Source organism: Corvus cornix, chromosome 10, assembly GCF_000738735.6.
Source record: "Corvus cornix cornix isolate S_Up_H32 chromosome 10, ASM73873v5, whole genome shotgun sequence".
Lineage (NCBI taxonomy): Eukaryota > Metazoa > Chordata > Aves > Passeriformes > Corvidae > Corvus > Corvus cornix.
The window spans coordinates 12,122,939-12,191,948 of record NC_046340.1 but is presented as its reverse complement, the minus strand read 5'-3'; the positions used below and the strand labels follow the sequence as shown (position 1 = coordinate 12,191,948).

Genomic DNA, 69,010 nt, shown 5'->3' with positions numbered 1-69,010 from the left:
GCAGGAGCTCGCGCAGGTTCGAGCAGCGGAGCCGGCTCCTAAACGGGTGTAATTTGGGTCTTTAGTGAAGTGACAAATCTGCAGGCGAATCACAGCGGCGAGCTGGGAACCTCCCGGAATTCTCACCCCTGATTGCTCCGGAGCACGACGGTGACAAGTGAGGTGGGAACAATGAATTATCCGAGCCACGAATCCCAGGGGAGGGGCTGGATCTGCTGCCGGGAGAGACGGGCATCAGTCTTTCATCTTCCCCGGTTTGTTTGCAAATGGCCCTGAAGGACGGCGCTGGAGCTGGGCCAGGACTGGCACTGGGATTTTTCCGGTGTCTTTTCCAGCTGCCGCCTCTGACAACTTTCTGGGGAGCTGCTTTGGAGCGTGGCACATCCTGGAAGTGATGCCTGACCCTCTCCTGTCCCCGGGGCTGGCACGGCTCGGCCCTGCCCCCACGTCACCTTCCTCGGGCATGAGCCACCGGCACTGCAGCACTGCAAAGGCACAGCGAGCCACGCCTGTCCCTTGCCAAATCATGGAATCGTGGAATAGCTAAGGCTGGAAAAGCCGTCTGAGGTCACTGAGCCCAGCACCGCCATGGTCACCCCTAAACCATGTCCCCAAGTGCCACATCTGCACATTTTTTGGAATGTGGTGCTTCCAAGAGATCCACGTCCCCCTTTTTCCCAGGGATGGGATGTGCTGGTGGCTTGCAGGGGCTGGCAAGGCGGAATTGCCCCTCTGCAGCCCCCGGGACGCCGCGGGGCAGGGAGCACCTCGGGGCAGGAGGCTCCAGCTGGTTTTGCTGAACTGGATCCCATCAGCCGCTGGCTTTCCATGGGGAAAAGAGTTCCTGGGTGTGCCTTTCCCAGCCTGGGAGCTGCACAGGCCCTTGGTTTCAGTGGTTCCGTGACTCACAACCTCATCCCACCGCGGCAGTGCCACTGCAGCGCTCACGCTGCAAATTCCAGCTGTATCCCGGTGGCTCTGTGCCTGGGGATTGGGATGGGGCAGAGGGAGAGCGGCGTGCGCTGAAAAGCTCCGGCTTTGGTGCCAGGGGGTTGGGTTGGGGTTGGTTTGTTTTGCCTGGGGAGGAAAGAAAGGATGGAGTCCTAAAAACGCTCCCGTCGGGATGTTCCCAGTCCCAGCATCCCTCCCATCCCTCCCCTGTGCCGGGATGTGCAGCCACACTGCGCCCAGCCAGCTGTGCTGCCTGTGGTCCCTCCAGGATGTGGGAACAGCAGGAATGGCGAGAGCCTTATCTCCTGTCCCCAAGCACCCCAAATCTCAGAGCCGATGGAGCTCGAGCTGCGTTTGCTGCATTTTCCCAGCACCGGGGTGGGATGCCTGGGAGAAACCTGCTCAAATCATCATCACTTTGATTCCCAACAAAAGAAAGGAGCCGACTGAGTTAAATGCCTTCCCTCTGATGTGCTGTTTAGTTATTTTGCTTTCAAGAAAAATAAATCCCCCCTCGGCATGTTTACAGAGCTGATTTGGTGCTGCAAACACACCACGATTGGAGGGCAAGGCATCGGCAAGAAAAAAGGGAAGACAACCTTGGAGCAGCTCTTGGTGCTGGAATGGCCCTGCCATGGGGCAGGAGGGGCCCTGGGAGCCGATCCCGGCGCTGCAGGAAGGAAGCTCGAGCTGGGGTTGGAGAGCTGCTCCCAGCCGCTCTCCCTGCCCTTCCGAGGGGTTCCCTGCACCGTGACCCCTTTTCCCAGGGGGATTTCCCCATCTCCATCCTGCAGCCGGCTCCTCTGGGGCTCACTGGGGACCCCTGTGCCCCCCATCCTCCCGTGTCCCCCGGGCCCCCAGCCCCGCTGCCTGCACAAGGCTCCCCATTTGCATGGGTCTGCATCTGGCTTCGGCTGCTTTGGGGTTTTGTTTGCATCCGGCACTGCCTCGCCCCTGGTTCCGGGGACGGCCCCGTGTCGCTGCCCCTCCCACGTGTTCGTCCCCGACGTGGCACGGGGCTGCGACAGTGACAGCAAAGGGCAGGGATGTGCAGAGCCCAGGGAAAAGGTTCAGGGAGCTCCGGTGGGGAGCGGGGAGAAAGATTGGCTGCGGCTCACTCCTCCCTGGCTGGGATGGATGCTCCTGGCCCAGAGCAGGGAATTCCAGGAACAGCACCCACTTCCCCTTCCCCAAAATCCCCAAACTTTTAGAGAGCTGGGAATGTTCACCTGGAGAAAAGAAGGCTCCAGGGAGAGCTCAGAGCCCCTTCCAGGACCTAAAAGGGCTCCAGGAGAGCTGGAGAGGGATTTGGGACCAGGGATGGAGTGACCAGGGGGAACGGCTTCCCACTGCCAGAGGACAGGGATAGATGGGATATTGGGAAGGAATTGTTCCCTGTGAGGAACAGGTTCTCCAGAGAAGCTGTGGCTGCCCCTGGATCCCTGGAAGTGTCCAAGGCCAGGTTGGACACTGGGGCTTGGAGCACCCTGGAACAGTGGAAGGTGTCCCTGCCCATGGCAGGGAGTGGGATGGGATGGGCTCTAAGGTCCCTTCCAACCCAAACCATTCCATGACTCTATGAAATCCCAACCCTGGTCCGATTCCCTGGGCAGGGAGCTGGGATGTGGAGGCCAGGATGAGGCAGGGATGCAGGCAGGGATGAGGCAGGGATGAGGCAGGGATGCAGGCAGGGATGTAGGAATGAGGCAGGGATGCAGGCAGGGATGCAGGCAGGGATGCAGGGATGAGGCAGGGATGCAGGCAGGGATGCAGGCAGGGATGTAGGAATGAAGCAGGGATGAGGAAGGGATGAGGCAGGGATGAGGCAGGGATATAGGAATGAGGCAGGAGTGCAGGGAAGAGCAGGGATGACAATCACGGAGCGCTCCCGGGGAGTGAGGGTTGTTTTTCTTCCCCAGGGCTCCCGTGGCTGCGCCAGCAGCTCCGACAGCGAAATCTCCCGCCTGGTGCCATCATGATGGAAACAAGCTGTAAATCTTCCCTTGATGTTCTGCAGCTCCGGGACGCTTCGCCTCTCGGGAGCAGCCAGCGTTAGGAAATGGGGTGGGAACATCGGGATTAACATATTGCAAGCACTCATTTTGGGAAGGCGCTGCCGGGGCCGGGGGCTGCTCCTTTCCCAAGCTCCCGGCTGGATCCTGGCCCCACACCGTCACCTTTTGTCTTTTTCCCCCTCCGGTTCCTGTGGCAGAGCCGCGGAGCAGCGGGAGGAAGGAGCCTGCGAGGCCGGGGATGCTGTTCCCCGGGAAAAGTTGCTGTTTGGGTATTTTCAGCGCGATTCTGCTGACCCGCAGCCACCTTTGTTGGCCGCAGCTCCCAGACCTGTCATCTTCCCACCTGCTCCCGTTTAATCCTGCTCATCCCGCCCGGCTCCGGCGGCCCCGGCGGGGGGAGTGTTCCAAGTCACCCCTCGCTCTCCTCCGCCAGCCCTTTAATCTCGGGGAGGTGGTGTTTTTTTTTTTTTTCTCCCTCTGACATCTCTGCCTCTCTTGTGAAATGCAAATTAATTAGATTCTAATTACTCACTGTGTGCTGGAGCTGTTTCCCTCTCGTGTTAGGTTTAGTGGAACATCTTTGTTGTCAGCTGCGCGTTGTAGGTATCGAGCCCATTAGAGCCGAGCCTCGTTCAGCGGGAGACAGGCAGAGCAAAGAGCGCTTCCCGCTCCCGCTGCGCTCCGGCAGCAGCAGCTTTGTCAGCACTTCCCGGCGGCATCGCCGAGGAATGCTCCCCGTTTTTATTGTTCACTTCTCCTCCTGGGTTTTTATCGCCCGGTGAGTTAAGGAAACGTCGAAGGAGCTCCGGCCGGCGCCGCTGGGGCCGTGCTGGGCTTCACTCCGTGTGGGATTTGTGCCGCCCGTGGGCTCCTGGGCACTGGGAAAGCCACACTGGGACCCCAAACTGAGACATGGAGCTCCTGTCTGGGACCCCAAACTGAGACATGGAGCTCCTGCCTGGGACGTGGGACCACAGCCCAGGAGCTGGGACCCCTGACAGGGAACACTATTCAGGACCTGCCTGAGACCTGGAGTTCCTGTCCAGCAGGGGAATGATGCTGATGTTCAGGGATGATGCCGATGTTTGGGGATGATGTTGATATTTGGGGGTGATGCCGATGTTTAGGGATGATGTTGATATTTAGAGATCGTGGCAGTGTTCAGGGATGATGCTGATATTTGGGGATGATGCTGATATTTAGAGATCGTGGCAGTGTTCAGGGATGATGCTGATATTTGGGGATGATGCTGATGTTTGGGGATGATGCCGATGTTTGGGGATGATGTTGATATTTGGGGTGATGCTGATATTTGGGGGTGACACCGGGGATGGCCACAGCTTGCTGGCAGTGTCCGTAGCAGCCGCTGTCCGTGGGGTGAGCTGGGAACCATCCCAGTTGGTGAAGCCTCTGTGGGAAGCTGGGACGGGGACACAGGACCAGGATTTGTCCCTTGTCCTGGGAACCCTCCGGCTGTGTGGGGCTGGGGACAGCCAGCACCCCCCTCCTGCCCCATGCCTGGCACCCCATGTACTCTGTTCCCACAGTTCCAGGCTCCTTCCCGCTGGAATGTGGCGCTGGGCACGGAAGGCCCAGGCTGGGGCCGTTCCCTGTTCCGGCAGCACCTCCCTGCCCGCCGCGGTGGGAAGCAGCCCTTGGCTCGGGAATGCTGCTGCAGATTTGCATGGGGCCGTCATTAGGCTGTAACTCTCATTTAAGGCAATAAAGGTGCTTAATTTCATAGGGAAAACTTAATGGAGCACTCCGTTCCCAGGCGCTGCTTCCCTGGCATTTTACAGCCTTTGCAAGTGTCACTTAATAACGGCCACAATCCTGAATCCCTGCGTTCTCCAGACCCTCAGGAAACAAAGCTGCTTGGAAAAAAAACCCAAAAAAACAACATAGCAGGTGTTGTGGAGAAGTCGGGAGATGCAAATTCTTCCTCCTCATTAATGATTGTATTTATTCCACGATTCCACCTGTCCAGGTGATGTCTCTCCCTCCCGGAGCCTTCTCACAGCAGATTAAAGTGCACTTTTATCATGATCCTGAAAGGCATTTCAGGAGGGAACATTAGTTCTCCTACATTATTCCCGCATGTTAGAAAAAGTGTCTTTTTAAAATATTAGACAGCAATCGAGGTTAATTTAAACCACATCAAACACGCACGGCTGCTCTGCCGGAATCTTCCCCCTCCACCACCAGCTCTGGGATGCTCCGGCCGCAGGCAGAGCTCGGCGGGGCCCGGGCAGAGCTCCGGGCTCTGCTCCCAGCACGGGGGAGGTGCAGGACGGGGATGGGGGAACACAAACCCCGCACGGAGGAGCACGGGGAGCTCCTGGAGCATCGGAGCAAACTCCTTTGAGAGCCGTGGCTGCAGCCCCTCGGGAGCTCATCCAGGTGTCTCCCCTGAGCACCACAACACCTCTGGGCACTCTGGGCACTCTGGACTCTGGGCTCCCAGTGCAGAGCCAGTACCAGGGCAGGGGCAGGGGTCCATCACTGTTCCCAGGGAAGTGGAATCCTTTCCCTGGCATCACTTCCATCTCTGCCACTGCTCCTGCCTTCTCCCACTGTGGGAAACACTCAGACTTTGCTGGTGGAAGAAGCTGTCCAGAGAGGTGGTGGCTGTTCCATCCCTGGAATGTCCAAGGCCAGCTTGGCCGGGGCTTGGAGCACCCTGGGATAGCGGGAGGTGTCCCTGCCCATGGCAGGGGATGGAACGGGATAATCTCTAAGGTCCCTTCCCACCCAAGCCACCCTGTGGTTCTCTGATCCATCTTCATCCCAAATCATTCCTCCGGGAGCCAAAGGTTTACAGGGCTTTTAAATATAAATGGTTCCTCCTTTATCACCCCGGAGAACAAGCACTCGGCCCCCGTGGTCATCCCCAGCCGTAGCCTTTGGTCACCGCCGAGCACGTCCCACTCCCGCTGGCCCGCGGCCGGGTCCAGCCGCGCCTGCCTCGGCATTCCAGCCGCATCCTCCGAGGAGCGCCCATCAGCCGGATACCTGCGGAGGCATTTTCAGCTCCACCGAGCAATCGACTTCCGAAGCTCAGGATGCTGTCAGCATCTGCCGTGTGTGAGGGCAGCGAACAAACTGCGGAGAATGGGAGGAGAGCTCCGAGGGGGAAGCTCTGCTGGATTTTCACACTGTTTATGGCTGGGAGGGGAAAAAAAACCTGCAAAAAACTTTGTCCTGCTTCGTTTGGGGGCGTTTTGTTGTTGGAGCATCTTCCTGTGGGTACCGGGAGAGACCGGACACACATCCCAGACCTGAGAGCCCCTTCCAGGGCCTAAAGGGGCTCCAGAAGAGCTGGAGAGGGACTGGGGACAAGGGATGGAGGGGTAGGACACAGGGAATGGCTTTAAACTGACAGAAACAGGGACAGATGGATATGGAGAAGGAATTGTTCCCTGTGAGGAGGGTGAGGCCCTGGCACAGGGTGCCCAGAGAAGCTGTGGCTGCCCCTGGATCCCTGGAAGTGTCCAAGGCCAGGCTGGAGCAGGCTGGGACAGCGGGAGGTGTCCCTTTCCGTGGAGTGGGGTAACATTTAATGCCCCGTTCCAGGGTCTTTACTCAGGCAGTGCAGCCCGCAGCCGACCTCTCCCATCCCGTCCGTGGGGATGAGAAGCTGCTCCGCCACCAAAGTTTTCAGGGCAGCGCTTTCATCTGGTAAATAATTTATCAGGAATTTGCATGAGGGTTAAACTCCTGAGCTGTGCCTGCTTCAAAGGGCTGTGCCCAGCAGACTCTGGAGTGGGAATTCTGCATCCTTGGAGCAGCCCGTAACCAGTCTGCCCTGTTTGGGAATGCCAGGAGTATCCGAGCTGCTTATTTAAAGCTTTAAAAAGCACCCGACTTCCTTGAAGTCATTAAAGTCTAACCTTTAAACTCCAGGAGTCTAATGGTTCAAGCCAAGCATAATGTTGAGGCACATCTGTGATAAATCTGCTTTTAATCTGCACAAAGTGCTTTCCGTGGATTCCAAGGTGAACGTATGAGGTGTTGGCTGAACACACTGAGTGCCAGTAAAACCCCCCCGACTGTAATCTATTACCTTTTACACAAAGCAGCATTTAGTTTTATTAACTATTGAAATATACTGAAAACTGTTAAGAAAGCAGCGTGTAAATCTTGGAGATTCATGCTGCTTGATTTTATGGAGGCCTAATTCCTCGCGAAAGCAGCAGCGAAGCGGTTGGGCCAATGACTTAAATCGTTTGTAGCTGATTAACAGCAACCCCCCGCCTCATTCCGGGGAAAGCGCTGCCTAACGAGGGGCTCTGCTGGTGCCCGACACCCCCCGGCACCCCAAAACTCTCCCTGCAGGGGCGCAGGGGCAGCTTTACAGCTGGGCTTTGAACCTGGGGTGTCTCTGGCTGCAGGTGCGTGCTGGGGGGGGGATGGTGGAATCCTGGCATGGTCGGGGTGGGAAGGGACCTTAAAGTCATCCAACACCACCCCTGCCGTGGCAGGGACACCTCCCACTGCCCCAGGCTGCTCCAAGCCCTGTCCAACCTGAGCCTGGGCTGATCCTGAGCCCGCTCTTGAACCAAGGCTGCTCCCAGTGCTGTACTGGGGCTGGCCGGAGCGACGAGGGAGGTTTGGATTTTGGTGCTGAGCTCCACCTCCAGCTCTTCACCCGTGCTTTTCCAGCCAGCAGGGCTAATTGTCAGGAAAACAGGCTTTTGAGGGGAAAAATCCTGTAAGCCGCAGCAAACTGTAAACATGGGAATAATTAAAAGACAGACAAGGCCAGAAAGTCAGCACAACAGTAGGCGATTGAAATGCGTGCCCGGGGGTCTCTGGCCGTGCTTGCCGGGCAGCCGCTCCCCCCCAGGCCTCGGGAGCAGGGCTGGGAATGTTTGTTGGGGTGCCAGGAGCACGAGCAGGAGCTGCAGAGCCGGGCACGGCCGTGGCAGGAGGCAGCTCCGCACGGATTTGCCAGGGCACGGCTTGATTTTAATAAAAAGCTAAATTGAAAAAAGGTTGTTGGAAAGGCTGTTCCAGATCTAGAGGGAAATAACTCCGGCTCAGGGCTGAGGAAGCCAAAATGTGTTTTGGTTCTTTCCACTTTTGGAAGAACTGTCGAGAGTTGTTGGGGTTTTTTTCTCTTGCTCTCTCCCCGTTCCTCCCCCTCCTGTGATTATTCAATTTGCCATGAAAGCTGGGACCAAACCAAACCCTCGGTGCCAAAACCTCCGCACTTGGAGAACATTTGGGCCCGGAGCTGGAGCTTAAATTACATCTTGCACATGGCCCCAGCCGCACTGGATTCCAGTCCAAGACACACACGAGTTCCTGGTTGTTGAAACCCGGCTCTGAAGGAGCCGCTCTCCGCCCGGGGGGGTCTCTGTCTTCCCAAAGCCAGGGAAGAAAACCATCCCGATGCTCTGGAAGGTGTTCCTCACTCAGGGACCCGCCAGGTGCCGGCGAGGGCTGCCGTGCCGGGGCCACGGCCGCCCTTTGGGGCAGTTTGAAGGTTTCTGTCCCAGGGTGGCTTTGGGGTCCCTTCTTGCTGGGTTGGGACACCTCTCCCTCCTCTTCCCGGTAGGAAACACCGGGGCTCAGCCCCAGGAGGGCAGGGTAGGGACAGAGCAGCTCCTGATGGGGCCTCAAAGCTCCGGGGCAGCGACAGCCGTGGTTGGACGTGGTGACAACGGGCTGAGATCAGCCCTGGCCTCGGGGAGAGGTCCTGGAGCCTCCACAGCCTCCGTGCCATCCCCGGGGCCATTCCCAATGGGATCAGCCTTTCCCAGGAGCAGGCTGAGCCTCTCCACCCCCGCCCCACCTCCGTCTCCATCAGAAGGTCTCCCTCTCCATGGGATCCCCATGGGATTTGAGCCACGGCCACCAGCGCTGTCCCCCCGGCCGCTCTCCTTTCTCACTTCTCCAATTTCCCTTTCCCCCCCATTCCCACTTCTCTCCCCGCTCCTTTGCATCCGCCGCAGCCATAAACAAGACACATCCTCCTGTCCCGGAGCCCATTCCCGGGGAGCTCCGGGCCTGCTCTGAGCCGCACAAGGGATGATTACCCCGAAATGCTGCGGTTTGACAATTAACAGCTCGTTCCAGGAGCATTTGCATTTCCCCGCTGCCGAGCAGGAGCCTTTAATCTCCGCGCCCCAGCAGCGGCGTGTCGGGACAGGCTGCGGGCTCTGGGGCCGTCCTCGGCCCGGCTGCCGTCCCTCGCCAGGGCTTTGGCCATAAATCATCCCGCGGGATTGCGGCAGCGCGGGCCGGGCCGGTGCCGGTGCCGGGGGCTCGGGCTCGGCGGGAGGGACCGCGCGGTGTCAGCCCCGCCGACCTCGCGCTCCTTTAAACGCGCTCGTTCCAATTATCCCTAATTCCCGGCGGAGCAGGAGAAGCCAGACGGCTTTGAACCTGCGAGAGGATTTGTGCCGGTTCCAGGTGGGAGCAGCCCCAGCCACATGAAAAAATGATATTTCTGGAGCTATTAAAGAAGTGCCTTTTAATGATTTAATAAAATAACAGCGCGGGAACGAGGCCACTCTGATGTCCAGACCGGATTCCTCCAGCGCATCATCCGGGAAGGGTTTTCCAAGGCAGCCTGGGATGTCCATAATGATGGAGCTGACAGGGGCCCAGGAAGGCTCCTCACGGCTCCGACGGTCACTCGGAGCTCACCCACAGGGACGGGGTGAGGGAGCATCCGAAGGTGGAACAGCAGGGCCATAATCCCATTTATTTGGGGCTTTATTTGGGGCTGTCTGGTGCCCCTTTGCAGGCACCCCTGATAAACGCTGGCTCGGGCAGCTTTCATTGCCCTCTCTTAAAGCAAGAAATAGGAACATTCACCATCCAAGCAGGAATTCCTCCTGCTCCAGGGGCATCATTTGATCCTTTGTTCTTTCCCTTGGGTTTGGGGGCCGTGGAAGTTGGGTTCCAAACCCCCTCAGTGAGCGGGCACCGAGGATACAGAGCTGTTGGAGGGGCTGATGGTGCCAGAACAGGAGGTGATGTGACCCACAGAGCCCTCGGAGCGGCCGCCTCAGCACCAGGGAGGAGCAGCTCTTCCCTTGGAATCCCAGAATCCCAGGATGGTTTGGGTTGGAAGGGACCTTCAAAGGCCATCCTGTCCACCCAGGGACCCCTTCTGCCAGCCCAGGCTGTGACTGCCCCATCCCTGGAAATGTTCCACGCCAGGCTGGATGGGCTTGGAGGAACCTGGGATAGTGGAAGGCGTCCCTGCCCATGGCAGGGGGGTGGGACGGGATCAGCTTTAAGGTTTCTTCCATCCCAAACCATCCTGGCATTCCATGAAACAGAGCTGGATCCTTGTCCCACTCAATGCACCCACGGCACGAAGGCGGGCAGCCACAAGGCCGGGATCAAAGGTGTCCAAAGGAGAGGGAGTCCCGTGGATGCATTCCCGTGTTCCCTGTGCAGGGCAGCACCTGGAAGCTCGGAGTGGAGCGTGTCCCAGCCTGTGCCCGCCGTGGGCGAGCTGTGGCCAGGTCAGGAGTGTGGGTTTGGCTCCTGGCTCAGCCCCGGGCTTGTTACACAACCGGAGCAGAGCTGGAACGTCTCACCTGGCTGGGCTGGGAGCTGGGCAGGCTCCGAGGGCAGCGCACCCGGAATGTTCCGGGGTATCTGTGGCTGCCCTGGAGTCTCAGCCGGGCAGAGCACCTGGAATGTTCTGGGGTATCTGTGGCTGCCCTGGAATCCCAGCTGGGCAGAGCCAGGAGCTGCCTGCAAACAGCTCCGTCACCCCCCAGAGCTGGTCTGTAACTCCCTTATCTGTCCCAGACTGGGGCAGCTCCAGAGCAGGGGCTGCCCACGGTGCCAAGCGGAGCAGCAAACACCACTTGGGTGCTGGGTGGTGCCTCCCAAACCCACATTCCAGGCCTAGAGCACCGGGCTGTGGGGGGACAGCCCAGGCATGTGAGGTGGGATATTGGGAAGGAATTGTTCCCTGTGAGGGTGTGAAGCCCTGGCAGAGGATGCCCAGAGAAGCTGTGGCTGCCCCTGGATCCCTGGAAGTGCCCAAGGCCAGGCTGGACAGGGCTTGGAACAGCCTGGGACAGTGGAAGGTGTTCCTGCCCATGGCAGGGGTGGAATGGGACTAGCTTTAATGTCCTTTTCCACCCAAACCATCCAGAATTCCATGATCCTGTGATTTTACACTGACTGGAAAGCCCTGACTCCTACCTGCTCCCAGATACCACAGGGAAAAGCAGCTGCTGCCCTTCCAGAGGCGGGTGATTGCCTCTATCCCCGATGATTCAGCGGGAGCTGGGCTGGGCTCTTGGTCGGGGCCGTTTCGCAGGCCGGGCTCGGCAGCATCACCCGGGGCCCCGGTCACGGCAGCTCCCGGCCCTGCCCTCTCCGAGGCTGGGGCTGTTTGGGGCGCAGGGCTGTCATTCCCACGGCTTTTCCCCTGGGAATTCCCACTCCAGGCTGGGCTGAGCTGTGCCCCACGCCGAGCACCGGAGCAGGGAAGTGCCTGTGCCAGAGCCCTCCACGGAAAACTCCTGGCATTCCCGTGGGGCTGGCACGGCTGCTCCCGGGCCGCTCCGAGGCCGTGCCGAGGCCGGGCTCGGGAGGGATGGTGCAGCCATTCCTGCATCCCTCCCAAAGCCGCGCCGCTCCAGGCACTGCCCTGCCTGGCTCCAGAGAGCGTGAAGCCCTTCGCAAACTTCCCGGCTGGCAGGCAAAGCCCTCCGGGATGCGGCGGTCCCGAGGATTTGCTGGATCTTCCCTTGCCACGCGTTTTTCCCAGAACGGCCCTGCGCACGTCGCGGCCCTCAGGAGCGCCGGGAGAGAGGGGAGAGCGGGGAGAGAGGGGAGGATTTGTGCCGGTTCCAGGTGGGAGCAGCCCCAGCCACATGAAAAATGCTATTTCTGGAGCTACTAAAGAAGTGTCTTTTAATGATTTAATAAAATAACAGGGCAGGGAGAGAGAGGGGAGAGAAGGGAGAGAGGGGAGAGCCGGGACAGCGGGCTGCTCCCTCCCGCAGGAACCAGAGCTGCCAAATCCCTGGGCCTGGCATTCCCCGCGGTGTTGGTCAAACACTGAAATCCATTCATTTGTCTAAAAACAAACCCGCGGCGCTCTCCCCGACTCTCGCTGGGACAAAGCCGCTGCCTGTCTGCTCCCGGCGTCCTTCCCGCGGTGGCAGCGGGCGCAGCCGCCTCCCGGCCCCACAGAGGGCACGGGGGGTGCTGGGGTGGCACGGCCCCCGGGGGTGCTGGGTGGGGAGGTTTGAGCAAGAGCTCAGGCAGAGCAGCAAACGCAGAGCTTAGGAAGGGTTTGGGGTGGGAAGCGAGGCTGAGGCTGTCGCCTGAGGTTTGGTCCCCTCCATCCTCCAGTGCTGCAGAGCCGGCACAGAGCTGAGGACGCTGCTTTAGCCCCAGAGCACCTGGTTTAGGGTCAGGCTATAAACCATGGGTAAGAATCAAGAGTGGGACACAGGGATGGGGGTGTTGCTGCTGCCCACCAGGGGATGGATGGATGGATGGATGGATGGATGGATGGATGGATGGATGGATGGATGGAGCCCCAATCCCATGGGAGACAGCAGCATTGGTTTTGGGCGAGCCGTGGGATCAGTGCTACCAGCTCCGCAGTGACAATCCCCCGAAAGGGAGACCCCAAAGAGCCCAGCAGCTCCCAGGAGCGGCGCTGAGCTCGGGCAGCTCCCGCTGCCGGCAGAGCCCGGCGCTCTGGTGTCTCAGCGGTGAATGTCTTCCTGTTTAAAAGCTCTCCAAATCACAGGGGCAGCTTGTTTTGACATTTGATTAGCCACAGAGAACAACTTGAGAGCGGTTGAGTGACTGAGGGAGGGAGGGAGGGAGGGAGCGAACTCTGCGGCGGGAGCGGTGCTGAGCGCTCCGGCCTTTCCCGGGAGCGGCACCGGGCAGGGGCGGTGGGCACCGCTCCAGGCAAAGATAAGTGGGCTGCCGGGAGAGGCGAAGGCGAGGAGAGGAAGTGGTGAGTGAAGTCAGCTGAAAACAGTTTCTTTCGCTCGCTCTGACTCATAAATTTCATTAATACCTCGGCAGCGGCAGCAGCATCTCCCCGGCCCCGCGCGCGGCCCAGCGCCGCTGCAGCGGCATCCAGGATGGAAACCCCCCATGCCGAGGGCTCGGCCGGGGTCACCGCCCTGTCCCGAGCTCCATGAGCGCGTCCACCGCTTGTCCGGCCGCTGGCAACTCCCCGCGGGTTCGGGAGCCGCTCCCGGGCCGGGAGAGGGTTTGGGATCATCCCCCCGCCGGCCGCCCTCCCGCAGCCATGAACTCGCAGGGGTTTGTTTTCTTTTTCTGCCCAGACCTACAACAAGTTGTGTCAGGCCGGTGGTGACACTGCAGGGCTGTTTTGCTTTCCCTCGCTATCATCGCTATCAAGTAGGAGTTAACAGCTCTTGTTTATACAATGCCTATCTGGCCAGGGGCTGATTTAATACCTCCCACTTCTTTTAAGTGCAAATAGACTCTAATGTGTGTATTAGGCTACTTGAGCGGCTGTTCTGCTGAAATACTCGCTTTCCAAATAACTTATCTGCAGTTGATGCCGGCCAGAGGAGAAGAGCAAACTTCTTAAGAATTTAGCAATAAGAAAAAGACAACAATCCCTTTCATATTCCCCCCTTCCCCGGGCTAAGCCTTTGGCCACACGGAGCTCGCTGGGATTTCACAGGCGGGATCCTGGGACGGTTCACGGGTCACAGCCCTGAGCCGGCTCCTCCAGAGCATCCCGAGCCTGAGCCCGGTCGCTCAGGGCGACGCGGAGCTGCCGTGGTCCCACTTCCAACCCCGCGTGGGTACCGGCCCCGGCATCCCGCATCCCTGCCGGCCCCTCCGGCGGCCACCGGCGCGGTGGGAGCAGTAGCCACGCCGCTCAGGCAGCGTCTGCAGCCACGCTTGGCAGGAGAGACAAAGAGAAACCTCATCCCTGAGCGAAACTGCGGAGTTTCTGCTGAGTCACAGCCGTCAGGGAATGGGGAGAGCAATTACAGCCGAAAACTGGGAAGGCATCCCAAACAAATTGGTTATAATTAACAAGTAGAAGAATAACACCAGTAATACCATTAGCAGGCCCAAAAGCCATTTGCAATATAATATCTATAATTAGACAGTGCTCAGCAAAACCCGGGGCTGAGCTGTTTGCCCCGGGAAGGGAGGGCAGGTGAGCCTGCGGGATCACGGGCCGCGGTCCGGGGGCGGCGGGCACGGGACAGCACCCAGGAGCCTCCAGGAGCGTCCAGGAGCTCCCAGGAGCGTCCGTGAGGATCCCAGAGTGACCTGGCTCCAGCCGCGGGGCATGAGGGGGATGTCAAGGGCACAGCCAAACCGGGCCTCCTCTCCCACCTCCCTGCGGAGGATTTAACATCCTTGGACATTCCCATCCCTGGAACTGTCCAAGGCCAGGCTGGACGGGGCTTGGAGAAGCCTGGGACAGTGGGAGGTGTCCCTGCCATGGCAGGGGTGGCACTGGATGGGCTTTAAGGTCCCTTCCAACCCAAACTGGAGCTGCTGGGTTTGGTCCCGAGGGTGCGTCCCGGGCACAATCCCTCCTCCCGCTGTCCCAACATCCTGGCCAGAACTTTGTAATTCCAGCTCTTTGGAGCTGCCTCTGCTACCAGGGGGGTCCTGGCGCTCTCCCTCCCCCCAGCACCAAGTGCACCCATGGGTGCTCCTCACCCCCCTGTCCCAAATCCAGGGACACACGGGAGAAAAGTGTTGGTTTTGGTGCTGGGAGCCTGCCGCGGGCTCGGCGGGGTTTTGTGGGGTCCCGAGCCGGGGTGCTGCCCCCCAGGGCCCCCCCGGTCGTGCGGCAGCAGCCGGAGGCGCCGGGCTGGGCCGGGCACCGGCGTTGCTCAAGCAGATCCGCGGCTGAGGGCGAGGTCAGCGGAGCTCCGCTTGTGAAAGGCCGCGGCAATCGGGGCCTGTTGTGGCAACACCGGCACCCGCCGCTCTTCCCGGAGCCGCCTGGAGATGTCACTGGTTCTTGGAATGGTCTGGGCGGGGAAGGGACCCCAAAGGTCTCATCCATCCCCGTGCCACGAGCAGGGACATCTCCCACCAGGCCGTGCTGCTCCAGCCCCATCCCGGTGCATCCCGATGCTTCCCAGTGCTGCTGGCTGCTGATCCTTGTGGCCACCACCGCAGAGCCCCGGTGCCAGAGGGGTGCAGGGTTGAATCCTCTCATCCTCTCTTGCCGGGGGGGCTGGAAAACCTCGCCGCCAAGAGCAGACAAAGCCCGGCTCCCCACAAAGCCAAATATCCGGGCTCGCCGGGGCTGCTCGTTCCCGAGCGCTTCGCTGCCTTCCCACTCCGAAATCCTTGTTTAGATAAACTTGAAAGCTGAAGGGAATTTGGCAGGCAGGGTCCTGCCCTGCGCGGAGGGCAGATAATGTCACCTGCAGTGTAAACACACACCATTGACCGGGGCTGGGACCGGCTTGTCAGCGATAAAGTCACCTCTGGGGCGGCTCCCGTCACGCCGGGCGAGCTCGGCTGCGCCGGGGAGGGAGGAGGGGACACAAGGGACACACGTGGGTGCGGGTGTGTGTGGCGTCTGTGTGCACACGTGTGTGCGGCCGGGAATCGCCTCCGTCCCCGCAGCCCCTTCCCAGAGTCACGGGGACACGGCAGATGGAGATTTTGGGAAAAGATGGGTCCAGTCAGGGGTGGTTTGTGTCCCGCAGGAGGCCGGGGGTGGCTGGGGCTGTGCCTGCCCTCATCCTGAGGGATTCTCCCTCCCTTGTGTCCCACAGCTCCATCGTGGGGGCTGGGGGGGCTGTGGACGCCCCCGAGGGTCACCGGGGCCGGGGGTGGCGGCGCCAGGGAGGGGCCGCGGGAGGATGGGGACAGCGGCTGCTCCCGCAGAGGAGCTTTGGCAAGGGGAAGGCCAAGGGGAAGGGGAAGGGAAGGGGAAGGGAAGGGGAAGGGCAGCTCCGACGGTTTCCCCGAAAGGCTGCTGGGGACAGGACGGTGTCACAAAGTGTCACAACACCCCGTGCCCACAAGCTGAGCCCGAGGTTTCTCCCCGGACGTGGGGAGGGGAAGGAACATCTCCAGCTTCCTTTCCCGGCTGTGCCACCTCACAGGGCACCAGGAACGGGGCACGTCCGGGCAGAGCCACCCTTGGAGCCGTGACATCCTAAGGGAGGGATCGCCACATTGTCCCGGAAACCCCCAATGCCTCCCGCTCTCCATGGGGACACGATCCCATGGGAAGCTGCCCTTTGCAAGGCACCGTAATGGTGGCACTGGGTGCCACTGAGTGTCCCCAAAGGCCTCATCCCCATCCTCCCCCGGGTGGTGTTTCCACCCTCATGGAGAGGCGGGACACGGTGTCCCCACTCACGGTGACAAAGGCACCTCGTGGCCAGCTGGGAGAGGAGCCAGCGGCTGCTCCCACTGAGGCTTTTCCTGAGATCCTTCAGAAAGAGAAAACCCAACTCAGAAAGAGAAAAATAAGTTCTGGGAAAAGATCACGGGTTTCTAACTGGGATGTGCAAATATCAATTTAAGCGGATCTTAAATCAATATGAGCCAGAACGTTTCCTTTCACCCCTAATTGTTCTTTTGATTCCTTTTTTTCCCCCAAACCAGGTGAGTTTTAATAAGCTAAAATAAAACATCTCCTCTTTCAGTGCGGTCCCAGCATGAGGAATATCAATTAACAGGAGCCATCCTTGGCCGTTGGAGTTCACCACAACGGCGCTGGAGCTGTGGCTCGATGGGAATGGGAAGAAAATTACAACCTTTTCAGGGAAACCATTAAGTAAAAATCAGAATTTGTCCATAAGTACCACAGGGGGAGGGGCACAGCCCAGCTAATGGCTTCTATTTTGAGCAATAAAGTGAATTTTCTGTGCAAAATCGCCGCTTTCTGTTCCTCTCCCCATGGCCTCACATCCCCTGAGTCTGGCCCTGGAAAGTCCCTGGGACAGAGAGTCTGGCTCAGCCCCACCACGGGAATTGCCCCCTTTTCCTGCTTTTCCAGGTCGGTGGGTACAGAGTGAGGATTGTACAGAATCATGTGATCCTGGAATTGTTTGGAAGGGACCTTAAAGCTCATCCGGTGCCAGCCCTGCCATGGGCAGGGACACCTTCACTATCCCAGGCTGTTCCAACCTGGCCTTGGACACTGCCAGGGATCCAGGGGCAGCCACAGCTATTTTAGGAACCTGTGCCAGGGCCTCACACCCTCTCAGGGCACAATTCCTTCCCAGTATCCCATCTAAATCTCCACTTTTCCACTATGAACCCATTCCCTGTGTCCTGTCCCTCCATCCCTCGTCCCCAGTCCCTCTCCAGCTCTCCTGGAGCCCCTTTAGGCCCTGGAAGGAGCTCTGAGCTCTCCCTGAATCCTTCCCTTCTCCAGGTGAACATTCCCAGCTCTCCCAGGCTGGCTCCAGAGGGTTTCCAGCCCTTGGAGCACCTCTGCAGGTGGGGCCTCACCTGAGGGGAGAGGGGACAATCCCTCTTTCCTGCCGGGAATGAGCCCAGGATGAGGTGGGAAGAAGGGCAGAGTGCTGAGGAAGGGCAGCGTGTCCCACTCCCGAGTCCCTCCCCAGGGGGAGGATTTCCAGGTGCTGTTGCCTTTGCTTTGGGATCTCCTGGGACCGATGGGAGTGTTGTGACACCCGGAGCTCCGGACACGTTCCCCCACTAAATCTCTGTCACCTTGGCTGCCCTCGGCAGCAGGAGCTGCTGGAGGGAGCACTGTGCAGGAGAAATAAGGACCGGTTCCACCACGAAGAGTTCCAGCGTTGCTCCTTCACGTTAATTTTCACGTTTCTCTGGCATTGGCGGTTCCAGGAGCTGCTCCTGCTCCATGCGCTTCGGAGGGCCGTGCTCCCACGTTATTCCACACCCTCTCCCAGGATCTGCCTGCCAGGGGGGCTTTGCACCCTGATGGGCACCACGATGGGGGTCCCAATGGGTCACTCGATGGGCACCCCAGGGAGACTCCAGTGGACATCCCAATAGGTGCTCCAGTGGATACCACAAGGGATGGATATCCCGGTGGGCACCTTTATGGGCACCCAATGTCCATCCCAATGAGGGCACCTCTATGGGCACCCAATGTCCATCCCAATGGGTGCCCCTGTGGATGCCCCAATGGATCCCCCAACTTCACCCCGATGCTCCCCATAGAGTGCAGGGGCTTCGCAAAGAGCTGCCGCCTCGACAGAGAAAAAGCCCAAAAAAAAAAAAGCCGAAATGAGGCAGAATCAGGGAATTAGAAAGAGCCGGGAATGGCGGAGGAGGCGGGAAGGGCGCGGGGGCAGCGGCCCCGCGGTGACTCCGCTCCGCGCTACATCCGCACCGCGTTTTGCCGGCGCGCCGGCCGCGCCGGGGGCCCCCACGTGGGGCAGGGGCGGGGCCAGGAGGCGGCAGCCAATGGGCAGCGCCGGGCGCTGACAGCGCTCGTCACGTCAACAACCGGAACGCGCCCAATTAGCGGCGGGCGGGGGGGCCGGGGCACCCCCATCCCGCACCCCGGGGGTCAACGGGGCGCTCGCACCCCCCACGCCGGGGAACGAGGAGCGGGGCGGGATTTCGAGGCGTTTTGCCCCTTGTTTATTATTTGAGCTGCGGCGCTTCATTCTTGTCGAGAAAGCCCCGAGCCGCGGCGTTGCCGCAGAGATCGCGGCGGTGCCGCGGCCCGCCCGGCACGGCGGTGACAGATTGTTTGAGCTGGAGGAAGCGCCGGCCCGGGCTAATTACGCCGCCATGGCGGGCGGGCGGCAGGCGGGGGCTGCGCGCCGGCGGCCCCTCGTGGCTTTGATTGACAGCACCGCTCCTCCCCGCCAATAGCGTTGGAGCGGCGGCCCGCTCCGCGCTGTGATTGGCGGATGGGCGGTGAGCGGCGCGCGGCCCCACGTGGGGCGGAGGCTCCGTCTGACGCGCGGGCGAGCGGCCATTTTGTGCGCTGGGCCGGGCTCGGCCCGCCCGTGGGGCCGCGGCTGCCCCGGCCCCGCTCCCTCCGGCCCGCCGGGACCGGCGTTGCTCCTGCTCCGCTGCGGCGGGCGCGGGGTCCCCCCGGGGACGCAGCCGGGTGTCCTCCGGGCGCGGCGGGAACGCCTGACGTTAACGCCATTACCCGTGTTCCTCGTTAAACCCCCTCAGGCGTGAGGGGAGGTGCGGAGGGGGAGCAGCGCGGCCCTCACGACACATCAAAGGGGCCGCGCGGCCGCCGGGGGAGGCCGCGCGGCCTTGCCGCCGCCCGCCGGTACGGGGGGCTCGTACCGAGCGTTTTCTCGGTGCGGCGGCCCGCGGAGCGGAGGCGTTACGGTGACAAAGCGCTTGTGTTTGTTTTACAGCCCAAACCGGGCCGCTGGAGCGGGGTTACGGCAGCGCCGGGCCCGAGTCACGGCCGGGCCGGGGGGCGCGGGGCGGGGCGGGGCCGGCGCGGGGCGGGGCCCGGGGTGGGCGCGGCTCGCGGCCACCCCTCCGTCAGACACAAGCTGCCATTGTGACGTCACGCCGGCATCGCCGAATCAGCGCTCGCCGCCGCCGGCCCCACGTGGGCGCGGCGCTCCGCCATTGGCCGGCGGCGGAGAGGCCGCCCGGGTTTTGTCCCCCGCCCGCCGCCCCGCTCCGCCCGGGCGCTGTGGCGGCACCGCGTGCTCGGGCGCTGCTGCCCCGCTCCGCGCCCGCTCCGCGATGGCTCCCGGAGTTACGGCGATCCCGGCTGGACGCAGCTGAACGGCCGCCCCCGGGCGGGGGACCCGCTCGCACCTCGCATGTCCGCGGCGCCCGGGAAGTCGGATGTGTACGGCCTTCCTCCCCCTCCTCCTCTCCTCCATGGCCGTCGTGCTCCGGCGTTAGTTCCTGGCTTTGCTTCCCCTTCTCCCGGCCGCAGGAATACCGCGGGACCCTCCTCCCGCCGCCGCGTTGTTGTTGTTGTCGCTGTGGCTTTTTGATCTATTTTTTTTTCTTTTTTTTTTTTTCCTGGGGGGGGGGGGTGATTTTTCTTTATTTTTTTTTCCGCCAGCGAGTGCCGGAAGGAGGGGGGGGTGAGGAAGCGGAGGCCCGCGGAGCGCGGCGGCCGGGGGGGTCGGCACCTGGCCCCGGCGCTGCGGGGCTGGGCTCGGCTCCGCGGGCGCCTCCCCGGCGGTGCGGGGCCGGGGGGGGGAATGTGCGGGGGGGAACCGGCCGGGCCCGCTCCCCCCCACCCCCTCCGCCCTCCCTCCTCCGCCCCCAGCACGGACTTTCCTCTCGTCCCTTTGTTCAGTTCTCGGCCTCTCCGGGAGCACTCCGAGGCCGGCGGGCAGCAGCGGCAGCTCCGCACGTCGCGATCGCCGTAGCGAGGCTCGGCGCGGCTGCTTCCAGTGACCGCGCCCCAGCCCGGCCATGTACCCCCAGGGCCGGCACCCGGTGAGTCCCGGTACCCCCTCCTGACTCCCATCCCGCACCCCCCCCCGCTCTCCTCCCTCCGTCTCCCCCGGTGCCCCCCCCTCCCGCCCCCCCCTCGCCCCCCGGTGCCCCCCCGGTAACCCCCCGCGGCCGCTTCCCGCAGGCTCCGCACCAGCCGGGCCAGCCGGGCTTCAAATTCACGGTGGCCGAGTCCTGCGACCGGATCAAGGACGAGTTCCAGTTCCTGCAGGCCCAGTACCACAGGTGACCCGGGGGGACCCCCGGCCGCCCCCCCCGCCCCGAGCCCCCCGTTTCTCCGGGGTCTCACCGTGCGCTCTCCCCCCCCCCCAGCCTCAAAGTGGAGTATGACAAGCTGGCGAACGAGAAGACCGAAATGCAGCGCCATTACGTTATGGTGAGAGACTTTAATCAGATTTCGGATCAGCCTGCAAATGTCATTAGCTGCGAGCCTGCGGACGGGGGGGACCGGGGGGACCCCCCCCCCCGGTACGGGCAGTGCCTGCCCGGGACCCCCGGGCGGGGGGGCGGCGGTGCCAGGCGCTCCGGGCCCCAGACGGCTGGAAGCGCAATCCCAAGTTTCCTGTTAACCCCTTTGGAGCGCTCCTGCAGCCGTGGGGGGGTCGGGGGGGGGGACTGGAGCGGCGACCCCGGGCTCGGGGGGAGCTCCCTGGTGCCGGTGGGGGTCCCCCCCTTGCTGCCCCCGAGGCCACCCGGGAGCCATCCCAGCTCCCCCCCCCACTCATCCTTCCCGAGGGAAATGGGCACTTTTGTTGCCTCAAAACGCTCTTTTTTTTAGCTAAATTTGCATCACGGGCCCCCCGGGTGGGCTCGTTTGGGTTTCTGATGGGTTGAGCAGGATCCAGCACCCCCTTTCCCGGCGGCTTCCTGGGCTCCCAGCAGCTCCCCTGATCCCGGGGGGGGGAACAAATCCCGCCCCCCCCCTCGGTGAGAAGCTGGATTTTTGGCCAGACTCCGGGCTGTACCTGTTCTGCCAGGGCTGAGCAGACGCCTGTCACCCAGCTCTGCGCCTCTTTGTTTTTCTAAGTAGCTTAGGAGGAGAAAACAGGAGTCAAAAGGAGTGTCCCCTCGTTAAGTGCCTGCCAGTTAAACCCATAAACATCTGCTTATTATAAGGTGTAATTTCCTTGGCTACCCGTGCTTTAAGCCCAGTTTTAGCCCAGGATGCTTTTTGGTAATGACCTTATGCAAATACCTTCTGTGAATTGAATTCAAATTCTCCTTGGCTCTCATGTTTAATTGAATTTATTTCTATTTTTTTGTTCCTTCCTCAGTACTACGAAATGTCGTACGGTTTGAATATTGAAATGCACAAACAGGTGAGTAATTTCGAGGGGGGAAGTTGTGATTGAATTGATCTCCTGTTGCCCTTTTCCTCCACCTGAGGTAAAATCGGCCCTGATTGCACTAACTAGGGAATAAGTGCTGGAGGCAGGGATGTGACTCCAGGTGGGATCCCGTGGCCCGGCTGTTAAATTGGCAGCCGCAGGTTGATGGCACTTGGTGGGGTTATTTTGTCGATATTCATGAGGAATTTCGGTTTTAGGCTGAGTGTTTGTGCAGAGAGGTGAGAACAGCCTCTCCTCCCGTGCTGGGAGGTCAATACCTGGAATAGCGAGTTCCCAAGGCTTGGAAAACACTGATATGTGCTGTGTTCGCCTCTGGTCGTGTTGTGGGTACAACAGGGCTGTTTGTAAGGTCATCCCCTGCTCCTGGCCCTGCCGGAGCGTGAGACAGAGCAGGGAATTATCTCCAGGGCTCCCAGAGCTCACCGTGTGTTGCTCAATGTCACGGAGTTGTCTTTGCATCTGGGGAAATGAAGCAATGTTTGGGGCTGGTTGGGTTGTTGTTTTTTTTTTTTTGTTCCCTTCCAGTCTCCTCTAATATGTAAGTTGCCTGAAGGAAAAAATAGAGAAGGCCCCAGCAGAATGTGGTGTGCTACCTTGATAAGATTATCGGTAAAGAGCCTAAAGGCTGCGCACATGATGGTAAAACTTAAAGGAATAAAGTTATTATTGAGATTAGACCTGATTATTTGTGCTGCTGCTGCTTACTGGTTTTAGAAGGAGTTCTAATTAAGAACTTAAGGCAGATAGAAGTTGACATCAACTTTGCCGCTCGCAAATCAGCCCCATTCAACTCCAAAGTGGTTTGGCTTAATAGCGGCATCGCCCTCCTCTGAGGAGGCTCGTTGGGCGCTGATGAGATGCAAAGCAGCGTCTCTGAATGCGCCTCTCTTCTTCCCTTTGCCTTTCTGCGCTGTAGTCACAGGGCAACGAAAATAATTCCTGCTTAGTCTTCAGTTTTTTATAAATATCTCCTTCCACGCAGATAATCCCGACTTCCCGCTCCGGGGCCGCTGCCCGGCCCAGGTGTCTTTGTGCGGGGGCTGCCCGGACCCCCGAGCTGGGGGAACCTTGGGCGGGTTTGTCCTGGGGTGCTCGGGAACAGCCCAAAATTCAGGATTGTGGGGTAGGCCCGGGGTGTCCTCCGCCGAGGAGGGGACGGCTTTGGGGTGTCCAGAGGGACACGGAGCCTGCAGCCGCCTCAGCAATGCCTGGGGGCTCTGGAGTGACCTGACCTTGGGGCAGAGGCTCTCCTCTCCCCACCCTCTTCCTACCTGGTTGCTCGGTGCTGGGAGATGCTGGAATAACGCCCCGGGATGTTGGGCTTGTTCGCCTGCTGGAGGCTGCCGTTCCCAAGACGTGCCGAGCGTTTTTCCACCGGCCTATGGGCGCATCCCGAGGGATCGGCGGGCTTTGGCAGCGCGGGGTGAGCGCTGGGAGATGAGGATGGAGCAGCCCCGTCCTCCGTGTGCCGTGGGGGTCTCGGGGGTGACTGAGGAGCCTCAGAATTCCCAGTTTGGTTCGGTCCCTCGCCGTCCTGGTCTTCCCCGGTGCTGGCAGCCCAGGAGGCCCAGCGCGGGTCCCTGTGCTCGGTGCTGTGCGGGTGATTCCAGCGGCATCCCGCGCCTGCCCGGGCCCTTCGCGGTGACATCTGCTGCGTGCCCGCTGCCGGGAACTTGGGGAAGCTGGAGCTGTCTCGTTCTGTAATTGACAGCAACGTGGAGCAAACAAAGCAGCCCTGGCTGCGCTTCCAGGCGAAAATGGGGCGAGCGGGAGCGGCGGGCGGGGAGTGCCGGACCGCAGCGGGGGCCCGGGGAGGGCTTTCCCCCTCTTTGGGGCCGCAGCATCCCCTGAAAGGCATCCCTGGCGCAGCATCCCCCCGCCAGGCATCCCGCAAGGCATCCCGCTAATTGCGGCGTGGTCGTGCCGGCATCTGGCTGAGGGTGGCTGGTCCTGAACAAACAAGTTTATCAGCTGACCTGTTTAGCGGTTGACTTGTGTTTATCTGCACACAATCAAGTAGACTGAAGTGCTTGAATTATTCATGCAGTGTCCTGCCCTCCAGACTTGACTGCTTGTGATTACATCTGCTCCAGACAAACATTGATGGATACTTCATCTTTAAGCAAAAGGGGATTGTCTGTCTGTGGGCTTATATAACAGATTATCTCTTCCACGCTGAATATTAAGTGTGTGCATATGTGGCTGCGTGTGGGGCTGGGGGTTTTTTTGCCCTACCCCCCTCCTTTCTTCTCGTTTTGTTTCTCGTTAGGAAAAAAAATGGAGTTTCATAAACAACTCCATATGCAAGGAAATATTTAGGAAGTGACTCCCCAGTCGGTTGCAGTGAATCGCTCCTTACATCAGTCTTCCTGCTGAACTCAACTCCTTCCCCGGGCTCAGCTTTCCTAAACCCGACTCCAATCAGGAGTTTTCTTTTGAAACCTCGGCAAAACTTTTTTTTCTTTTTTTTCTTTTTCTTTTTTTTTTTTTTTTGTTCGGGTTAATTGATTTTTCCAAAAGAAACTTTGCTTCCCCTGTCGGCTGCACATTGTTTCTGTGCAGATCTCCGTGGATAATTGCCGAGAGCAATAACCATTCCAAAAGGAAAACTCATTTTGCGTGGGGAAACGGGACACCTCGGAGGACAGAACCTTTGTGCTGGCCTTTGATTTCTTGTTATGGCTGAGAACTCTCTACTGAAGCACTTCTTGTTTTCCTGCCTAATGCTTGGAACAAACCTAAAGCCCCCAACACTTCCAGGGAAGAGAGGCAGCTTTTTTTTTTCTGTGTGTTTCTAGAATATTCTAGGAACACAATATCCTTTCTGTCGCGCTCGTTAGCAAGGAGTGCCAGGTAATAATTTGCTAAATACTTCACAAGCCGAGTAATTTGTGAGCTGTGCTCTCAGGCCTCCCAAGGCAGAAGGGAATTCTGGACTCGGGGGGGGTCCTGGCTGTGTTTTGGGGGTCTCAGCGAGCTGTACCCCATTGCTGGTGGTAATTCCCTAATGAGGGGTTGTGTCCTGCCCCTCCGCACCCCCGCCCTGAATTTAATTCTCATCAGCCAGGCTCTCCACTTTGCTAATAACGATAGCAGCCACAAATAGCTTTCAACATGCCATTGACAGCCCGCTTGGAGAGAGCACTTGAAATAGTGGTAGACAGCTGAAAGTACCCATAATTGTGCGCCCGAGTGAGAACCACACTGCTCAAGGGCCTGATTTTCATGTGCTTAAAGAGACAATATCCTGGTTTCAACAAATGCTGCTGGTGCTTCACGCCTCGTGTGATTTACTCCTCCTCCTCCGCCAGGGAGGAGGGTTTGGGGGGGTTCTGGGGCGCCCGGTGGGGGCTGTGGGGTGCAGACCCTTACGAAAATCACTGCGGGGTGTGTGCAGAGGGAGCTGTGCTTGGGAGAAGAGGAGGGAGTTGGGGCCTTGCGAGTGGGAGCTGTGGGATGGTGCTGGTGCTGTGTTCCCGCATCCCATGGATGGGGCTCCCATCACCTTTGGCAGCCCCACCAACGCCATTTCCGGGGGTGTAGGGATGCAGTGATCGTGTGTAGAGATGTATTTGTACTTCCCCACAGAATGGTCACGTTCCTAAGGCTGCCAGAGTTCCAGGAACGTTTGGACAACGCTCTGAGCACAGGGTGGGATTGGTGGGGTGTCTGCAGGACCTTTGATAATTCTGGTGTTCCCTTCCACCTCTGGAGATTGCTGGAGTTAATGATAGAAATATGGATGTTTTGGGGTGTTTTCCTGGAGGAGGAAGGGCAGTGCTCTGTGTTCAGCACCTTCTCTCCATCCCTCATCCCGCTGCGTAAATCCAGGAGCGAGGGCAGGCTGGACTTGGGGCTGGTGGGGCCCAAAATCTGTTCTGAGGCTCCACCTGCCATGGCCTGGTGGGATTCCCTTCCCCACTGAGAATCTGTTCCATTTGGGGGATGGATTGAGGGGTGTGTGACACGTGCAGGGTATTTGGGGTGTTCTCTGCAGGGCATTTGGGGTGTTGTGTGCAGGGTCTTGGGCATGCCCTGTGCAAGGTGTTTTGGGGTGCCTGTGCAGGGTTTTTTGGGATGCTCCCTGCAGAGCGATGCCTGTGGGGCTGGTTCCTGCAGGCAGCTCCATCTTCCCAGGAACAGGGAGCCCTTGTCCAGTGTCCTGTGTCCAGTCCTGTGCCGTGCTGGGATCAGCCTGGGGGGTCACTCTGGGGCTGGGACATCCCTGCAGTCCCCATTTGCCTCATGGACATCCAAAGCTGAGACAATTTGGCACTGCCCAGAGCCCTGTCTGGGGGTGTCACCCCCACCCCCTGGATCCAGCCTGGAGCTCTGCACTCCCAGATTTTGGGTCATTTTAAGGCTGCTCTGCCTCTCCCATGACTGACATCTGGGGGGTTATTTTTAAATTCCCTCTGGCCCATCCAGGTGTAGAGATGGGAGTGCAGGGAGCTGGAGCTGTTGGGCACTGCCAGCCTCAGCTATTTAACACCGAGCCGCTGCCGCTCCGAGCCCATCCCAGCTCCCGACGGGTGCCAGGAGCAGCTCCCTGTGTCCCCAAGTGCTTCGGATGCTGCTGGTGGCTCTGGCCATTTTAAGAGCAGGTGACAGGAGCCTCAGCCGGGGCCAAGTGGTCCCAGTGTTGATTTATCACCGGTGCAGATGTTTTCTCTGGTTTCGCCCTCCCCACTGCTGAAACCCCACCCGGGAGGTTCTGGGCAGGGAGCAGGGCAGATTCTTGGCAGGGGCACGGAGTGAGGGGGGATTAGTTGGGATTTCAGGTTCTCCCGACTCCTTGCCCTTTTTAACAACCATCAGCACCCCTGTGCTGGGGGGAGTATCCCGGGATTGGCTCCCGCAGGTGTTGGGGTGGGTGGGAGCCTCTCCCCGTGCCCCCCTCCGGGCATTTTACCCGCCCTGGTCCAGGGAAGACGCAGGGCAGCGGAAGGGGATGCGGAGCTCGGCATTGCCATGGCAACCCGCGGTGGGAAAGGAGGCTTTCCTTGGCAGGAGCAGCTCGGGGGCTCCGTGGCTCTGGGCGAGGTGATGAATGAGCCCCGTGAAGGGGAAGGTTTCGGGCATGGAGCCCTCCCCTGTTCCCGGCGTTCCAGAGGATCCCTTTCCCTCACGGTTAAAGTTTTAATGGGGACAACTGGAGTTCAATGTGCCGGGGAATGGGAAAAGGGAAAGTGAGCAAATATTTAAAGACGATTGAATCTCATGTTCACAGGAAACCTCACAGTTGTAAACATAATATTTTGGACATCCAATATCTCTGTGCTTGCCGGATCCCACATGGGAAGTCTCTTTCTGTGTGGAACGGGGAGTTTGGCTTCACATCTTGCTTGGAAGTTTTGGATTTAAAGGTGGAAGCATCACTTGTGTTGTTGGTCAGGGCCGTCCGGGGAAAACCCAGCTCCTTCCCTTCCTGCTCCATGGAATCAGCCTGGCTGGATGCTGTGTTTTTCTCAGGGTGCAGCCGAGGGAAGCTGGTGCTGGCACTGCTGTTTTCCCCTCAAACACTGATCAGATTTGTTCTAGAACCCGGGAGCTGGCCGGGCAGCGCTCCCGGAGCCGCAGCCACGCTTGCTGCATCCCGAATCCAATGGCTGGAGCTGGAGGAATAAATCTTTAATGGAGCTGGAGCTAAATATAATCTGATCAAAGTGCCAGTGCCAAAAAGCCTGGAAGGAGCTTTTCCTGTGGCTGGGCACGGCAGTGGCACCATGGGTGGCCGGTGGCACATGTGGTGCCAGCCCAGCTGCTCCGGCCACGGCGCCGGGGCTGAGCTTGGATTCAGCACTCGGAGCTCCCGGCCCGGTTCTGCGAGAGCAGAGGAGCTGTCGGGTGGTCTGTGAGTGTTGGGTGCTGAAAGCCTTGTGCTGGCCAGAGCCTGGCCCTGGGGACAGGGGTCACGATAGCGAAGTGTCACTGCAGCGATAGGACACAGGGAATGACTTCCCGCTGCCAGAGGGCAGGGATAGGCGGGATAGCGGGAAGGAATCCTTCCCTGGGAGGGTGGTGGGACACTGGTTGCTATGACTGCCCCATTCCTGGAAGTGTCCAAAGCCAGGCTGGAGCAACCAGGGCTCCTGAAAGGTGCAGGGAGTGGAACTGGATGAGCTGTGAAGTCCCTTCCAACTGAACCATTCCAGGATTCCATGATCCCCCAGCTGCCTGCTGGATCCACACATCTTCATGCTCAGGGCCGTGACGATCCTGGTGACTTGGTGGCTGTGGCCGGGGTACCTGAGTCCAAGCCGTGGTCACTTCCAGCCATTCCTGCCTTGGCACGGTGTGCCAGCACGTTCCCTGCCTCTGGAATTGCTAAGAAAAGCATCAGGTGTAACCCAATCACCAGAGTGCTTCTGGAGAAGAGGATGGCCAGGAATATTCCTGGGGCTTTGCAGCCCCTGGGGGGCTCTGTGCTCCCCTTGGAGCAGGACCCGGAGCTCTGGGGTCTGTGGGGTGGTTCCCTGCATGGGGGTGACTCCAGGCTGGGGGAGATCAGGATTTTCCCAGTGTCTCCCTGCTTATGGTGGTGCTGGGAATGCTGGTTGTGCTCACTGGGTTGTTCCTGTAGCAAGAGCAGTGTGTCCCAGCCATCCCCAGCTCGTCACAGCAAGGACTGAGTGTCCGTTGGGAATTTTCGTCCACACTGGGATATTTGGGGATTTTCCTTGAGAGCAGGTGGAGCCTGGGTTGCCTGGGCTTAAAACCCAGAGGTGCTGTAGGACCTGTCCTGGGGAGCTGAGCTGTGGGATCAGGAGGGTGAAGCCTCGGGGTGGATTTGGGGAGCACAGGGAGGCTCTGGGAGCAGGGGGTGGCTGTGGCTGTCCCGGGAAGGAGGCTCCTTGCCAGCAGGAGGCCGGAGCTCTCCCGGTTAATCACTTGTGTTATTGATAACGAGCTGCTGGGGCTGGCGGAAGGAATTTCGGGGCGTTTGATTCCGTGCCAGCGCTCGGCTCCGGCCATTGTTGTGGCGCTGGATCCTCGCGGCCGCTTGGCCGTGTTTGACTTGGAGCCGGAGCTGTTTTCACAGCTGCCTCGGCCAGGAGCAGCCGGAATTAACCCCTGGGAGCCGGGACACGGCCATCCCGCCGGGAGCGTCCCTGGAGCCGGGACACGGCCATCCCGCCGGGAGTGTCCCAGGGACGGCACCCCTCCAGGTCATCCCTGCAGGAAAGCGTTATCCCCAGGGAATTGTTCCCACAGAGAGCACCTGGCAGGTGTTGGTGGATCTGGGTTGTTTCTGGAGTGGGATGTGAGAGTGGCAGAGGGAATGCCACCCGTGGGCAGGGAGCGGAGCAGACCCGCAGCCCTGGTGGGGACTCAGCTCCCTGCACGGGGCAGGTGGCTTTGGCTTTGCCAAGGTTTCTTTTGGAGAAACCAAACACCCACCACAGCCCTGGTGGAGATGGAGAGGGCCACCAAACCCTGGATTTCCTGGGATCCAGCCTCTCTGGAGAGCAGCAGCTGCTCCCAGGTTGAGGAGCTGTGCCTGGCTACATTTTCTTGAAGTCCGGGCTGGTGTGACACTGCCAGGACTGGTCCAGCACACTCATCCTGTGGTGGGAAGGCCATGGAAGTGTCCCAGGGAAGCAGGGATGTGTCCCTGTGCTGGAGAGCTTGAAGGGGCTTCCAGTGCCTCTGCTGGGAGCTGCTGCTTCCACCTGCGGGGCTGAGAAGGGACAGGGAGAGGGGAGGGACAGGAGGGGATCTGTGGGATGGGACAGGGAGAGGGGATGCACAGGAGGGGATCTGTGGGATGGGACAGGGAGAGGGGAGGGACAGGAGGGGATCTGTGGGATGGGACAGGGAGAGGGGAGGGACAGGAGGGGATCTGTGGGATGGGACAGGGAGAGGGGATGCACAGGAGGGGATCTGTGGGATGGGACAGGAGGGGCCAGCGCTGCTGCCAGGAAGCCTCGTGCCATCCCGTCCGTGGGAGGCTGGTGGGTGCTGACCGTTGCTTTTTCTTCTTCCCTTTTTCCAGACAGAAATTGCTAAAAGACTGAACACGATTTTAGCCCAGATCATGCCTTTTCTGTCACAAGAGGTAAGGACTTTTCCACACCCTCTTTGAGGGGATGCAGCTTCTCCCAGGGTTCCTCCTCGCAGGCAGCGCTGGGTCCCTTTGGGGTCTCTGGGGGTGTGAGAAATGGGGTTTAAATCCTGCCTGTGTGCTGGAAAACCCTTGGGATGGGCGGAGCTGGGCCCTGCAGGGGCTCTGCTCATCTGGGGGGCTGCACTGAGCCCAAAAGGCTGCGAGGGGCTCCCCCTTTTCCTGGAGGAGCTGCTGCCTCGCCCCACAGAGCCAGGAGGTACCTCCAGGCTGCTGCAGCCAAAATAGGGCAAAAAAAATCGGGAAAAATAGGCAAAATAGGGCCCAAAAGAGGGGGGACCGTGTCTGTGGGGGTCCTGTGGCTGACCTGGCCCCTCTGTCCCCGCAGCACCAACAGCAGGTGGCCCAGGCTGTTGAACGTGCCAAGCAAGTGACAATGACGGAGTTGAATGCTATCATCGGGGTACGTGGACTTCCCAATCTGCCTCTCACCGTGTGTATTCCCCTTTTATTCCTATCATTTACCATATCCAGAGGCAACCCTGCGCTCAGGAGGGCAAAGAGGGCGGCTCCCAGTCCCCAGCCATCCCAAAACACCAAAACTGCCCCAACCCCACAGCTCCTGGCTGTCCCAAAACCCCGAAACGGCCCCAGTCCGGCACCCAGCAGGACAGGGCTGGGAGCTGCCGCCTCCCTGGCAGCTCTGGGATTCCAATTGGATGTTCCCCGTGGGGCTGGGGAGATTTGGGATGGGAGCCTCCCGCCGCCGCTGAGGCCAGGCTCGTCTCTGCCGGGCTGTTGGTGTGGAATGTGCTGTGCCCTTGGCGGAGTTGTTGTTCCATGCATTGACCCTTTCCCACACAGACTGAGGGGTTCTGATGGAAAATTAACAGCTTTAATTATTCCTTTAATTGCTGTCACTGTCTCAGTCCCGCAGCGAACCCCGGGACATCGGAATTCCCAATCCACGTCCTGGGCAGGTGGCTCCAGAGCTCCTCTGCCTTTGTTTCCCAGAAAATACTCACTTATAATTACTTTTATTTTTTAATAACTATTTGCACTTCTTAAACTTCAGGGATCTTTATAATCCTCTGCGTTTAACTTGTTTTTCCGTCCATTTTCCTGTATTTATGGGTGTCACCAAGTGTGGGATCGTGCTCCAGGCTCCTGCAGCCTTTGGGAATGAGGAAGCAGCCGGATCCCTCGTGGCGGGGCTGGTGGCACTCGGGAAGTGCCGTAGGAATGGGAGCCGGGTTTTGGGGTGACACTGCACCCTGCCATGCCCGGCCTCCTGCTGCTCCTCAGCCATTCCAGGTGGGCTTGGATGGAGCAGGGATGGAGCTGCTGGAAGCAGCAGCCCGGGGCCTGGGCAGCTGGAGCAGATATTGGAATTCAATTAAGGGGGATGAGCGAGGCCCGCGACCCCCATTCCCGAGGTAATTGCTTCCCTGGATCACAGCGAGGCCCTGCTGTCGTTAAGCAGCCAGCCCAGCTGTTTAATCGCTTCCCTGACGAACTTCCAGTGGGAATCATGGGCATCTCCTCCCGGGGTGGCTGGGCAGGGAGGGACACGGTGCTGGCAGCGGCTGATCAGTGATCCCATGGCCTTCCGTGGCTTGTCCAGGAGGGCAGAGCTCAGCCCAGAGGTGTGGAGCTGATTTGGGTGGTGGGTCTGTGCTCCTGCACCTGCTCCAGTGCTTCCCAGAGCAGAAAATCCAGAGGATTTGGTGGTTTTTTCCTCCCCTCTGCACGCTGTGGATTGTTACTGCAGGGTTGCTGCTGGCAGGAGGTGGTGGTGGTTCCATGGCCTCCCATGGCTCGTAGAGACGGTTCCAGGCTCGTCCCGGAGCGTGGAGCTGGTTTGGATGGCAGCTGCAGCCCCTGAGCCCCCAAGTGCAGAGGATCTGGTGTTTTGCCCTGCCCTCAGCAGGTTGTTTCTGTAGGGCTGCTCACGTGGGCACATCCCTGGCTTGGTTTGCTCAGTGCCGGGCGTGTCCCGGTGTCCCTGGGGAGCCATTGCTGGGTGGCTCCGCTGTCCCCAGCCTGCCCCAACACCCCGGTGCAGGAGCTGCAACACCCAAATCCCCCCAAAGGGTGTAAAGCTCTTTTTTTTGCCCCTTTTGAGGTCAAGAACCGGTAATTTTATGCATCTGGGCCATTGTCTCGCAGCTCCCGCGCTCGAGGCTCGGCTGAAATGGAGCCTTGATTTGGTTGTAGCCCTGGAAATGATTTCCCTGGAAATGATTAAACTCCGTCACTAAATTTAACGCCAGCACTGAACTGAAGTGCTGAACCATTAAATCGGGAACAAAGGCATGGAGCGTGATGGACATAATCCAATTAAAGCCACTCCGCCACCAGACACTCCTTGCCAGCCTTCCTCCCAAATTTGGAACCTCTTCCCATCTCCCCATCCCTGTCTGGCACCGCTGAGGGACCCCAGGAGCGACGGCTCGGAGGCCGCTGCCGGAGTCACCCCAGGCTGGGTTCGCAGGATTGTCATCCACAGCCTCCTGTTGTCCTGGGATATCGGGGACATCACTCCCTGAGGAGCCCTATTGATGCTGGAATTCCATGGGAGCCCCAGAGGAGCATCCTGAGGGATCTGAGGTGTGGATGGGCTCAGTTGCTCCAGGAGGGTCCGTGATCCTGGAATGCTGCTCCAAATCCTTGTGCTGTGTGTGTCACCTGGCCGCCAGGACCTGGCTCCCTGTGCAGGGGGATTTGGGGTTCCCAAGGAGCCTCCCCATCCCTGGAATGCTGCAGCAAACCCTCAGCCGGTGGTGTTCAAACACAGGGTTGGGATAGGGATGGGAGGGAAGGGAAGGGACCTTTCCAGCAGAGGACACTCGGAGCAAACAGGATCTCTGTGCCACCGAGTGCCAGCTGGGGTTTGTCCCCCTCGTGGAGTCTCCAGGATGTTATTCCCGAGGGCTGTGCAGCGGCTGCTCCAAGGGGTGACACCAACATGCGGAGTGACGGGAAGGATGGTGAAAAGGCAGCCTGGGAATGCCCAGCACCACCCTGGGATCTGCTCCTTGGCTCATCCTCCTCTCCTTGCCGTGGGAATGATCCAGCTGGGACGTGGATGGAGCTCTGCAGCCCTGCTTTGGGATCTTGGCTACCCCTGGGGACACAGGGACGAGGCTTCAGGACGTCCCACATGGATTCTGCTTTCCGCTTCCCGCTGCCAGAGGGGAGAAAACCAAAACCACCCTGAGATGTTGTGTTGGGCCCCCAGGGATGTTGTGTCCCGGCCTTGGTTCCCACATCCTGTGCGGGGCCGTTCCTGCAGCTCACCGAGCCCATGGATGGATTTATCTGTTGGCAGCCTAAAAACCAGGAAGAAATCCCAGTTTTCGGCTCTGCTGGAGCCACTCCGGGTGCTGATTCTTCTCCTCTGGGTGCTGCTGTCTCGCTCGTGGTGGGGCTGTGCTGTCCCCTGGGCTGTCCCAGGGCTGGGATTCCCATCGACGTCCCGGGAATGGAGAGCTGCCGTTGCACGAGGCCACATCCCTTTTTTGGGTGGAAAACTCGTGGGATGAGTTACAGCGTGCAGCTGTTTCTGGAAGCTGGAGATTGCTGAGGATAAAACATTGGATCTTGGTGTATTCCAGGGATGGGCACCACTGGAGAGCTCCCAGGAGAGGAATGTGGGAATGGTTGGAGGCGCTGGAGAACCACGAGGGGCCATTCTCTGGGATGATGCTCTGCTACAATGGCCAGCCCTGCCTCTTCCTCAGATGGGTGGAAATTCCGGGAAACTGGAATGGGAAGAGCCAGGGATCTGTTCTGCTTGTTTTGGTGCTGGAGGAGTGGTCCTGGCACTGCATGGCAGGAGCTGCTGAGGCTCTGACCGTGTGCCCCTCAGCCCTAGCTCTGCTCCACGTCCTGCTTTGGGGACACTCCTGGAATGGCCATCCTGAGGATGCTTCCCATCCTGCTGGCAGAACCAGCTCCTGCTTTTTGAGGGCACAGGGATTTATGGATTTCCTGCAACAGAGGCCTAAAGGCCTTCTCTGTGTGGCCTCTGCTCCAGCTGGGATCTCGGAGCTGCCTGGAAGGAGCTGCTTTCATGGATCTCCTGTGCCTGCGGCTCCTGCCTGGAATCTCATCCTGGATGGGGATTTCCCTCTCCATCCCACAAGGATGAGAAAGCAGCTCTGCAAGGGGTGGGTGACCCAGCCAGGGCCTGCTCCGTCCTGCTGTGTCCGTGGAGTGGGACAGGACATCGCCCCTGCTGCTGCCCAGAATGGGCCCTTCCATCGGGAATGGGCGGGAGCTGTTCCCCCAAAACTTGAACTTGGTGTGGGGAAACTTATCGTGGAATCCTGGAATGGTTTGTGTTGGAAGGACCTTAAAGCCCATCCAGTGCCACCCCTGCCATGGGCAGGGACATCTCCCTCTGTCCCAGGCGCTCCAAGCCCCGTCCAGCCAGGCCTTGGACACTTCCAGGGATCCAGGGGCACCTGGGTGCATCTTCTGCAGCTCTGGGGAAGACGTGCCAGGAGTTTCCTTGTTGGGAACACTGACGGAGCCCTCCATGCCTGGGGGTGTCCATTGGGCTGGGCCTTGTGCCAGCAGCTCCTGCTGTCCATCCCTGCCCCTCGGAGTGCCCCGGAGAAACCCTGAGCCAAGCTGCTTGTGGGGACCCGGAGGGCTCTGCTGCAGCCCAGGTGTCCCCTCGTTCCGGGTGTCCCCTCGTTCTGGGTGTCCCCTCCTTCCGGATGTCCCCTCGTTCCGGGTGTCCCTAGCCTGTGATTCCCATTGCGGTCAGATGCCCAAACGTGGCTTCCCTGGGAGTTGTGGGATGCCGCTGGAGGGGCCATGGCTGCAGGCAGGAGGGTCCCAGGCAGGAGCACCAGCTCCAAACCCTCCTGGCTGGAGCAGGGGTGGCCTGGGGACTCTCGGAAGTGGCTCCTTGGATTGCAGCTGGTTTTCTTCCAAGGTTGTGTTTGAACTAGGGAATGTGTCCGGTTTTCCCTTCCTTTCCTCAGTTTTTTCCAGCTGAACTGGAGCAGGCAGTGACTCTCCCATAGCTGGATGAGTGCTGGGAGGGCTGGGATTCACTCCCAAAAAAACCTGGGAGCAGCTGGGGGGCTTTCTGCCATCCCAGCTGGGCTGCAGCTCCAGGGAATGTGGGGGTTTATGTCCAGCCCCATGGTGGGAATGGAGGATCCGGCAGGACTTATCCCTGCCCGGCAATGTCGGAAGGGGTTGGGAGCAGAAGGATCCTGGGATGGGACCAGGACATTGTGTGGAATTTCCTTCTCCGCATGAAGCTGCTCCCGAGCAAATGAACAGAACTTCCCTGTCCTGAGCTGTCTGGGAGGCTCCTGGGTGCTGGAATTTTCTCTCCCTGACTGGTTTAGCAGCTGCCCTGCAGCCACGGAGTCTCTCTGCTTCCTGGGTGGGATTCCTGGATGGGTTTTTTTTCCTTTTACTACAAACTAACCATGTCCACAGGGATGAGTGTTCCGGGAACGCAGGGTTATCCCAGAAGGTGTGCCGTGCGTGCTGTGTCCTGGGGACTGTCCCTGGATACCTCTGTCCTGCTGCTAACGGGGCTTCTCCTTGCAGGCATCCAGTGGGGCCGCTCCCGGGAGCATCCCCCGGGAACGTCCCTTCCCGGCGCCGCCCCCGATCCCCGCTCCCGCGCCCCCTCCCGGCTCACTGGTGCTTTCATTGCAGCAGCAGCAGCTCCAGGCCCAGCACCTCTCCCACGCCGCCCACGGGCCCCCGGTCCAGCTGCCGCCGCATCCCTCAGGGCTCCAGCCGCCCGAATTCCGCCAGTCACCGGCACCAGCTCGGGGCTGCTGGCGCTCGGTGCCCTGGGCAGCCAGGCCCACCTGGCAGTCAAGGACGAGAAGAACCACCACGACCTGGACCACAGAGGTGAGAGGGGCCGCTGCTGCTGGAGCTGCACAGTCCTGGGGTGGTTCGGGTGGACAGGAGAGAAACGTTATCCAGGGCAGGGACACCTTCCGCTGTCCCAGGGTGCTCCAGCCTGGCCTTGGGCACTTCCAGGGATCCAGGGGCAGCCACAGCTGCTCTGGGCACCCTGAGCCAGGGCCTTACACCCTCCCAGGGAACAATTCCTTCCCTATAGCCAATCCATCCCTGCCCTCTGGCAGTGGGAAGCCATTCCCTGTGTCCCATCCCTCCATGCCTTGTCCGCAGTCCCTCTCCAGCTCTTCTGGAGCCCCTTTAGGCCCTGGAAGGGGCTCTGAGCTCTCCCTGGATCCTCCCCTTCTCCAGGTGAACATTCCCAGCTCTCCCAGCCTGGCTCCAGAGGGTTTCCAGCCCTCAGAGCAGCTGCGGGGCCTCCTCTGGAATTGCTCCAGCAGCTCCAGGTCCCTCTGATGTTGGGGGAACACCCTGGTCCAGTCATGGCTCATTTCCCACCACCCTATCCCTCGGGTCAGCTGCATTCAGACCATGGGATTGCACTTTTAGGGATGCAGAATTCCCTGAATGATGCTCAGCCTTTGGTGGAGCCTGGCTGCAGTTCCTGTGCCCTTGTTCAGCTGTGCCTTAATGGGAAAGCAGCCTTCATCATCCTCCTCCTCCTCGTGACCATCAGAGCCTTCCCGTGCTCAGGGATCCAGCTCTGGGCACCAGGAACTTGGTGGTTTTTCCCATTATTAGGGATCCGACCATTTTTCAGAGGACCAAAGGATCTGTGATTGCAGGTGCAAGCCAGCAGTGTTCAGCATTGTCCTGGCAGATCCCCCTGTCCACCAGCACAGGAGGGTTTGGGATATTTCCCCTCTGTGTTCCCATTGGCAGGGCAGGTTCCCACAGCCTCTCCAAGCTGTTGGGCTCTGCTGGGGGATTTGGGGTGGGGAAAAAAAAGGCAGTGAGACAAAACTATTGGTAGGAGTTACCGAGTTCCATTCCTTTTCCTGCATGGATTCAGATGGCCAGAGATTCCAGGGACGACAGGGCTGTTTGGGGACAAATGAATGGCTGAGCCACACCTTGGATGTGGAGCTGTGCACCCAGGACTGGTGGGTGGCTTCAGGAACAGGCACCTGAGGCTGCTGCCATTCCCTTTGGATTCAGGGCATTTCCAGCTGGAAAATGTTTGGCTGGATAACTCACATGGACAGGAAGGAAGGCACAGGAATTGGATGGGAGAGATGGATGGAGGGAGATTTTAAAGCCAGACAGGGCTTGAGTTTAAGGGGTTTGAGTTAAGAGCATGAAGAGGTTCTGGGTTTATTTTTCTGGTTTAAGACTTACCCTAACTTGCTTTATTTTCCTGTCTCTTTATTTTGGCTGTCCCCTCCCCTCTGCCCCGGCATCTCCTGAAGAGCGAGACTCAAGTGCAGTAAGTCCCATTCCTTCCTTTTGCTCCCACTTTCTGGTGGCCGCGCGGCTGAGTTTTATTTATCCTTGAAAAACCCACCTGGTGGCTGGGAGCTCCGGGGCTGCCTTTGGCACAGGCCTTACTAAACAATGAACCAGGCAATACAATTCCTCATCCTGCCTGGAAGACCTGTGCTGGGATGAGTGGAGTCGCCTTCTCCGTGGTGGTTTGGAAATTTGATTTCAATCCTTGTGTTGGTGGCAGAGCCTTGGGAAATTCCGTCATTTTGACTGAATGAGCGTGGTCAGACCCGGAATCCTTGGGTGGTCAGGGAAGCTGGTTTATTCCTGGTCACTCTCCCATTATCTGGGGTCATCTCATCTGGGATGGGTTTGGTTATTACTCTGTGTTAAGCAGGACTTGGAAGCTCAAGCAGTTCCTAACCAGGGAAATCCCTGGATTTTGGAGGGCTCCGACACTCCGGAGGCTGCCCCTGGGTGATGGATTCCCTGGGAGTGGGGATGGAGGGGATATTGGGGTGGCAGGAGCCAGGCATGGGCTGCCCTGCTGATGGAATGGGGCTGAGCCAGAACCTCCCACCCCGGTGTGCAGGCAAAATGGGACGTGGAAGGGATTTCTCTGTGGAAAGGGCTGTTAAACGTCAGAAGGGGCAGCCCAGGGAGGCAGTGGAGGTGTCCAAGGAAGGCCTGGATGTGTCCCTCAGCGCTCTGCGCTGGTGACAAGGTGGGGCTGGCTCCCAGGTCGCACTCGGTGATCCCGGAGGTCTTTCCCAAGCCCAGCATTCCGTGTGAAAAGCTGCCAGGACAAAGCCCGGCTGAGCTGCGGCTCTGCAGCGATTTCCTGCCAGCCCCGAGCCCACAAACGGCCCTTTGGAGAGCGGGGAAGGGAAGTGCTCTGCGACGGGGGAGGCAGAGGGGAATTGGGCATCATTAACCCGCTCCTCCGGCGGGCAGGGGGCCGTCGGAGCCGGGCAGCTTCCCAATCCATAAACTGTGAGCCGGGGTATTCCCCGTGGAGGTTTAATGTGTGCGATAATCAGCGTTAGTCATTCATATTTTCCCCAGCCTTTGCCTGTGCAATAAAAAATATTTAGTTCCTTGGCAGCGGGCCAGGAGCGGGGCTGAATGGATCGATGCCTCTAAATGCCTGACATGATTCTCTGGGAGCTGCGAGGGTTTTCAGCATGACTGCCTGGGAAGAAAGAGCTCCGTGTTATCCAAAGCTGCTTAGTGGGGACCGAGCAGAAACATGAACTGCTTTGGTTCTCCCTTTCAGCCGGGGAAGAAAGGCGGGCGCAGCTCAGCAACGGCGCTGCTTAGCGGGGCTGGCAGGCTCGGGAGCGGGGAGTGCTCCTGCTGCTGCTCCCAGGGGCTGAGGGGAGGGAAGGGGCTGTGCTGAGGGGGGTGCGGGATCGGGGCCGTGCTGAGGGCGATGCGGGATCGGGGCCGTGCTGAGGGCGGTGCGGGATCAGCCCTGTGCTGAGGGCAGTGCGGGATCGGGGGCCGTGCTGAGGGCGGTGCGGGATCAGCCCTGTGCTGAGGGCAGTGCGGGATCGGGGCCGTGCTGAGGGCGGTGCGGGATCGGGGCCGTGCTGAGGGCGATGCGGGATCAGCCCTGTGCTGAGGGCAGTGTGGGATTGGGGCCGTGCTGAGGGCAATGCGGGATTGGGGCCGTGCTGAGGGTGGTGCGGGATCGGGGCCATGCTGAGGGGGGTGCGGGATCGGGGCTGTGCTGCGGGCAATGCAGAACTGGGACCAGGCACCCTCCTCATTGTGCTGCCATGTTTACTTCCAGCATTTCCTGGGAATGCGGGCATCTCCTTGCCTTTGCTGCTTGAAGCAAGGGCAGAATTCCCCCTGTGCCACAGGCACAGACTCTGCCATTCCTGGTCATGTGGGTTTTCCGGGACATTTTGTGGCTGTCCTTTGGCTCCAGGGCTGGGATGCAGCCATTCCTTTGCTCCTCCTGGATGCGGCTCCCCTGGGCTCTGGAGCTTTCCTGGGGATGCCAGCATGTCCTGGGCTTCGCTGCTTGAAGCAAGGACAGAATTCCCCCGAGCAGAGCTGTGCCACGGGCGCTGGGCTCTGCCGTTCCCAGCACTGGGGGTTTTCCCGGATGTTTTTATAAACAACCCCCTCCTGCATTTTCCTGCTGTTGCAGCAAAGAGGCTCACGTGTCCCTGGGCATCCTCACAGCATTCCCAGGGCCCTCAGCGAGGCTGGTGTTGGATCCTGTCCCCTGGATCCTGTGGCATGGCAGGGACTACGGGGTCTCATCCCACTGTGGGGACACGGCTGCGTGTGTGTGTCCCCTTGGGACCTGCTGCTCGTGGAGTCCTGTTTCCTTCTGTTCCCCCTTCAAAGCTTTTCCCATCTCCACAGAATAATTCCGTGTCCCCCTCGGAGAGCCTGCGGGCCAGCGAGAAGCACCGGAGCTCCACGGATTACAGCATTGACTCCAAGAAGCGGAAAGCGGAGGAGAAGGACAGCATGAGCCGATATGTGAGTGACAGGGACGGGCTGCAGTGGCCACGGGGACACCTTGGGGCAGGATTTGGGGGGAGAAAGCGGGATGTGGGTGATATTTTCCAGACGTGGTGTGGGTGAGCTGGGGCATAGAAACCATGGAATCATTCAGGCTGGAAAAGCCCTTTGAGACCATGGAGTCCAGCCATCCCCCAGCATTGCCAAGGCCACCATAATCCATGTCCCCAGTGCTACGTCTGCTTCCCTGACTGACTCCATCCCTGCCCTGGGCAGCCCCTTCCAATGTCTGACCACTTTTTCCATGAAGAAATTGTCCCTGATCTCCAGCCTGAGTGTCCTTAGGCTGCTCTTGGGGTGGTTTGGCTCCTCAGGGGGCGGATCCCCCCCAGTTTTTGGAGCTCTCTGTGGGGTGTGACACATTTTCTGTTCCAGGACAGCGATGGTGACAAGAGCGATGACCTGGTGGTCGATGTCTCCAACGAGGTGAGCCCTGGGTGGCTCACGGTGTGGGTTTGGGATGTGGGAAGCGATTCCTTAGGGGCTTCCCAACACCGGCCTGAAGGAGGAGCTGGAGGGAGCCCTTCCCACTGTGGGAGTTCCAATGCTTTTCCCATCCCACAGGACCCCGCCACCCCCCGGGTGAGCCCGGCCCATTCCCCCCCGGAGAACGGCCTGGACAAAGCCCGCGGGCTGAAGAAGGGGGATGCTCCCAACAGCCCGGCCTCGGTGGCCTCCTCCAGCAGCACTCCCTCCTCCAAGACCAAGGACCTGGGCCACGTACGTCCCTTCTGTGGGGTTACCGGGGCGGGGACTCTGGATCCCGGCAGTTTGAGCTCATCCCATATTTTCCATCCCTTCTCTCCCCAGAACGACAAATCCTCCACACCTGGCCTCAAGTCCAACACTCCGACGCCCAGGAACGACGCTCCCACCCCGGGCACCAGCAGCACCCCGGGGCTGCGGCCCATGCCCGGCAAACCCAGCGGCATGGACCCCCTGGGTGGGTACCGGTGTCACCGCGGTGTCACCACTGTCCCCAGCACAGCTTCAGCTCGTCCCTGTCAGTGGGATGGGGAGGGGGGATCAGGTTTCTGGGGACATAATCCAGGTGATGGCATGAGGAGGGAGGTCCAGTCACAGGGCGCGCAGGGCTGGGATGAAGGGACACAGCCTCGAGCTGGGCCAGAGGAAGTCCAGCTTGGACATCAGCAGGAATTTGTTCATGGAAGGGGTGGTCAGGCCTTGGGAGGGGCTGCCCAGGCCATCTCTGGAGGTGCCCAGGGAAGGCCTGGACGTGGCACTCAGTGCTCTGGGTTGGGGACAAGGTGGTGCTGGGTCAGGGATTGGACTCTTGTGGCGTGGGGTGTTTCTGTGTCCGCTCCCTGCCTGTGTCCCTCTCCCTGCCCATGCTGTGTGCCCTGCCCGTGTCCCGGCCCTGCCCATGTCCCAGCCCTGCCCATGCTCCGTGCCCTGCCCATGTCCCAGCCCTGCCCGTGTCCCAGCCCTGCCCGTGTCCCAGCCCTGCCCGTGTCCCAGCCCTGCCCGTGTCCCAGCCCTGCCCATGCTCCGTGCCCTGCCCATGCTCCGTGCCCTGCCCATGTCCCAGCCCTGCCCGTGTCCCAGCCCTGCCCATGCTCTGTGCCCTGCCCGTGTCCCAGCCCTGCCCGTGTCCCAGCCCTGCCCATGTCCCAGCCCTGCCCATGCTCCGTGCCCTGCCCATGTCCCAGCCCTGCCCATGCTCCGTGCCCTGCCCATGTCCCGGCCCTGCCCACGCTCCGTGCCCTGACCGTGTCCTGGCCCTGCCCATGTCCCGGCCCTGCCCACGCTCTGTGCCCTGACCGTGTCCTGGCCCTGCCCATGTCCCGGCCCTGCCCATGCTCCGTGCCCTGACCGTGTCTGTCTCTCCGCAGCCTCGGCCCTGCGGACGCCCATCTCCATCGCGGGCTCCTACGCAGCGCCCTTTGCCATGATGGGGCACCACGAGATGAACGGGTCCCTGACGAGCCCCGGCGCCTACGCGGGGCTGCACAACCTCCCCCCGCAGATGAGCGCGGCCGCCGCTGCCGCCGCCGCCTACGGCCGGTCACCAATGGTGAGCTTTGGAGCTGTACGTAGCACTTTTAGCTCCTTTCTCGCTGGGGGGAGGGCTTGGGGGGCTTTGGGGGGCTGGGAGGTTGAGGCTCCTTCTCAAAGCCAGCTGTAGTTTGAAATGGCCACCGTTGAAGGGGGGGTGGAGATGCTTCCTCAGGGATGACATGGATGTGCCACTGGATCGGGGTTTCTCCTTCCCATTCCTCAGCCCCTTACCCATTCTTCGGCCCCCTTCTCATTCCTCTCACTAAACTCCTGTTTTAAGGCAAAACAAGGAGTCAAGTGCTGCCATTGGTGCTGCGCCCAACGTGGCTGATCCCATCCCTGGGGGCTTGGGAATAACATGGGGAGAGGGAGCGTGTCCAGCCTGGTTCCTGCAGACCCAAGACCTTTGGCTGTTTCCCCTTCCTGCCAGGGGGAAATACCGACTGGCTTTGAGCAGCAAGGGAAAAGTGCCCCAAAGTCCCCAGGGGGTCATGGATGGGAAGCTGTGTGCTGTTCCCAGCCCCGGTCTGGCCTCACCCGTGTCCGTGCATCTCTTGGCAGGTCGGGTTTGACCCACACCCCGCCATGCGAGCCCCGGGCCTACCCTCCAGCCTGGCGTCCATCCCCGGAGGGAAACCGTAAGCCCCGCTTGGATTTCTGTGGGATCGGAGGGGACGAGTGGCCGGGAGGGAGACGAGGGAGGGCTTCACCCAGGGCTGGCGCTGGGGACACGATGTGACAGCGGGCTGTCCCCACGAGCTCTGTCCCTGGAGATGAGCCCTTTCCCACCCTGGTAGGGCCTACTCGTTCCACGTGAGCGCGGACGGGCAGATGCAGCCGGTGCCGTTTCCCCACGACGCGCTGGCGGGGCCCGGCATCCCGCGGCACGCGCGGCAGATCAACACGCTGAGCCACGGCGAGGTGGTGTGCGCCGTGACCATCAGCAACCCCACCCGCCACGTCTACACCGGCGGCAAGGGCTGCGTCAAGATCTGGGACATCAGCCAGCCCGGCAGCAAGAGCCCCATCTCCCAGCTGGACTGCCTGGTGAGGGGCTGGCTGTGGCCGGAGCTGGGGTGCGGCTGCTGCTGTCCCCAGTGCTGTGTCCCCTCCTCCACCCACTTCTAATGGCATTCATCACCTTCTCCCCATTAACATCAACATCTCTTCCCCACATCGCCATCTATGTTTCCTCTTTCCCCCATTGCCCTCCCTTTCCTCTTCCCCCCTTAACATCCTGTCTCTCTTTTTCCCATTACCAACTCTCTGTCCTCCATTATTGTCTTTTTCCTCTTCCCTGTTTCCTCTTCCCATTATCTCTCTTTTCCCCCCTTAAATGTCCCTCTTCCTCTTCCCTCTGTCAACATCCCTTTTCCTCTTTCCCCATCCTTTGCCCTCTTTTTCTCTTCCCCCTGTGCGCTCCCTTTCCTCTTCCCTCTCAACATCCCTTCTCCTCTCCCCCTTTAACACCCCTTCCCTCTACCCTCTTCCCCATCCATCACCACCTCCCCGCTCCTCAACTCCTCCCTCCCGTCCCCCGCGGCCCCTCACCGTCCCTTCCGTCCCCAGAACAGGGATAACTACATCCGCTCCTGCAAGCTGCTGCCGGACGGCCGCACGCTGATCGTGGGGGGCGAGGCCAGCACTTTGACCATCTGGGACCTGGCGTCGCCCACGCCGCGCATCAAGGCCGAGCTGACGTCGTCGGCGCCCGCGTGCTACGCGCTGGCCATCAGCCCCGACGCCAAGGTGTGCTTCTCGTGCTGCAGCGACGGCAACATCGCCGTGTGGGACCTGCACAACCAGACCCTCGTCAGGTGAGCCCCCAGCTGGTGTCCTGCCGGGGAGTTGGGTGTGAGGACCTTGGGGATCGTGGGCTGGGGTGGGAAGGGCCTTAAAGGTCATTTTTACCCTGTCACATCCCTTTTCCTCTTCCTTTTGTCAGCAAAGGACTGACTTTTCCTCTTTTCCCCATCATGGTCCCTTTTCCTCTTCCTCCGTTGATGTCCCTTTTCCTCTTTCCCCACCCCATTTCCCTCTCTTTCCTCTTTCCCCCATCGACATCCCTTTCCTCCACCTTCCACTCTCCCCAGTGGCTGCAAGCCCCATCCAACCCAGCCTTGCACATTCCAGGGATGGGGCAGCCACAGTTCCTCTGGGCTGGTGCCAGGAACTCCCTCTGGTGATGCTGCACCATCTCCTGGTGCTCATCCCTAAACCAGCCCAACCCTTGGCCAGGCTGGTGCTCCTCAGCACAGGATGCTCCTGGATGGATTTCCAGGAATCTTTGGTGTGGATGAGCCACCTAAACATAGTCTCTGAGTACCTTGAAACCAACTCCATGCTTTTCCTAGCCACTCCCCTTGCAGAATTCCATCATTTTTTCTGCTCCCAAGGCAATTCCAAGGCCACACGGATGGGGCCAGCTGCATAGACATCTCCCACGATGGTACCAAGTTGTGGACGGGGGGCCTGGATAACACGGTGCGTTCCTGGGACCTGCGGGAAGGGCGGCAGCTGCAGCAGCACGACTTCACCTCCCAGGTACCGCCCCAGGAATGGGCTGGCACAGGATTTATCCCCATGGAAAACATGGAGTCCCGCTCGGCCGCTGGCTCGTGCCCACTGCAGGAAGGGGCTTTTCCTGTGGGGGAAAGGGCTCTGTGATCTCCGAGTGTGGCTGTTCCCGCTGGTTTCGGTGTGACCTGGGACTGCTGGAACTGTGGGGCTCCCTGGATCTTGTTCCAGCTCCTGCAGGATTAGGCTGCCATTAGGGAAGTAGCTCTTCCCATGGGATGCCTGTGGATGTGACAGGGTTCTCGGGGTGCCCTGAGGGTGGGATGGGAGTAGGGGTCAGGATCCTGCCTCCTCCAGCATGGCCTCCCTGATTCGGAGGGGCCGAGCTGGGACCTTATGTCCGTTCGGCAAGGGCAGCAATATCCATGGGGATGGAGCCATCCAAACCCATGGATGTGCCTCTCCCAGCCTGCTCCGTTCATCTGGGGCTGGCCAGCAATGGCTGGATCCCAGAATGGTTGGGTTGGGAAGCACCTCAAGGACCTCTCATCCCAACCTTCTGCGGGGTGCTGTGGGCAGAGCAGGCGGTGAATTCCCGCTGATGTCCCTGTATCCCGCTTCCCGCTGCAGATCTTTTCCCTGGGATACTGCCCGACGGGCGAGTGGCTGGCGGTGGGCATGGAGAGCAGCAACGTGGAGGTGCTGCACCACACCAAGCCCGACAAGTACCAGCTGCACCTGCACGAGAGCTGCGTCCTCTCCCTCAAATTCGCCTACTGCGGTAAGCAGCTCCCACCCGGAGCTCCGGCAGGGATGGGGATCATGGAATCATGGAATGGTTTAGGCTGGGAGAGACCTCAAAGCTCATCCCATTCTGCCCCCTTGGGACAGCTCCCAATAGAACCCCCCAGACCCCCCGCTCATGGATGGGGATCGTGGAATCATGGAATATTTGGGGTTGGAAGGAACCTTCAAGCTCATCCCATTCCGCCCCCTTCAGACAGCTCCCACTATCCCAGGTTGCTCCAAGCCCTGTCCAGCCTGGCCTTGGACACTTCCAGGGATGGGAAACAGGGATGCCCACAAGCTGCAGGAAGGGATGGTGCTCAATGCAGTGGTGGGGGGCTGAGCATGGATAATTCCAGCAGGATCCAGCCCATGGATGCTGCACTTGGGGTTTATCCCCATAAACCCATCCCGGCTGTGCTGCAGACAGCCCCGGGCACCGCCGGAGGTGGGAAGCAGCACCTGGATCGTCCCAGCAGAGCGGGGCTGGGCAGGACTCCCCAGGGAACCTCCAGGTTTTCCCACTTCTCCCAAATCCCTGAGGTTAAGCAGCCTGTGGGGCAGGGAAAGGTCAGCCCTGGGATCTGTGGGGCGGGGAGGTGGCACCGGCAGCGTTCGGCTGCTGATCCCGATTTCCCGGCACAGGGAAGTGGTTTGTGAGCACGGGGAAGGACAACCTGCTCAACGCCTGGAGGACGCCCTACGGAGCGAGCATCTTCCAGGTAGGAGACCTTGGGAAGGGTGCGGGATGGGGGCTTCTCCCAGATTCCCATTCCGCGTTATCCTGGAGAGAGGGGAGATGCTCTGGGATGGCCGGGTTGGTATCAGGGTGAGGGATGTGGTGATGCCCCCAGCGTGGATGCTGCTGGGAGATCCTGGAAACCCAGCCTGGTGGATTTTTTCCCCCTCCTGCTTTTCCCAGTCCAAGGAATCCTCGTCCGTGCTGAGCTGTGACATCTCCGCGGATGACAAGTACATCGTCACGGGCTCTGGGGACAAGAAGGCCACAGTCTACGAGGTCATCTACTGAGCCTGCGATTTCCGGACGGGCCGGCAGCTCCCGGCCCCGGCAGCACTCGGGAATGCTCTGGGAATGCCGAGGGGAGGCCCCGGGCCCGGCCCAGCTCCGCCTGGCATCGCTCCGCCCGGCATCCGCCACACTCGGATTTATTTGGAGATCAGCAACTCTGGCACACATGGAAGCCCTAAACGGATTCTTATTTGGTTTTAGGGTTTTGGGGTTTCTTTGGATTTTTTTTTTTTTTTTTTTTTTTTTGTTGTTGTTGTTTTTTTTTTTTGGTTTTCCGGTTCTCTCCGTCTGGCTTTGGTGGCACTATCAAGGACTCCTTTTTTATTGGGACTTTTTTTTTGTGCATCCCGCATAAGACTTGTGAAAAATGTAAATACTGGACTAGGAAATAGCGTGGGAAGGGGGGACCCTCCCGGTACACTTAGCTGTGTATTTTTGTCTGCTGTAATTGTATTCCACTGATGGTTTTGGTGGTGGCAATTTTATTCTGGGGGTTTTTTGGTTGGTTTTTGGTTTTTTTTTTTGGTTGGTTGTTTTTTTTTTTCCCCCCTTTTCCCACCCCCTCTGGAAGTGTCCGTGGGGACTTTGCCATCCAGGCTGAGAAGAGATGTCCACTGGTGAAAAGTTGTTCCTCCTGTCGTGCGTTGTGTGTTAGTGATGGTGGGGAATCGCTCGGATCCTCAGCTACTGACGGGACATCGACACAATCACCTTGGGGTTTGTTTTTTATAGATGGATTTATGGATTTATCCTTATTTTTTTTCCGTGCTTGGATGTTTGAAGAAAAGGGGAAGCCCACGCAAGCCCTTCTTGGTCTTCGGACAGAAGCAAATGAGGAGTGATTTCAAAGAAAGCTTAGAAAATTCAGCTCAGGGAGCCACGAAAGATAATAGCAAACTTACGTGTTTTGTATTCAAATGAAAGTAAAGAATTAGAATTGATAACCTTGAAAAAAAAAAAAAAAGACAAAAAAAAATACAGTTTTTTTTTAAAAGCAAAAAAGTTTACTAACAAGTAGGGTTTGTGTGTGGTGGGGGGGCTGCTTGTGGTCCTTGTGGGCTTTATGGTCTTGTGTCTTCTGGTTTTATGGAGCAACTCCCTCCCCCCACAGGCCTTTTGTACTAAAGGGTTCTGAAAAGGACAAAAAAAAAAAAAAGAAAAAAAAAAAAAAGAGACAAAAAACCCACGAAGACCTAACGGGAAAATAAAAGTATTTGTGTAGCAGCAGTGCTCACCTGTGTTGTAGCACACGGCAGAGGATTTTTATACCGCATTTTTATGGATTATTTTTGGCGAGTTGGATCTGGTCCAAAAGGAGAAAAAAAAAGTTTAGGGTTGAGGGGAGAATGGTTTGGAGAGGAGGATGGAGAGGTGGGACCTGGAACTGCAGCCCTCCCAGGAGCCTCCATCCCATCCCTCAGGGATCCATCCCATCCCTCCGGCTGCTCCCGGGGCAGACAGAGGAGCTGGGCTGGGAAGGAGGAGAGATCTCCTGGGAACTCCTGGTTTTCCCGTCAAAACGAGAGGGTTCAGAGCTGAAATGAGGGAATGTTCCAGGCCCAGGGTGGCTCGGTGGGAGGATGGGATCAGTTTGGGGCATTGATGATCCAAGAAAGGAGAAGCCGAGGTCTCTAAAGCTGCTTTTAGGGAAAGGCATTTTGGGGTGGTTTGGCTCAGATTGACGGCTCTGCCCCTGGCCCTGGGGCCAGCAGAGCCTTGGAGGGGTCCAGGGATGTCCCAGGGGTGTTTTGGGGTCGGTCTTGGGATCTGTGGGGGCAGCTCTGCCCCTTTCTGCGCCCTGACCCTGGGCACAGCATTCCCGGCTCCGTGGCCTTTGGAGCATCCTGCTCTGCACGGATGGGCTGTGTTGGGAAGGGCTGGGGGGCTCCGCCCTGTCCCTGGGGTCACCCCCAGCTCGTGTCCCCCAGGTTCCCAGGGCTGCAGCTGGGCTGCTTCGTTTTCCTCCCCGAATGGCAGGACTGAGGTGCAGGAATTGCATGTTGCGGAGCTGGTGGAGCTCCCGGAGCCAGGCTCTCGACTTCACACCAAAGTATGTAGCAGAATCTGTACAGCTGTTAATAACTACCACTGGTTTTTGTAAAAAAGGGCCAAAAAGCGAAAAAAAAAGAATAAAAAGTCAATGTACTGAAGCTCAACCGCAAGCAAAGTGTCTCTGAACCCTCTGATCCACAGAATTTCACGGAGGTTGGGGGGAAAGGCAGGAGCAGGGGAGGGTTGGGGGGCACAGGACATCCGTGACAGGGATCCCCGAGCTGGGGGGGGATGCTGGAGCGGGGATGGAGCCCAGGATGCATGGGAGGAGTTCTCATCCCTTGGCCTCTCCCCCATCCCGTGGGATGGGCTCATCCCAAACCACTTCCCTCCCTTTCCCAGCTCCAAGGCAGCACCCAGCAGCTTTAGTTCTGCTCCTGCCAGGATTTGGGGATGCAGGGAAAGGGCTGGGATTGGGGCACCCTGCCCGCGGGGTGTCTCAGGACCGGGATCAGGCAGCTCTCGAGCCCCGGGATGCGAGCCCCGGCATTCCCGAGCTGCCGGCCCGGCGCCCTGCTGGAGACAAAGCCCTGCCGTGAGCCAGGACAGCTGTAGGGTCCTGCGGGGCTCCCGTGATGGATTGGACACGACAGGACCTGCTGCCAGGGAGGGATAAAGGGCGGCAGCGGCGCTCTGCCCGCTCGGCTTCCCGGTAATGGGCAGGGGAGCGCTCGGGTTGCGTTTCCCTGGGGCTGGAGGCTGCACGCCGCCAGGGGCTGACGCAGGGGACCATTAGAAGATAGGAATTGCAAGGAATCCTTTGTTGGAAGATTGGGAGAGCGAAGGGAAGGGGAAGGGACCCCCAGGACCCCCCGCGCCGCCCCTTCGGCACCTGAGCGGCTCTGGCCACGCTTCCAACCCTTCCCAGGAAACTGCTGCCCTTGGCAGTCCATGGGGTTGGACTCCGGCTTTTCCAAGTGCTGGGGAGGGGTGTTGGGCTCTCCCATTCCCATTTGTGTCAGCCAGCTCCCAGATTCTGTAATTCAGTCATTCCCAGCCCCCACGCTGGATTTTCAAATGATAAATTCATGAGGGCTTTTTAAAGGTGCTGTCAGGTCGGGTTTGGCCCACGCTGCCAGGCCAGGAAGGCAGAGCTGGAAACAGCTGGAAAACCGAGCGGGAACTGATTCCCCCAAGAGCCTGAGGTTGTGAAGGTGGCACCTTCTGTGGCATTGCCCACTTTTTGTCTGTGATTTCCTTCCGTGAGCGTGGAATTCCTGCACGGAAGGGCTCCCACGGAGCAGGCAGGGATTTGATCCTGGAGCATCAGAACCGCTTTTCCCATGCTGGGTCTCTGTCCCTGAAGGGGGCACTGGGAAAGGGGCAGGGGTGGCAGAGCCATGCTGGGCTGTGTCCTGCTGTGTGTCCCATGCCGTGCTGTGTGTCCCATGCCATCCCATGTCCTGCTGTGTGTCCCATGCCGTGCTGTGTGTCCCATGCCGTGCTGTGTGTCCCATGCCATCCCATCCCATGCCCTGCTGTGTGTCCCGTCCCCTGCTGTGCGTCCTGTGCCAGGCTGAGCCGTGTCCACCCCAGGAACAAAGCAGAGCCCATCCAGCTGTGCCCTAGGCACGCCCACGGCGTCTGCCCACCACGGAATCCGGGATAACGGGATATCCCTGCCCACCACAGAATCCGGGATAACGGGATCCCCCTTCCCCCGGTTATCCCGGGCTCTGTTATCCCGTGGAGGACTTCACCCTTCGGGGTTCGCAGAGCAGCGCCCACCCACCGCGGGGCGTCCCCAGCCCTTCCCAGCCCCATCGAAGTCCTTCCCAGTCCCTTCCCGGCCCCTTCCCAGCCCCTTCCCGGCCCTTCCCACCGCAGCCGTGCGGTTGCCAGGGTGCCACCCCGGGCTGGGAACAGATGGCGGCGGCTCTCGGGGACACCCTCAGCTGCTGCTGTCGCTGGCTGCTGCCGCCGAGTGCGGATTCTGCTGGCACCGCTCCCTTCGGCGGCTCTGCCTCTGCCTCGCACCCGTTTTAATTACAGTAATTGAGTTATAATGAGTGATTGTGCCGGGCCATTGTGCGCGGGGAGGCTCCGGTGCTGAAGGGCGGCCCCTGCTCGCGCTTTGTTCGCTGCTCCGAGGGTGGCATCGCTTCCGAAGGCTCGCAGAAACCGGCGGCTGCCTTCAGATGTTCATCGTGCTCCTCTTCCCGGCGCTGGTGCTTCCCTGGATCCCGCTGGAAAGCGGCAGCAACGGATAAAAACTCATTTGGCTTAATTCCCCGCTGGAAAAAAAAAAAAAAAAGCCAGCAACAAGCGGAGCCAAGGCGGAAAGCAAAACAGCCCAGCAGCACAAATCCCAGCCCTGCGGAGCCCTGCGCTGGAAAAACCCGTCCTGGGGCTGGCACGGGGTGCCATGGCAGGAGGGGCCGGTGACACTGGGGCCTGGGACAAGGGATGCGGGACAGGACACAGGGAATGGCTTCCCACTGCCAGAGGGCAGGGATGGATGGGATACTGGGAAGGAATTGTTCCCTGGGAGGGGGTGAGGCCCTGGCACAGAGTGCCCAGAGAAGCTGTGGCTGCCCCTGGATCCCTGGAAGTGCCCAAGGCCAGGTCGGACAGGGCTTGGAGCAGGCTGGGACAGTGGGAGGTGTCCCTGCCCATGGGCCTGGATATCATTTCATGTCCCTTCCAACCCAAACCATTCCAGGATTCCGTGATCCACCTACTGAAATCCCCCATTTCCCTGGATTCCCGTCCCTGTCAGTCCTACTCCTGTTCCCAGGGCTGTCCCCACCGGCCCCTGACATTCCAGGCTCTTGTCCCATGGTCAGACCTGCTCGGGGGGGGCTGGATTTGCCTTAAATCCCCAACTCTGTCCCCACCAATGTGGGACGAGCCGCCCCTCACCCTGCTGAGCCCGGAGCATCCCTGATTTCCGCCTGGGAAAAGCCCCGTGGCGCTCCCCATCCAGGATTTGGGAATGCTGGGCTGGTCGGGATGGGTTTGGGGGCAGCCCTCGGACAGCCCAGAGAGAGCCCCAAATGCAGCCCCGTTATCACCCCCCCCCCTCTCCCCTGGGGGTGCTTTGGGGTTTTTTGGCTTTTCTGGGTAACAATAAAAACTTTCATTGGAGCAAAACCTTGGCTGGCCAAAACGAGCCTCGTTAATTCCAGGGAATTGTTTCATCTCGGCTCAACAGGAATAATGAATCTTTTTTTATTATTACTTTTTTTTTATTACAAGATGAGTTGGTGAACAGCCAACTTCCTCCGGGGGAATTCCTGGGGAGTGTTGATCCCGGCTGGAATTTACCTTGGAGGAGGGGGGGGGAAAAATTGAAAAAAGGAGGGGAGAAAAAAAAGAGGGAAAAAAATAAAAAGAGAAGGAAAAAAGCGAAGGTTTTAAAGGCTCAAACGCTGCTATTCATAACAACGTGTGATTGAGCTCAGCCTTTTCCTGACAGCTCCCAGATGGAGCCAAGGCTTTTCCACAACACCCTCACACAACACTTCCCTCCGGAGCCAGCTCCAGCCCCAAACAAAAATTGGGAGCACACAGGCGCCTTGTTATCCTCGGGAAAGCCGAGGAGCACCAGAGCCCGCAGGAATCCGGCTGAGCTTGGCCCTGCCTGGAAAATCCAACCCCAGGGCTGTGTGTGCCTGGGTCACCCTGTGGGGCTGGGCCCCGAGTGTCCCCGGGTTTGTGGGGTGCTCCCGGGGCTCAGGGCTGGGTTTGTGCCAGGGCTGAGCCCCCAGGGTGTCCCCGGGTTTGTGGGGTGCTCCCGGGGCTCAGGGCTGGGTTTATCCCAGTTTTGTGTTAATCAGAAAAGATAAAAAATGGCATTACAGTGCTGCAGGGGCAGCTGGGCTTTAATGGGATTTTGGAGATTTTTATGCTTCCATAAAACTTTCTGCGCATTTCAGGCTGCGAGAGCACCCAGAGCGCTCCTCACTCGAGGTGCTGGTGGCAGAGGCGGTGGCACAGCGCTGGCACCGTGTCCCCTCTGCTTCCCCTTGGATGTGCAGGGATGGACACGGAATATTCCGGACTGGCAGCAAAGGGCCAGGACCGAAGGGATCAGTGGATCCATCGGTTTGGGGAGGCTGGGAATGCAGCGGATGGAGGGTGGAAGGGCAGAGCTTCCCTCGGGAGCCGGCAGGGCTGGGAGGGAACGGAGCATCCCAGCCCATCATCCAGCCCCTCCATCCCAGTCCCTCTCCAGCTCTCCTGGAGCCCCTTTAGGCCCTGGAAGGGGCTCTGAGCTCTCTCTGGAGCCTTCCCTTCTCCAGGGGAACATTCCCAGCTCTCCCAGCCTGGCTCCAGAGGGTTTCCAGCCCTCGGAGCAGCTGCGGGGCCTCCTCTGGAATTGCTCCAGCAGCTCCGGGTTCTCCCGCTGTTGGGAATCCCACACAAACCTTTTCAAAGCCGGACACGAGCTGGGACGGGATGGGGACAGCGACACTGTAGGACACGTGGCAGCGCGGGCAGCACCTCGTGCCACCCCAGGAGCTGCTCCATGGGCCCTGGGCACACCTGGAATGCTGAAGGAGGAGAACACAGGCTGATGGATAACTGGGATTTCCTGGGGTGGTCCCACAGCACCTGCGGGGGGTTAATTAATGCCTCATTTAAACCCCAGACGGGCTAAGCCCGACCTGCTGATGGTTCCGGCTCTCCCAACGCCTTCCCCGCGGCTTTGCCTCTGGCAGGACTCCGGGCACAGCATTCCCGGCGGGACCGGGATCGCGCACAGACAGCGCAGGGCCGGGATTTGGGGACGCTTTCCCCTCCCTGGGAATCCAGGAGCTCTTCCCCAGGCATCCAAGTGCATTCCCGGCAGCTGGAAGTGCCCTGTGGCAGCTGGGCCGCTCTCGAGGCGGTGCCGGAGCCGCTCCACCCCGCTCTGCCGCCGGGAGTCGGGATATTATCCCAATTTTTGTTGTGTAACCAGAACATGCCGGGGATTGCGGTAATCCATTAATGCTCCCTGGGGAGGATTTGGAGCTCCGCACTTGTGGCCTGACGCCTTCCCTGGGGATAAACGCGGCACCCCCTGGGAATGCTGCAGGGCAGGGAGAGACCGGGAATGCTCCTCCTTGGGACCCCAGCGTGGGGGACACATCCCTGCAGCGCTCCGGGTGCTCCTGGATGGGGGTGGCTCCGTCTCAGGTACCTCGGTGGGGGGACAGGGAGCTGCTTCTGGTGGCACTGCCCTTCCCGTGGGATCGTGGCCAGGGTCGGGTCCCTCTCCTGTGCCCAGCCCCTTCTTTTGGGAAAAAGAGCTCGGATCCCTCGAATCCCCCTCTGGACAGGAGGGATGGGACAGCCTCCCACGGTGCTGCTCGGTTCCCAGCACATCCCTTCTCCCACGGCTGGGCTCTGGGAATGGATGGAAAGGGGAAAAGGTGCAGCAGGGATGAGTCCGTGAGGATGGAGCTGTGCCCGTGCTCCTGCTCCAGGCACAGGTTTGGGAGCCCCTGCCTGACCTGCAGGGCAGGGAATGGCTTGGATCAGCCAGGATCTCATGGCACAGCCCGGATTCCATGGCACAGCACCCCTGGCACTGGCTGTGCCCTCTGGATCACTGCTGGACACGGCAGGAAGCCACCACTGCCCTGGACTCTTCCACAGGAACTAAAGGGATCTGAAAACAGGGAATTTCCTGGAAAGAGAGCCCAAAACATCTGTGGGAGCAACATCTGGGCAGGCCCAGGGTTCTCATGCTGGGCTCCCACCCAGCCCAGCTCCTCCCGGGATAAACTCCAGGGAGAGCTCAGAGCCCCTTCCAGGGCCTAAAGGGGCTCCAGGAGAGCTGGAGAGGGACTGGGGACAAGGCATGGAGGGACAGGACACAGGGAATGGCTTCCCAGTGCCAGAGGGCAGGGATGGATGGGATATTGGGAAGGAATTGCTCCCTGGGAGGGGCTGGGCTGGAATTCCCAGAGCAGCTGTGGCTGCCCCTGGATCCCTGAAATGTCCCAGGCCAGGGCTCGGAGTGGTCTGGTCCCGGTGCTGCTCCACAGGTCTGTCTGCGGATCCCTCTCCAGCTCCATCCCCTTGGCTGGCTCCCCACAATCCCCAAAAGCAGCTCAAAAATTCCTCCGAGCATTCCCCAGCTCTGCACACGAGTGGAGGGCACTGGGATTAACCACATCCCAGCCTGGAATTCCCGAGCCTGGAGCTGCCTGGAGCTGCAGCAGGCGCAAGGACCTCTCCTGGCTTTCTCCAGCCCTTCCTTAAATAAGCAGCTTTCCCCACCCCTTTCCCAACACTTCACCTCGGGATCCTCCCCCTTGGAACACAGGCGGGCCTGGCACGCACTCCCGGACCACCCTGGGAAGCAAATCCCGGTAATTTATGGAGAGGCTCAGCTGAGAACAGCCCGGGTGGGTTTTTTTTCCCTTCCCCCTTTTTTCTTTCTGTCCTGACTATAAATTTTTCATGGAATTTAGAAAACACCAGCAAATCCCCAGGGACACTTCTAGAACCTGCCCGAGACTCGGAATCCAAGGATCTCCCCAGCAGTGCATCGGGAGCTGGGGGCAGCAGCATTCCCAGTCCTCATCGGGGGACAGGGAATATCCCTGCATGTCCAGGAGCCCACCCACCCCCAAGATCCCACAGGGACACGGGGGCAGAGCAGCTCCAGGCTGGGATGAGCCAGTCCCTGCGTGTCCCTGCCCCCAAACATCCCCAAATCCCCATGTCCCAGATCCCTGCCTGCTCCCAAACTCCCCCCAAATCCTCATTTCTCAGATCCCTGCCTGCCCCCAAACATCCTCCCCAAGTCCCCCTTTCCCAGATGCCTGCCTGCTCCCAAGGATCCCCCAAATGCCCATTTCCAAGGTCTCCACCTTGGGAAGGAGCTGCTGGGGACAGAGCTGTGCCCAGGGAGCCCCAGCAGGGCGCTGCCACCTGCACGTCCCCCAGGTCCCGGACGGGGAGGGTTTTCCATGGACAGGGTGGGTTTTCCATGGACAGGGTGGGGTTTCCATGGGCAGGGAGGGTTTTCCATGGACAGGGAGCAGGGGCAGTGCCATCCCCATCTCGGAGCACTTCCCATTTGTCTCCATTCCTGGCAGAAAGGCCCAGTGATCCTTGGAAAGGGCCCCTTGTGGGCCCACACCGTGGCTCCTTCCCGGCTTTCCTGCCCTAATGAAGACAAATGAACATTATCCCAACCTGTTCCAGCAATTCCCGCTTCCAAGCAGCGCTGGGAGGATGCTGGGGACCCCTCGCTCACTGCGCTGCCTGCACTGGCTTTGGAGCTGGGAGTCCTTGGGAGCATTCCCAGAGGATTCCAGGCTCCATGGACAGGGCTTGGATTTATTGCTTATCACAGAATCCTGGGATGGTTTGGGTTGGGAGGGAGCTTAAAGCTCATCCCGTTCCAAGGGCAGGGACACCTCCCACTATCCCAGGCTGCTCCAGGCTGGCCTTGGACACTGCCAGGGATCCAGGGGCAGCCACAGCTGCTCTGGGAATTCCAGCCCAGCCCCTCCCCACCCTCACAGGGAACAATTCCTTCCCAATATCCCATCCATCCCTGCCCTCTGGCACTGGGAAGCCATTCCCTGTGTCCTGTCCCTCCATGCCTTGTCCCCAGTCCCTCTCCAGCTCTCCTGGAGCCCCTTTAGGCCCTGCAAGGGGCTCTGAGCTCTCCCTGGATCCTTCCCTTCTCCAGGTGAGCATTCCCAGCTCTCCCAGCCTGGCTCCAGAGGAATTCCAGCCCTCGGAGCACCTCTGTGTTCTCCTTGTCCCCCACTCCTGCACATCCCCAAACGCAGCCGTGACTGTAAAACCAACACCCAAACCCAGGGACTGCGCCCAGGGCGAGGCCAGCGAGGACACCCCGGGCTCGGGACGGGACAGGGAAGTGTCACCTTTCCTCCTCTTTCATTTCCCAGCCCCTGGATCTGCTGGGAAGGAGCAAGGCCCGGGCAGCAGAGGACGGGAATTCCTGACACCGGGAAGAGCGGAGGTGAAAGAAAGTGAAAAATCGCTGTGGAAAAACGGGGCCCAGCTCCCCCTGCCCCGCGGCCGCTGCTGGGAGGGGACAGGAGGGGGCACAGCCTCCCTGTGCTCCCACCCGGCCTTTAAAGGAGCTGGAATGTGCTGGAATCCAGGGAAAACCAATCCCGGCAGCACCCGGAGAGCCCCGGAGCGAGCCCAGGGCTTGGATTGCAGCGGGTTCTGGTGTGAGGCCACGGCAAAAAGGTTATTCCGACTGGTGGGGCTTGGATTGGGAATTTTTCGGTCCAGGACGAGCCCGGTCCGGAGCCTCCCCTCGGCTGTTTAATTCCCAAAGCGCGGCGGAGCCGCAGGAATGTCAAGCGGGGCTAAGTGCTCGCCCCAGCGGCATTCCCGGACAAAAGGCGACACTTTGGGGCATTAAATCGCTCAGGGACAGTCGAGGACTCTTCAAAGCGGCTGCGAATTGCGTGGCCAGGCTGGAAAACACGAGGCACCGGCTCCTGCCGGCCCGGGCACGCCCCTGAGCGGGGAAAAGAGTGGAACAGAGAGCAAAAAAACCCCAAATCTTGGTTTTGACTTGAAGGGGAGAGCTCGGGGCTTGCCTGGCAAGCTCATCCCCGTGCTCCAGGATCCAGGGATCCTCCTTTTCCAGCTCGGTGCGGCAGCTGTGCGCAGGATGGATGCGTGTGATGCCCGGATTTCCAGGCAGGGATCAGGCCGGAGAGCAGGGAGGGCAGCCGGGATGTGGGAGTGGCACCCACCGAGGCCGGGGAGGAGGCTGGGGTGGCCGGGGAAGATGCCGGGGGAGCTGCCGGGGAAGCTGCTGGGGCTGCTGGGGAAGCTGGCAGAGCTGTTGGGAGGATGCTGGGGCTGCTGGGGAAGATGCTGGGATCCCTGGGAAGGATGCCGGGGTACCCGGGGAAGGTGCTGGGGCTCCGGGGGAGGATGGCAGGGCTGGGAACGATGCCAGGGGAAGGGGCCAGGGCTGTCAGGAGGGTGCTGGGCTACCTGGAGAAGATGCTGGGGCTGCTGAAGAGGATGCAGAGTAGTCAAGGAAGATGCTGTGATGGTGGGAGAGGATGCTGAGGTACCCGGGGAAGACTTGGGCTGGATGCTGAGGAACCCAGGGAAGATCGGGGGTGGATGTTGGGGTGCCCAGGGAAGGTTTGGGGCTGCTGGGACCAGTGCCAGGGTTTTTGGGGAGGATGTCTGGGCTGCTGGGGAGGATGTTGGGGACCCAGGGAAGATCTGGGGTGGCTGGGGAGGATGTTTGGGTACCCAGGAAGATCTGGGGTGGATGCTGAGGTAGCCAGGGAAGATCCGGGGCTGCTGGGGCCGGTGCCAGGGTGTTGCGGAGGACGCCGGGGCTGCTGGGCCGGCTGCCGGGGCTCCAGGAGCGCTGCCAGGACTGGCGGGGAGGATGCCGGGGCTGCGGCTCGGAGCCATCCATTGTGGCTGCCGAAATGTTTCGGAATCAGCCGTTTAATGAGAACAAAAGAAATTAATTGGTGGTTTAGGCCTAATGAGACCGCTGTGCAAATTAACAGCCCTCATCAGCAGAAACAAACAGACTCCTTAAACGAATCGCGGCTGATAAAGAGGGGGTCGGCGGCACCATCTGCGCGGCCCCTCCCGGCGCAGGCAGCGGGGAAAAACCCACCCCGATCCCACTAAAGCATAAATTCCCGGTTCATTCAGGCGGGCGCAGCTTGACTCCGGCAGCTCGGAGCGCGGATAAAGGCGAGCCCCCCGCATTTGCATCTGAAAGCGGCGAGACGCGGCCCCTCGCTCGGGCCGGGGGCGGGGGGCGTTCAGCCCCCATTGAGGCCGGCACAAAGGGGCCCCCCCGCGCCGGCTGCCGGACCCTGCGGGTCCTCACACAGCCCGTTTGTTCCCGCTGTTTACTTAAGACGTTCCTCAATTCCCAGCGAGGATTTGGATTTCGGGCTTGGTTTACTTGTGCTGGCAGGAAAAAAAAAAAAAAAAAGAAGAGGGGAAAAAAAAAAAATCTGTCTGATCTTTAATAATCAAAGTAATTAGAATAATCCTTTCAGGGCTGAATGGGGGATTATTTCTTCGTGTCATTTTAGTTTCATCCTCATTTGGGGCTCCTAAAACGTGGAAAAAGCACTTCAAAAGCCCCACTGTAGTCCCGGGCCCTCTTCACGCTCCTGGAAATTCCCACCCAGGCGCCTGCCGAGCCCCCGTTCTCAGGGAAAGCGCCTGTTTGGCTGCGGCCGGTTTATTTATTTCGGGCCTGGTCAAATAAACAGCGGGGCCGGCGAGATTTGGGGCTCGTTTGTTGTTTGGCTGTCTCGGGCAGATAAGGAAGCCTTTGATGGAGAGCAGGGACTTTGTGTGTCTAATCTGGGCCCGGCAGCGCCGCCGAAACGCGGCCGAGTCTGCGGGGAGCAGTAATTACATCGGGGGATTAAAAGGTCCGAAACCTCACCTATATTTCACTTTTGTAAACCAGTGAGGAACAAAGAACGCTCGGCTCGCCCCGAGGAAAGAATAATTGACACAATTCGCAGGCTCGGGATTATTGTAATGTAAATAAACGCGGCCGGGAGGACGGGACTCGTTCAGCCCTGCAAGTTTTCAGCTGGGTTTTAACGAGGGGCATAAACTCGGCTTCAAAAACAGCGCCAAAACATCCCCCCCCCCCCCAACCCCAAATCCCCCTTTTCCCCCATTTCCCACTCGGGGTGCAGCTCGGCAGGGACTGCGGGGTAAAATCCCAGGGGAGCATTGCCCGTGGCTCTGCCAGGAGTCAAATCGCTGGGAATTGCTCTCCCGGCGCAGGTTTGTCCCCCCCATCCACCAGGGATGAGAGGGGACAAGGGACAGGCTGCGGTGGGAATTGGGACAGGCAGCGAGCAGCAGGGACCTGGCGCTATAAAGAAGCGTTAAAATCACGGAATTGGGGAATTATTTGAGCTGGAAGAGCTCTCTGAGATCCTCGATTCCACTGTCAGGGCCACCACTGGGGCACGTCCCCAAGTGCCACATCCACACTGCTGGAATTAGACAGGAACAGGGCCTAAAAATCCTTTAAAAAATAATAATAATAATTTTTAAAAATCCATGGGGTTTTTTTGGCCACCTTGACTCCTGATTCCAGGTAGGAAAAGGGAGCAAGATCCCATTGGAAGCTGAAACTCAGGAAGGGTTTAAGGGGTGCAGGGATGATCCCAAATCCGACCCAGAGAGGGTTTAAGGGGTGCACGAATGATCCTGACTCCAGCCAGGAAGGATTTAAGGGGTGCAGGGATAATCCTGGCTTTAACCCAGGAAGTTTTTAAGGAGTTCAGGATTGATCCTGGCTCCTCTGGATTCTCAGAGTCCAGGATGAATTTCCCAAGTGCTGATCCTCCTCCAAGGAGCTCGGGGCCTTTCCTCATGGAAAACTAGGGGGCTGTGAGGAGCTGGGTGTTTCTCCCCGGTTTTTCCAGGCAGGGGGAACCACTCTGGACTTGGGGCTTGAAATTATCCCCAATTATCAGCGGGAAAATGGCAGGAATGGGAGAACGAGGCAGCAGCTCAATCCATGGGCTAAATGCCGGCCATAAATGCATTCCTATTAGGAAGTCAATACCCGGCTGGCAGCTCCTGTCTGTGCCGACCCCTCATTAGACAAAGCCTTGACCTTGACCTCATTGTCCCGTTTGCCGGGAGCCAGAATCCCGGGACAACTCGTATTGGCGTGCGAATCCATAAATATTGATTCATTGTTTGCAGTGTAATTTAAATGTCAGTTATGAGCCCGGGGCAGATAAAGATCTGGATCAACAATAAAACTGGAGAGGCCATAAATCCCCCGGGCTTCCAATGGAGCTGCGGCCTCCCGGGAAAGGAACAGCCAAAACAAAGGGAAAAGGCGCCCCAAAGCCCCGTTTCCTGCACGTCGGAAGGAGGGAGGGTATCGATTATCCGGGCAAGCAGCCCCGAGCTGGGTGGCCCCGTGGCCTCTGCCGGCGTCCGAGCGGAGATTCCTGCTCTGGCCGGGGCTGATCCCAAATTCTGCTGAGCGCCCTGTGCCCTTGTCACTCATCCTCCTTCTCTTCCTCCTCCTCTTCCTCCTCTTCCTCCTCTTTGTCACTTCTCCTCCTCCTCCTCCTCCTCCTCCTCCTCCTCCTCCTCCTTCTCCTCCTCTTCCTCCTGTGGGACTCCAGGTCCGGAGCTCCCAGCACCCCCAATCACCCCCATGGGCTCCCTAAACCACGGGTTTTTTTTGCCCACCCTCCAGAGGAGGGGGATAAACCTGGACCCATCATTTGGGATCTGCCCCAAAACCGAGGGAAACCCCGGGGTTTGCTGGAGGTGCTGTTTTGGGGTTTTTAACTTCAAATAACAACATTTAAATGTTTTTTATGGTCTGGTATCTCTGGGAAGCAGCCCTGGAGCTCGTTATTTATTGAGCTCTATCAGCGACTTTGAAGGGAATCTTTTCCATCGGATTTGCAGCAGGATAATCTCCTTACTCTGTTTGGCAGGGGGGAAAACCAGAGCTCGGAAACGCCGTCACTGCTGTGGAATATGGGCTCACAAAAAGGCGTTTTTCCAGGGATGGAGGGGAAAATCCTGGAGACCAAAGGGAATGGTGGGCCTGTGTATGGGGAAGCTCCCAGGGGTTTATTCCCATCTTCCCGGAGGGCAGGGATAGCTGGGATTTTGGGAAGGACTCCTTCCCTGGGAGGGTGGGGAGGGGCTGGGATAGGCTGGAATTCCCAGGGGAGCTGTGGCTGTCCCTGGATCCCTGGCAGTGTCCAAGGCCAGGCTGGAGCAGCCAGGGATAGTGGGAGGTGTCCCTGCAGAGCTGCGTTCATGGGCAGATTCCAATCACTCACGTTTTAAGGGGAATTTGAAAGGATTTGGGTCCTGGCAGGGCAAAACCAGCCACAAAACCCAACCCCGTCTCCCTGTGAGGGGTTTGTGGGATCAGGGAATCTGGGGGGATTTGCTGATCCCATTGGTGTCTGATATCCCAAAATTGCTCCGAGCACCGCGGGATAGGCCTGGCTGTGCTCGTGGCTGGCTCGTTCACAGAATGTTTCCCTTTAAACATTCCCAGCCTGCTTCCATTTGTTTTCCATTCTCGGAGCCTCTGCAGTTGTGGGATCAAAGCACAACTCCTTGGCTGACGTGGAAACCCTTCCCAAAACCGGGAAATGGGGGAGGAATCCGGCCTCTCCATGAACTGTCCAGAAAAACAGCGGCCCTGGGGCTGCCTGGGAGTTTGGGAAGGGATCCGGGGCCAGACATTGAGCACCAGGAATTCAACTCCAGCCCAAAACTGCCATGGATGGAGCTTTTCCCCCCTGGCCCTGGATCCCTCTGCGATGCCCTTTGGAGGATTCCATGGAGGGAATGTGCAGGATTCCCCCCTGGAAGTGGCTGGGATCCCTCTCTCCCCATCCCAGATTCCCAGCTGCGCTCCCAGGCTGGGATTGTTTTCCAGAGGCAGAAGTGGGAGCTGGCATCACCTTCCTGGTTTTATCTGGAGTTTGATCCATTCCTGGAATGCAAAGGAAAGCAGAGGGAAAACACCTGGAGCAAATCCTGCTGCTGGATCCGTCGCTCCCATCCTGCTCCCACATCCAGGGGCTGCTCCCGGTGATCCTGAGGCTCTGGAGGCAGGGAGGGACACTGAATGGGTTGGGATATCCCTTCCCAATACCCACGGAGCAAAAGAGAAGGTGGAAAGCAACCCCAGCAGATCCCAGGGAAATGGAGGAGATTTTCCAGCTGTACAACAACATTCCAGGTTGGATCCATAACGCTGCAGGAGAATTATCCCACCAGCAGGATCCAGGACATGGCACGAAGGCCTCCAGGATCCAGAGCAGCCAAAGGGTATTTGGGGTTTGTTTTGGAACACCGGGAATGAAAACACCAAGGAAGCAGCCAGGAATCCAGAGCCAATCCTGCATGGCACCTTTGGGAATGCACCCTCTGGAGTAGCCAAGGGCAAAGTTTCCTGTTCCCAGTGTTTTAACCCTAATTCCCAGGGGAAAATCAGATTTGGGCTGGGATTTGTAGAGCGTGTCTCACAATTTCATTTAATCCGCACTATCCTCTTAGGGAGCGGAACAGCGGGAATTATCCCGGGACAGCAGGAATTATCCTGGGAGAGCGGGAATTGTCCCGGGACAGCAGGGATTGTCCCAGGGCAGCAGGAGTTGTCCCAGGGCAGCAGGAATTGTCCCAGGGCAGCAGGAATTATCCTGGGACAGCTGGAATTATCCCGGGACAGCAGAAATCATTCCAGAGCAGCAGAAGTTATCCCAGGACAGCAGAAGTTATCCCGGACAATGGAATCCTTAGGATCTGCAATTCCCCACTCCGACAAATCCCAGATCTGGAATTAATCCCACTCCTGCCAGATCCCATCACTGGGAAGGATGAGGAGGGTGCAGCTCCAGCCTCGCTGGATCATCCCAACCTCCCTGGAGCAGAGGGAGTTTATAGGATTCGAGTCCTTTCCTTGCTATCCCAAATCTTATTAGGAATTTCACCTCCTCCTGATGGACATTCCGAAGGATACGCTCCATTCTCTGTGCCTTCCAGGACTGATTTATCCCAAAATTTCCTCGGAGCAGGGAACCCATGCAGGGCTCTTTGTCCCTTAATGGAACATTCCCAAAGCCTCGAGGCTTCCTCGCGAATTTTCCCCCATAATTCCAGGGAAAACATGTCCTTTATAACGACAGGATCCGGATCAATCTGGAGCCATGGCCTATTTTCCAATCAACCCTCCAAAAACAAAACCCCAAATCCACGAAAACACTAAAAATGATTTGTTGTGACCGCCTGGCTCCCCCAAATCCCCCCAAGCATTCCAATCCCTCCTTCCCGATCCTTTATCCCTTAAGGTTCTTTCTAATTCAATAACCAGGATTCCCAATCCTGCCCCAGCCGGGGGGGGGGAAATTCCAGCGCCGCCGTTCCCAGCACTCTCCCAAAGCCCCCCCTGACTGGGCCATGCGGGATTACAGCCCTGTAATCCTTGGGAACACATGTTGGGAAGGATAAAAGCAATTTTGTTGGGAAAACCGAAGGCCACGTTCAGCCGGAATCAGCTCCGGCTGCGCGGAGCTCTCACCCCTCGGAGGCCCCGCGCAAGGAGGGAATTAAGGGAAATAAAACCCCAAAAAGCCGAATTTTGGCCGTTTTCCCCCGGATTGGTCCAATTTGCCGATGTGTGCCTGGCAGTAATTCCAGCCCGGGGTTTTCTCGGGCTCGGAGCTAATCTGGGATGTAATTCCTGAGCCGTGCGCTGGCCTGGCGAGGCCCAAACGGGGATTAGGGGTTATATAAATGTAATTTCCTAATTAATCATCGCGGGCCAGCCCCACGCGGGTTTGTCACCAGCAGCGGCACCCGGGGCCCAGCGGGAGCCGGGCAGGGGTTACATAACCAGGAAAGATCCAGAAAATCCACGGCCGTTCCCACTGCTCCCCGCCAAACCCCCGAAGTGACAGCAGAGGAACCCCAAAAGGATCAGGACACCCCAAATCACCGGGATTGGAGCCTTTCCCAATGATTCCACCCCACCCCCCTCCCAGCCTATGGCAAGAAGGAGGATTTTGTTTTCTTCCCAAATATCCCATGGAAAAACGCATTCCACAGGCTCCTGAAAAATAACCCGTAGGGTTCATTAGCTGCCCTATTTTTCCAGGTGTGCTCCAGCAGCACTAATTAACTAATTAACTCTCAGGTAGATTGGAGCACTCCAGCCTCCAAATGCCAAAACAAATCCTGCCATAATTCCCAGGAATCCTTTTCATTAGCGGCTGCCTAATTATCCCATTAATAGCACATCCCGGGAGACGGCGTTTGCTTGGCAGGCAAATATTTGGGATGAAATGAGCAAACACGGAGACAAACGGCTCTGTTTGCCCAAGGATTCGGGAACGCAAAAGGATTCAATTCCCAGAAAAAAGGGTATTCCGTGGAAAAGCCAGTGTTTGATCCAGGGGGAGCAGCTGGAGCTGCAGGGGGCACGGGGACAAAGAGGGGGCAGGGGGCACCACCGGGCACAGCTGGAAACACCTGGGAACACCTGGGAACACCTGGGCAGGGCCTCCTGTGGTGGTGTTGTTTGGGAAGGATGTGATTCCCAGAAACTGGGGGATGGGAAATGAAGGATGATGTCATGGCAGGAGGGTGATGATGTCACGGTGGGGAGATGATGTCACAGCAGGAGGGTGATGTTGTGGTGTAGGATGACGTCATAGTGGGAGGGTGACGTCACAGCAAGAGGATGTCATGGGAGGATGATGTCATGGCGGGAGGATGATGTCACGGCAGGAGGATGTAATGGTGGAGAATGATGTCATGGCAGGAGGATGTTGTTGGGGGGTGATGTCATGGTGTGAGAATGATGTCACAGCGGATGATGATGTCATGGTGGAGGACGAGGATGATGATGATAATGATGATGTCACAGCAGGATGATGATGATGTCATGGTGGGAGGATGAGGATGATTATGATGATGATGTCATGGCAGGATGATGATGATGATAACGGTGATGATAACGATGATGATGATAACAATGATGATGTCACGGCAGGATGATGATGATGGTGATGATGATGATGATGGTGATGATAACGATGATGATGATAACGATGATGATGTCACAGCTGGATGATGATGTCATGGCAGGATGATGATGTCACAGTGGGATGATGATGGTGATGATAACATGCTGTTACAGAAGGATGATTATGGTGATGATGTCATGGTGTGAGGATGATGTCACAGCAGGATGATGGTGATGCTGCTGATGGGATGGTGGGAGGATGATGATGACGGCATGGTGGGAGGATGATGATGATGGCATGGTGGGAGGATGATGATGGCATGGCGGGAGGATGATGATGGCATGGCGGGAGGATGATGATGGCAGGCGGGAGGATGATGATGGCATGGCGGGAGGATGATGATGGCATGGCGGGAGGATGATGATGATGGCATGGCGGGAGGATGATGATGGCATGGCAGGAGGATGATGACGGCATGGCGGGAGGATGATGATGACGGCATGGCGGGAGGATGATGATGGCATGGCGGGAGGATGATGATGACGGCATGGCAGGAGGATGATGATGATGGCATGGCGGGAGGATGATGATGACGACATGGCGGGAGGATGATGATGGCATGGCAGGAGGATGATGATGATGGCATGGCGGGAGGATGATGATGGCATGGCGGGAGGATGATGATGACGGCATGGCAGGAGGATGATGATGATGGCATGGCGGGAGGATGATGATGGCATGGCGGGAGGATGATGATGATGGCATGGCGGGAGGATGATGATGACGTCATGGCGGGAGGATGATGATGGCATGGCGGGAGGATGATGATGATGGCATGGCGGGAGGATGATGATGGCATGGCAGGAGGATGATGACGGCATGGCGGGAGGATGATGATGACGGCATGGCGGGAGGATGATGATGGCATGGCGGGAGGATGATGATGACGGCATGGCAGGAGGATGATGATGATGGCATGGCGGGAGGATGATGATGACGACATGGCGGGAGGATGATGATGGCATGGCAGGAGGATGATGATGACGGCATGGTGGGAGGATGATGATGGCATGGCGGGAGGATGATGATGACGACATGGCGGGAGGATGATGATGGCAGGCGGGAGGATGATGATGGCATGGCAGGAGGATGATGATGATGGCATGGCGGGAGGATGATGATGACGTCATGGCGGGAGGATGATGATGGCATGGCGGGAGGATGATGATGATGGCATGGCGGGAGGATGATGATGACGTCATGGCGGGAGGATGATGATGGCATGGCAGGAGGATGATGATGGCATGGCGGGAGGATCATGGTGATGGCATGGCGGGAGGATGATGATGACGGCATGGCGGGAGGATGATGATGGCATGGCGGGAGGATGATGATGACGGCATGGCGGGAGGATGATGATGGCATGGCGGGGAGGATGATGTTCGTCCCTGGGATAAAAAAGGAGCAAGGTCCCCTCAGCTCGGGACCCACGGAGCAGAAGGAGAGGAAGGGGCAGCAGCACTTTGGGTGCTCCCGTGATCCCAGAGGGCACAGGGAAGAATTCCCACGCTTGGGGTGCCCATGGAGCGCAGGTCTGTGCCTGTCCCCAAACCCCAGCTCTGTCCCACCTGTCCTCTCCCTCACTTTTCCTTGGCAGCCCGAGGCGGGAGAAGGGTTAAACACGTGGCGCTTCCTTCCACGCTGTATCCCGGGAGATCCCAGTCCTGCTGGAGCGGGTCGTGCCTGGATCCCATCCTGGTGCCCTGACCAGGAGCTGTGGGGACTTTATTTAGAATTAGAGGGCACAGCAATAGCGCCAATCCGACGGGACCCAAACCCCTTCTCGGCCCTTCCCAGCCCCTTCCCGGGCCCTTCCCGGCGGGCCGAGGGTGCCGGGACCCTGCCGCGAGGGAGAATGAGGCCGTGCCTGGGAAAGCAAAGGTTAATCGGAGCTTTGCCAGGCTGGTCTTGAATGAGCTGAGCCTAAAATGCGGCGCGGCCGCAGCCAGAGCACAAAAGGGGCTTTGAGCCCATTGTGAGCCCGGGCTGGGACCACACAGGGACAGCGGCCGCGGGGAATGGGGACGGGCAGCCGGGCTCCTCCTTCCCTCCCTCCCTCCGTCCCTTCCTCCTTCCCTCTCTCCTTCCCTCCCTCCTACTCCCGGCCAGCCGTTCTCCTTCCCTCCTTCTCCCTTTCAGATTCCCTCCTTCCCTCCCCCCCTGCATCCCAACCCCATCCCACGCCATCCCATCCCATGGCATCCCATCTCATCGCATGCCATGCCATGCCATGCCATGCCATCCCATCCCACCCCATCCCATCCCACCCCATCCCATCCCATCCCATCCCATCCCATCCCATCCCATCCCATCCCAACCCATCCCACCCCACCCCATCCCATCCCATCCCATCCCACCCCATCCCATCCATCCCATCCCATCCCATCCCACTCCATCCCACTCCCTCCCACTCCCTCCCATCCCATCCATTATTCATGGCCCAGGCATTTGTGGTGCAGAGGCTCCGGCAGCAGCTTTGATTAAAAACCTGAGCAGGGATGAATATGCAAAAGCTCCGAGGAACAGATTTGTCAAATTGGCCATCCTTCATCCCCAGAAAGGAAAATTTCCAGAGGTCCTGGAATTGAAAAACTTCCCCCCAAATCCCAGCATTATGGTTGGGATGAAATCCCCTCTTCCTGCATCCAAATGGGAAAATATTTGTGTCAGGAAGCCAGAGCGAGGCCAGCGAGGAGAGGGGCGAGCACACGAGAGGAAATGTGATTTTCATTCACATTGTGACTCCGCAGCCATTTAATTATTTTAATTAGGTTTAATTGGTGGTAAATTTACAATGATATGCTTGATACCTGGCATTAAATCTTCCATGCATAAATGTTTTGTTAAAACGGGAAAACAGGCGTGTGGCACCCTGCCAGCAATTAGTGCTGAACGCGCTAATGACAGATTAGGGCTGGGCCGTGATTCCCGGTGACAGCAGCGCCGGGAGCTGGGAGCTTCCATCGGGAATGCGCGCGCCATCGGCACCTGCGCCACCGCCACTGGCCAGAGGAGCTCCCGGGGGAGCACAATTCCCAGGGAAACGCTGGTGGCCAGGAGGGGACCGGCTCCGTGGCGGTCACCTGGTTGCCACCCCCAAAATCACCCAGAGCATCCCTGTCCTTCCCAGCCTCGGCACCTCCCTGCGGGAAAATCCAGCTCGGTCCCCAGGCCTCTCTCCTGGCCTCTCCAAGGTTTTTCCAGATGTCCACTCTCATCATTCCCGCATCCTCTCCCGTATCTTGGTGTGTCAGCCGCTCTCCTCACTCAACTTATCTGTCCCTTCTTTCTCGCGGAGTTCCAGCTGCCAGAATCCTCCTGCTCCTTTAAAATTTCCCCCGGTTTGGGGATCCTGAATTTCTAACGCAGTGGAGAAGGGCAGCTGGAGAACCACGAGGCCGCCCTGGGCCCCAGGACCAAGTGAGGAGCGAGATTGGGAAGGGAATTAATGCTCTGCACAGAATCCAGCACATGGAGCAATCCCAATGTTCCAATTACAACTGGAAATCCCGGGAAGATGAATTCCAGTGGTTCCTAACCACAGTTAAGTGCACCGGGAGGGTTTTAACTCCCTCCCATCCCTATTGATCTTCCTGTCTCCCGCTCCTACTGGAAACAATTAGAGGTCAATAAGCGACAGGAGCTGGAATTCCCAGCTGCCAGAGAAACAATTTGGAAATATTTCCTTGTCCTCTGACACCCGGGGCTCTGTCAATGCCGCCATCCAATATTTTTTATGGAAGAGAAAGAATTTAGAAAACCTATCAGTGCTGTCGATGAATCCAGAGGAGGGAAATCCAGAGGATAAATGGCACGGAAGCTCTGCTCCAGCAGCCCCATCCATCCCGGAGCGGCTGGAATGCCGTTATCCTCCGTGTGACCCTGCCGAAGGATGGGAAATCCTCCTCCAGAGCAGCCAGGGAGGAAATCCGGGCACAGAAAGGTGGGAGGCAGGTTGGAAACGGCAGGAGGGCAGCAATTCCCTGCCTGTGGATGGGGGGGGAATGTTGTGGGACCCCGCACTGGGGCGTGCTCCGGGTGGGATGCAGGGCTTGGATTCCATGCTGGAACATGAGTGGGATGCATGTGTTGGACACACAGGTGGGATGCATCCATTGGTTCCATGCATTGGATGCACGTGTTGGATGTATCCATTGGATGCACAAGTTGGATACATCCCTTGGACACACACTTTGTATACACCCTTTGGATGCACACTTTGGATAAATCCATTGGATGCACACGTTGGATACATCCCTTGGATGCACAGGTTGGATACACCCATTGGATGCACACGTTGGATACATCCCCTGGATGCACACGTTGGATACATCCCTTGGAGGCACAGGTTGGATGCATGCACTGGGAGCTTGCACTGGATTCCCATGGCTGCCCACGCTGGACACGTGTGTTGGATGCATCCATTG

General features: G+C 58.9%; 2 protein-coding genes across 2 annotated transcripts; one reads left to right on the top strand and one right to left on the bottom strand.

Annotated features, from left to right (window-relative positions):
- Positions 1-19,544: 19,544 nt before the first annotated feature.
- On the top strand, positions 19,545-48,146 carry TLE3 (TLE family member 3, transcriptional corepressor). Its single transcript, XM_039557601.1, is given in 22 exon segments — positions 19,545-19,776; positions 20,188-20,330; positions 20,473-20,573; positions 20,661-20,724; positions 21,623-21,667; positions 29,694-29,756; positions 30,151-30,225; positions 35,454-35,541; positions 35,544-35,657; positions 37,079-37,095; positions 39,477-39,596; positions 40,014-40,064; positions 40,203-40,358; positions 40,449-40,581; positions 41,492-41,673; positions 42,219-42,295; positions 42,455-42,704; positions 43,227-43,474; positions 44,054-44,201; positions 44,805-44,955; positions 45,606-45,682; positions 45,883-48,146. Coding segments are annotated over 21 exon segments (2,292 nt in total). The 5' UTR covers positions 19,545-19,776; positions 20,188-20,306; the 3' UTR covers positions 45,991-48,146.
- Positions 48,147-64,690: 16,544 nt separating this feature from the next.
- On the bottom strand, positions 64,691-65,785 carry LOC120410543 (E3 ubiquitin-protein ligase Hakai-like). The gene has a single exon (XM_039557793.1). It carries the CDS (start codon positions 65,783-65,785, stop codon positions 64,691-64,693), a length of 1,095 nt encoding a protein of 364 aa, XP_039413727.1.
- Between the last annotated feature and the right edge of the window lie 3,225 nt (positions 65,786-69,010).

What these genes read in the sequence shown, in the direction of transcription:
- LOC120410543 (XM_039557793.1), bottom strand. Translation starts at nt 65,785, where the DNA reads ATGACGTCATCATCATCCTCCCGCCATGCCATCATCATCATCCTCCCG.